Consider the following 72,089-nt stretch of genomic DNA (forward strand, 5'->3'; position numbering starts at 1 on the left):
AAATTCACCAAATCAATATCGTAACCCAACTAAGTTATTTTTACCTCTCGATCACCGTTTTACCCTCCCGAGCTCCAATTGAATTTTTTCGGGCTCCGATTGACTTTTGTAGACACCCTATTCTGGACTGTCCAGATTAGTTTACTTACGGTCTTTGATTCCTCGATGATGAGTAAGATCAAGAACACTCCGAGAATGTTAGTGTGTTCGAGCTTTGAGCGTTCCGGAACTCTTTCAAAACCCTTCAAGCCAGAACCAAAAAGCCTCAACAAAACACTACTTGCATATGCTGGTACCAAACTGGCATGCGCTGGTCCTCTGCCACGTGTCAGTCATCGGTCAACTTTGACCATTGACCAGGCTATGACTAGTGCACGCAGGTCCACTACTGGCGTACGGCGGTCAAACATAGTCCCATCACCTTTATTCAGCCACATTTACAAGACTTTTGTGCCACCCAGTACACTGTTTGATCGGCTGAGATGTGATCTCGGACAGGGGATGTTTCCTCTCTCTCATGCAAACTCCCCATCACCTTGTCTCATGCATTTAATGCATGGGAGACTTACACTCAAAGGCTAATCAGCCCATTTCAGCTGGTTACCTCCATCTCCCTCCTCTATAAATACCCCCCTTGCATTTATATTGTAAATGGACAAAAACGAATTGAACTTTGAACAGCACAAGAATGTAACGACTTCTCGTGAATCTTCACTGGAACCCTAATCCGTTGTCGAAACCCTAATCTGCAAAACAGACAAGGGATGAGCGCACCTTTGCCTCTCGTGGCAAAGGCCCTCCGATGTCTAAGTTAGTATCACGTACTAGCAGAAAACCCTAAATGTCAAAATGTAGTATATATGAATGCAACGTATTGCGTACCTTTTACCTCTAGGTTAACCTTGTTTATATAGGCATACGTATGCTTGTTGCCCAAGCATCCCTGTTGCCTTAGGTTTCCTACCTCGTACCGGAAACACATGATATCTTGGATTCTCGTTCCCTTATCAACTCATTAAAGAGTCATTTTCTATAGCTGGCCGAACATCCTATTCTCGTTGGGTATCTTCCCTAGATCCTATATTCTCGAGATCTTATTCCTTTACGGAATCTCGCTGTTCTGGAACTCTTCAGAATGTTCCTTGCATATGAGGCTGCTTTCCCTAGACTTCGCCTCCTATTCGGCCCTCTCATTGCCGAACAGACTACTTGAACCAGTGACTTCACATGTCACTGGTTCTTCATCAATCTCACGGGCCAATAACTTCTCATGTTCGCTATTCCATGACCCCGTACAAACTTTCTGGACCAATGACTTCTCATGTTACTAGTCCATATAGCCGACCACCATCTTGCACGGCGACTTATCATATAGTACTCACACCATGGTCCCACGTACCACGTGTTCGGGCCCTATTTGAACCTATTCGGGAATACCTTCCTACAATTGCTCCCCAACTTTACTCGTTATTTTTACTCAAATAACGAGCAAAGCTCCCGAGTATCGAGCAAATTCACTCTGCTCCTACACTTTGTTTTCACAAAAATTGGTTCAACTTCCATCATTAGTCCCCGCAAAACGTCTTATCGTTTGGGCTGGACAGGCTTTTCCTGCCCTTACCTTTACACGTGGCATACTTCGTATCGCTCACATTAAATGCGAACAGACGCCTTTGGGGAACGGAACGCCCCAACAGCGTCTGGGATGACGTTTCACATACTCCACCCCACTCATTAGGGTATATTTGGGTTTTCGTCCCATTTTTAAACCACATTCTCTAGCTATGCTCCCACTGCAGAAGAAAGATTTGAGCATACCTGCCATCGGAACACTGCTCACCATCTCATGGTTCTCTCTTACTGCGTCTAGAAACTCCAATCGTCACACCGTAAGTCATAGTTCTTTTACTCCTTCCCCCCCCCCCCCCCCCCACCCAATTATCTTCGATTTGGGGTTTTTCTGTTGTTTAGGGTTTGCTCAACACCCTTTCATTTACATCTATAATTTCACTATTCACAAATGTGGAGGTTTAGGCGTTATTACAACACCCCTCAGGCCATGGCTACTTTCAGATCTCGTTATGAGATACCTGACAACGTAGCCACTGCACTGGCCCCTGAGGACGTTATTCGCCAGAGTCCTGATAATGACACCCTCCGTATCCCTGTTGTCGCCGTTGTAGAAGGTGGGATCAGGTTCCCCTTGGCTCCATTGCTCCATCAGGTTTTAGCCCACTATATAGGCTTTCCCCTATGCAAGTCTCTACCAATTTTTTTAGGGTTGTCATGGGTGTGAACGCCATGAACCAAATGCTAGGTACCTCTTTAGGGCTACACGACATCCACCACCTATACAGCATTTCCAGAACCAAAGATGCCCTAACCTACTACCTGAAGAGTAGGGATTCTAGGAAAAAACTCGTCCTTGAACTTTCCGATTCTGCTCGGGGGGGATGATGATGACTTCCTTGTCATTACGGGGAACTTCGAGCCCAAAGACGAGGATGGCAGGGTGATAGGCTTTCAGGCGCCTCATAGATTTGGCACCCCACGTTAGTTCTTTTCTCCTCATAGAACCATTCTACCAAGCAATTTTTTCGTATTGCATCTCTAATTAATTGTTAACTTCGTGTTTTGCAGCCACAAATGTCAATCAAGGGTATGACATTATTACTCCGCAAGTCCACGTAGCGGATATCAACCGAGCGTTGGCCTTTAATGAGCAAGGTACACATCTTGCTGGCCGAGCAAGAGCGACCCAAGTGCTTCTCAGCTACAGGGCATCATACGGAGGTTTTATTGATCGGTGAACCCGTGCAGTTGATAACCCAGCACTCCTCGATCCTTCCTCTTCAAACCCGGAACGAAAGAAGTTCTTAGACTCCTCCTCCTCCAGACGAACCAATCACTTTGGCTGAAGAAGCTTACACCTCATCTTCCAGAGGTTATTCCCCTTCTCCTCATCCACTAACTCCCCAAGAGATGAACCAGCCGATCAACCTCGGCAATTTACTCACCATTCTCGGCGTTGGTCGGGCCGTGGTGTTGCTCAAAACCACAGCAGTTCTCAGGGGCACGGTCGTCGGGCCCACACTCAAACTGATGCACCACTAGGGTTTTCACCCAGCGAGGTGGCCGAGGCTCATCGTGACAAGCTTCAACACTTCGACTCATCCTCAACTGGTACTGCTTTGCCCGATGGTACCCTCATTACATGAAGATCCGCTGTCTCCACTCCAACTTGGACTCCTCCATTGGCACATGGAAATCGTCTTGTAAGCGTGCGAGACAGTGCAGAATTAGAAGAGACCGCTCTGGCCCTCTTTTAAGCTATTTTACTTCCTGGTGACATGCAGAAGGAATTAGGGAATACACTTGTCAAGCTCCTCGGTTCCTTTATGGTCAACAGCGTTAAGGTTTGGTTCCCTTATTTTGCCTTCCATTGTCCATAGAACCTGTTATCTGTCATTAACTTTTGCACACTTTGTCCAGGCTGTTCAAAAAATGGTGGCCATGGCTCAAAAGTTGGGCCAGTCTGAGCCTCAGCGTGCCAAGCTAGTTAACGAGAACACCCAATTGCAACACACAATTATCAGGCTCGAAAGAGAAAGAGACCAAGCTCATGGGGTGGTGGACGAACTGAAGAGCAAGCTTGACGAAGCAGAAGATAGTCTGAACCAAACTCTCATGGAGCTAGAAACAAGCAAGAATGAAGCCAAGGCTGCATACCAGTTGGGGGACAATGAAGGAATCAACGTAGCTATTAAGAGCTACAAGACCCAGATGCCCGCTATCCAGGATGAGATATGGGCTGTTGCATGGGCAGCATGCCATAGGAAGTCAGGTACAGCTAAATCATCCCCATTATGGATGGAGAACGACCTCCAGAGCACCATGGCAGCGCTGAATGAGGAAGAAGTTGTGGAGGAGGAGGATAGCCTGGATAAAGAGTTGAACGTCCATGTCTCTGAGCAACATAGTGCTGGTGCTGATCAAACCGAAGAGGTGACCAACCTTGTCCAAAAGGAAGCCAGTGGTGGTCCTACTAAAGATAGCACGGTTGTGGAAGACACACCTGTTCAGGCTTCTCCTCCTGCTATTCAAGATTTAACTGTCGAAGAGTAAGGTTGGTTCCAACATCCATGAACAATTTTGATATCTCAAAATAGTTTAGTGGCCCTGCGTGGCTGTAAATCTTGCCCTGTGTGGCATAAGTACATTTTAAAACATTTAACACAGGAATTTGGCCTTTTGAGGCATAACTCTGGTGTTGCATGCTTGGTTCTGCCAGGCTTGGATGTAGTTGGTTTGGCTCTTCGTGGCCAGACTTTCATGTTTGACTGCTAAGTTTTTCATACTTAGGTGATTCTGCAAGTTCTCATATGCGTTTAAGTATTTCTTACTTAGCCCGGTGCCCAAATGTATTCATATTGGGCAAAGATTTATGCACGTTCTCGTATGCATTCCAAATGCTCCGTACTTGGACAAACTCCTAAGTGTATTCATACTTAGATAAATTTGCATACTCTCGTATGCTCCTCAAGTTTGCACATGCTTGGGAAAATTTATAAGTTTATTCGTACTTAGAAAATGTTGCTTGTCCATGTGTACCCAATTGTTTCGTACTCGGCTGATATGTGCATATTCTCGTATGCAACCTAAGTGTTCGTGTACTAGAAAAAGTTTTCGTAACTCGTAAATTCGTATGGACCCACTCACCCACTCTCTGCTCCCTAATATGAAGGGAGGGCAAACAATTAGTGCCTTTCTTCGTATTTAATTTAAGCACCCAAAAAGAAGTAGAATGTCAAATTGCCAAAACAAAACGTTTCTCAAAAATAGAATTTTATTCATCATTCAAAAACTCAAAAGGGCGTTACGCGAACCCCTTGCAACTAACAAAAATAAAGAACAATGGAATTTTATTCATAACTCCCATACAATCTCGATGTGCATCCTAAATAGAATGAAAATAAAATGAAGTTTTTCAAATAAAGAACTTCCTCAAATTACGGATATTCCAAGGCCTTGGCATCGGGTTCCCGTCCAAGTCAGCCAATTGATAAGCCCCTATGCCCACAATTTCAGTTACTCGATATGGACCTTCCCAATTGGCCCCTAGCTTGCCCTCATTGGCCACCTTGGTATTCCCGGGCACCTTTCGAAACATAAGGTCTCCAATACCAAATTCTTGAGGGTGGACATTCTTGTTGTAGCTTTTCATCAGCTGCTCCTAATATAAGGCCAAATGCACCAGAGCCCTCTCTCTCCGTTCCTCGGCAAGATCCAACTCGATCTCCAGGGCTCTGTCATTGCCTCCGCTTTCAACCAAAATAGGCCTGTTGGTCGGCAAACCCACCTCTAATGGAATACAGCCTCTGTTCCATATGCTAATAAATAGGGGGTCTCTCCCGTAGAGCGCCTCGGAGTTGTTCGGTGTGCCCACAAGACTAGTGGCAATTCGTCGGGCCACTTCCCTTTTGCTTTATCCAACCTATTCTTGATCCCGTCAAGGATGGTTTTGTTGGACGCCTCTACCTGCCCATTACTTTAAGGGTAGGCTGAGGTTGAGTAATAATTCCTTATCCCATATTGGGCATAGAAAGCCTTGAACTTCTTCTGAAATTGGGATCCATTATCCGTAATCAGTGAATAAGGGACTCCAAACCGAGTGATTATACTTTTCCAAATGAACCTTTCTATCATAGGTTCAGTGATCTTGGCCAACAGCTCTGCCTCAATCCATTTAGTGAAACAATCTGTTACTACCAACAGAAATTTCCTGTTCCCAGTTGCCTTGTGGAGTGGACCCACGATATTCATCCCCCACTGTGCAAACGACCAAGGACTTGTCAACGGCACTAGATCTTCAGCTGGTGTTTGGATCATTGGTTAGAATTTCTGACACTTATCGCAAATTTTCACATATACCTTTGCATCTTCTTGCATGTGCGGCCACCAATAACTTTGGGTGATTGCTCGGTGGGCAATGGACCTGCCCTCGGCATGGCTTCCACATGTTCCCAGTGACAAATTTTTTGTACAACTTTCCTTCATGTGACAGCCATAATCGTGTAGATTTCGTCTTTATCTTATGGGCCTCCTTCTTATCAGTGGGGAGTGTCCCATCTCGTAAGAACTCCACTATTGGATCCATCCAACTTGGTCCATGGTTCACATCCAAGACCAATTCCACGCTCTTTCCAATGCTAGGCTCAATAAGATAATCTACTATCACTCTTCTCTTGAACTCAGTTGGCATAGCTACGACTAGGGGTGGGCACGGGTCGGACAGGTCGGGTTCGGGTTCGGCCCCGAACCCGACCAGTCGGGTGTCACTTTTTTGGAACCTGAACCCGAACCGAAGGAGGGGGGATACCCGTCCGCGTAACCGATTTTTTTGGTCGGGTCGGGTCCGACCAAAACCGAAGTAAACTATATGAATTCCTTTGCTTTTTGGTCAGGTTGGTGGGGTCGGGTAAGAAAAAACAGCCCCCCGAGCCTCGAACCGAAAACTGATTTTTTTGGAAAATGGTACCCGTACCCGACCGAACCACATGTTCGGCCCCGCCCGAAACCCTTCGGGTCGGGTCGGGTCGGGTTCGTCGGGTCTCAGTTTTTTTGCACACCCCTAGCTACGACCAACCAAACCAGTGAGTCTGCATGGGTGTTCTGCCCAGAACTTATCTGCTCAATGTACACCTTCTCAAAAGTATCGAGCAAATCCTTGGCGGCCTCCACGTAGGTTGCCATCTTTTCATTCCAGGCTTCATATTCCCCGGACAACTGGTTCACCACGAGTTGTGAGTCACAGTGTACTCGTATCCTTTTTACTTTTAGGGTCTTTGCACATCTTAATCCTGCTAAGAGTGGAATGTGTTGGACGTGTCTTGCCACCTCTCAGCCAGAGCAGTCAGCACGTGATCGTTCTTTACCGGTGACAGCGTGAGGATGAATGGACCAAACCCCGTAGCATCTACTAACTGCCGGACCCGCTCGGGCAACCCCCGATATAGCTCCAGTGAGCTCGCTGCACCTCCGTGTCCCCGCGAGTTAGCCACTCTCCTTTGTTCAAAACAACATCAAACAAAGGAAATGCGTCAGTGCATATGCAGTTCAAATTCAATAAGCAATAGGGCATTCTACAATCAAAACAATCATTGCAAGGGCATTCTACAATCGATCAACTGTCAATGGCATACTATCAGTCGATCTCAATTATCAAGGCATCCTACTGTCAAATCAAGTTCTCAAGTCATTGTCGAGGCATTTTAATTCGATTCGAGGCATATCATGCAAAAGTTCAATATATTAAGTCGAATACAGTGTCTCAGGTGTCATGCAATATCGAATACAAGTCCATGCAGATGTAATAAGTCAAAAGGAAGCTGAAGCAAGTTTTAAAATGATCACCTACTCCCAAGACCGTGCTAGGTGCTCTGCAGGGTCCCTCAGAATAAGCTCGGAGTCATAGTGCTCCTGTTGGGGCACGTAGTTGTCAACCCTTGATGGGACAAAGATGTGCGGTTCCGGCGGTGTGTATGTCTCTGCAACAAACTTAGCTCGGGGCTCCTTCGCCCTAGACTCAGCCAACGCCACCGCGGACTCCTGCGCCCACGCCGCCTTCTTTTGGGCCTGCTCGGTCGTCTCGGTCCCTTGCACCAACTCCACGACCTCCAATCTTAGCCTCTCCTCCTCCTTAGCTAAAGCAATCTGGTTCAACCTCTCCTCGCAGACTACCAAAACCGCCGCGACCACTATCGGGTTCTCCTCCAATAGCCGGGCAAGAACGTCTTCGCTCACAAACTCTGCAAAGTCACTTTTTGAAATGGGGCCGTGCCTTGAGGTCCCCACGGGCGGTACAAATTCAGCCGACTCCTCCGGCACCTCTCTCGGAGTCTCGTCAACAGCAATAGGGTCTTTACCCTTTGCCGGATTCCTCGGCGGCAACCCCGATTGAGCATCACCGCTACCACCACCACTGCCAGCCTTAACCAAACCCTCTGCAGTGACTACGAAAGCTTCTACTTCATCCCTCGACTTCAAACGACGGACCCATGGGTCCCCTGTCTCAACGCCCATCAGCGTACGCCCCACCTCTACCGGTGTACGCCGACCGCCGTCACTACCAACCCCCGTTGCATGGCCTCCATTGCCGTCGTCGCCAGTCGAAACCCCTGCACCAGTGATCGCCGAGGCCCTATCTCCCGTTTGATCATCAATCCGAGGCCCCGAAGCCTCAACCTCGGTCCTCGGCCAACCCTCGCCACCACCACCTCCATTGCCACCATTACCTTCCTGGGTATCTTTGTGTTGGTTTGAAACCACCGTATGGCGGTTCCAAACGTCTCAGAAGTTTATAAGACGAAGAAAGAAGATGGGCTGGATCTGGACCCATATGTGCTACCAGTACCCGCGTAAGCCCGTTTTGTACCCGCGTACGCCAATTGTTTTTGGGCTTGCGGTCCAATCGCTTCTCTACATCAAAATTGGTCCAAAAATTGTTGCCCATGTGACACCAATTCATCTTTTCATCCAAGGATAATCATACCCTGGGCCAACGACGTCCAATTTCAAATCAACGACGATTCATTCGTCCAATTTCAAATCAGTGACGATCCATCCGTCCGATTTCAAAAAACAACGATCCATCCGTCCAATTTCAAATCAGCAATGATCTATCCGTCCAATTTCAAATCAGCGACGATCCATCCGTCCAATTTCAAATCAGCAACGATCCCTCCATCCCTCAAATCAATTTCAAGTCAACAACGATTAGCCATATCGTCCAATTCAAATCAGCGATGATCCATCCGTCCAATTTTAAATCAATGACATCACTCATATCGTCCAATTCAAATCATCGACGATCAGCCATATCGTCGAGTTCAAATCAAGGACAGTCCCCCCGTCCCTCAAATCAATTCAAATCAACGACGATCAGCCATATCGTCCAGTTCAAATCAACGATGGTCCACCCGTCCCTCAAATCAATTAAATCAACGACGGTTCACCCATCCCTCAAATCCGTTCAAATCAGCGACAGCCTATCCCGTCCAATTTCAAATCAACGACGATCCATCCGTCCAATTTCAAATCAGCGACGATCCATCCGTTAGATTTCAAATCAACGACGATCTGTCATATTGTCCAGTTCAAATCAACGACGGTCCCCCGTCCCTCAAATCAATTCAAATCAATGACGATCAGCCATATCGTTCAATTCAAATCAATGACGATCCATCCATCCAGTTCAAATCAACGATGGTTCCCCCATCCCTCAAATCAACGACGATCAGCCATATCGTCCAATTCAAATCAACGACGATTGGCCATATCATCCAATTCAAATCAACGACGGTCCCCCCGTCCCGCAAATCAATTCAAATCAACGACGATCAGCCATATCGTCCAATTCAAATCAACGACGATCAGCCATATCGTCCAGTTCAAATCAACAACAGTCCCCTTGTCCCTCAAATCAATTCAAATCAACGATGATCAGCCATATCGTCAAATTCAAATCAACGATGATCAGCCATATCATCCAGTTCAAATCAATGATGGTCCACCCGTCCTTCAAATCAATTCAATCAATGACGGTCCACCTGTCCTTCAAATCAATTCAATCAATAACGGTCCACTCGTCCCTCAAATTCATTCAAATCAACGACAGTCTATCCCGTCCAATTTTAAATCAAGCGGCGAGCTATCCGTCTATTCAAGTTCAAATCAATAGGCACCAGTCTTCCTGTCTACCAATTATATCCCCAGTAGCAACGATTCATCCGCAACTAATTATTCCCCCAGGAGAGTGCACATCCACGACGGCCTATCCCGTCCATTCAAATCAGTGACGGCCTGTCCCTTCCAATCCGCCAATTAGGTTCCTTAAGTATTCGTGTCTACTTTGATAGCATGTTATGTTCTAGATAGCCTCGAATGGGTGTCTAGAAACCTTTGACATTACTTATACCAAGTTAATAGTGCTCCAAGTGTTGTCAAATGGGGACTACTGTAGACACCCTATTCTAGACTGTCTAGATTAGTTTACTTACAGTCTTTGATTCCCCGACGATGAGTAAGTTCAAGAACACCCCAAGAATGTTAGTATGTTTGAGCTTTGAGCATTCCGAAACTCTTTCAAAACCATTCAAGCCAGAACCAAAAAGCCTTAATAAAACCCTATTTGAAAACGATGGTACCAAACTAGTGTGCAATGGTCCTTTGCCTCGTGCCAGTCATTGGTTAGCTTTGACCATTAATCAGGCTGTGACTAGCGCACGCAGGCCCACTACTGGCGTACGCCGGTCAAAGGTAGTCCCATCATCTTTATTTAGCCACGTTTATAAGACTTTTATGCCACCCAGTACACTGTTTGATTGGCTGAGATGTGATCTTGGATAGGGGATGTTCCCTCTTTCTCATGCAAACTCCCCATCACCTTGTCCCATGCATTTAATGCATGGGAGACTTACACTTCAAGGCTAACCAGCCTATTTCAGCTGGTTACCTCCTTCTCCCTCCTCTATAAATACCCATCTTGCGTTTATATGCAAAGGGGTTACAAACTTCAAGAGCCCTAGTTACTAGTTCAATCCTCTAACCTTTTGTTCATTACTTTCCTTGCCAAGGAAAGTTATAAACAAGTTTCATACATACCTCCACTGGTATACATTCTTCATTCATCCATCAAAACCACAAGTTTAAAGCTCAATCACTCCAACAAGCTCAAAACCAAAGGTATACCACCTTTGACAGTACTCTATTTTGATCCCTGATGGGGGGCTGACAGGGTCAAGGTTGGTAATCAATACCAGTCCTGGCCCTAATGCTAGCAAGGTTTCAAAACCGTGCATGGTTAGAACTGGCGCACGCTAGTTCCAAGTACGTGTACGCCAGTCATGGCTATACATGCAGTACTAGCGTGGGGATCAGTGTCTAAATGTTTTCTATCATCCTTTTCATTTTTATCACCTTTGAGCATGTTAAAACCGGTTTACTGCTTTCCATAGTTAAGTTTGCTAGTCTTACTTTCTCAAATATTCATATCTACTGCTTTGGAATGCCTCTGGGGTCTTTCTGAACATGTCTCAGAACCCAAAAAGTGCAAAGCCAAGCACTGGACAAGAGATTACAACTGGCGTACAATAGTCTACTACCCGCGTGCGCTAGTTAATCTCAGTCCAGTGGTTGGCCATTGCATGGTAACTAGGCATTGGCATCTGTTTTATCCTCACACTGTTTATGGGGTGCTCTATTCTTTTCTTGGCCTTTGAGCCTATTCAAACTGTTTATTACTGTATATATTTATATATAGAACTGCTTGGTTTGTCCTGGGTGTGCACTGGTCATTTTCAGAGCCCAGGGGGTTGAAAATAAGAACTGTAGGATTAGGCTTACTGGCGCACGCTGGACCAGTAGTAGCGTGCGCAGGTGGGATCAACATGCAGTGACTTGATCAGTGCATGTTGGTTTCTACCTGCTCACGTCACTCCAGAATAGTGTATTCTAGTCTATTTAAAGCTTTCACATGAGTCTATTTTCAATCTATATTAATTGTTTCAATAAGCAAGCATGTCATTTTATTACTTCCTGCCAACATGTTACAGTTTTAATCCCTTTTAACTATTCTCCCGCCCTAATTGGCTAAAAATAATTAATGAGAGAAAAGCGCGAATGTTTTACAAATGCCTGAGTAGATACCGATCTCTGGATTATGCGAGAGGGGTGTCTTAAAACCCTTCCCCTTTCGTAACCTGGCTCTGAACCTCAGATATCGAAGGTAATGTCGGACTAGTCCACGCCTTTTCAATATTAAAACGTAGCAAGCGTTTCAAGTTCGGTTCTTTGGGTGATTTACCGCAAAAACCCGAGTGGTGACTCTGAATCGAAGCGTTTCGCCGCGCTTTTCCAAAAAAGGGCGCACCCGATTTCATATAGAATTTTAGGGGCGTGTGCCCACAACTTTATTCAAAATTTCACCCAAATAATGTTTCAATCCAGTAAAGCTATTTTCGTCATCAAATTACTTTTTTACCTCTCTGAGCCCTGGTCAACTTTTTTCGAGTTTCGGTTGACATTTTCTCAAATCTCTACCAAACAAATGTTTTAATCTCATAGAGTCATTTTTATCGCCAAATTACCTTTTCACCCCTTCCAGCCTCAATTAACTTTTTTCGGGCTCAGGTTGACTTTTTCAACTTTTCATCAAAGACTCATTCTTGATTGAATAAGTTTTTCCTAAGCTTGTGGTAAGTCCTTTTAATCCCAGCGGTCTGCCGAGCACCGTCCCCTTGTAAATTCAGACCCCAAACTACACGGACCTAATTTCTCCTACTCTGGAGATACGTAGGCAGCCTTTTGACTAGGTGTGGTCCACCTTTCTGTTTTGAAAAAGGTCATTCTCCAACAAGCATGAGCATGAATAAAACTCGAAAAATTACATAATGACCTTCTATTTCATCTTCGTTTGAAAACAACTCATTTCTACTACATGATTAAAGATAACGAGTACCGCAAGGGCGGGGTAGGGTGTTCCGGCTTTCCTACACCTAATAATGAATTACCGAACCCTTTTTTTTTTGACCTCGCAGACTTAAAGCCTTTTCCTAAAGCAAAACAGAGTCATTTTTTTCTAAAATCGGGCTCTTGAGCTCGCGGAATTCTTTTCAAAATATTTGAACTATTCTTTCGGATATTCAAGAGGTGACCTGGCACACCTAAACTCTAAGCCCGATGCGACTCTGAGTTATTTTCCAAACCCCTTTGTGCTCTGAACTATGGCCGGACTTGATTCTCCTTTCTCCGGAGATACGTAGACAGATTCCTAAAAGCTCAGTTCATTTCTTTTCTGAAACCCCCTCATTGTCTAAAATTCAAACATTTTTTTAAATTATTCGAACCTCTTTTATAGTACACAAAGCTCTTCCTTAAAACTATGTCGCATCTATAGGAACCAGATCACTTTCCTTCCAACCTCGCATCGGCCCCTAAAAAAGGGGCGGGGGGGCTAAACGTAGATGGTAGAATCCCGGGCGCGACACCTGATCCTGTCCTTAAACTTATCCATACCTTGACAATCTGTATGAGTGGTGCTAGTACCACACCCATTTTCACACCCAAACACACACCCACCACTCACATGAGTGGTGGGTCCCACACATACTACATACTCTAATATGTGTATGGGGCCAACCACTCATGTGAGTGTGGGTGTGTGTTTGGGTGTGAAAATGAGTGTGACACTAGAATTATTGTTATTCTAAACTAACTCTGTCAAGACACATGTACTACACAGCCAATTTACAATAACAATTTTCTAGAGAAAAAAAGTCCCCAAAACACTTTTAGCGTACACAGAACGTTGAGTGAGCGCGTTCGTACTCCGTTGCCGCTATGTTTATCCGTTGCCTAGTCATCGCCTCTGCTCTTGCTTCTCTCCATCATCCTACTACTCCGGTGTCACGGAGCCCCATTACCAGCCACGCGCTTCTTTCTCACTAACCCAGCTGTTCGGTCCCCCTTTTCTCGATCGCCCCTTCCCCAATTCGTTCGGCTAGAGTTTTTCACAAATCCGGTTGGCCCCCTTTTCGATTTTCCTTTCCCGTCCGATCGGTCTTCTCCTCTCTTTCTCTTCCAAGTACCCACTCATCTTCCTCTTCCTTGTCGGTTCTGTTCGGGCCTAGCAAGTGCATGGCTGAATACTTGATTTGGGGGGTTTTTAGGTTTTTTATTGCAGGTTTGTTGGGAACTCCATGAAGAACAGGGTTTTTGCGGTGATTTGATTGGTTTTAATGGCTAACCGATCTGGGTCAACTGTAGTTTTCAATGGGCACAATCCGGCTAGCAGCTTGGTTGCCTTCGGTTGCGGGGTTGTGGGCTGGTCTAGCTTGATTTGCTCATTTTTGGTGGCTCCAACTAACACCAGTTGGCGGATCAAAAAAAAAAAAAAACTAACATCAGTTGGGGTTCTTTTGGGATGCATTAGTTTAGGTTTTGTTAGAAGTTTTCAGCTGTAGTGCAAGATTTGTGGTGCTGGGTTTAGATTTCCCTTGTACTTGTTTTTGTTAGGCTCTTGTTTTTGGCCACATGCACATAACACGCACTTTCTACACTATATTTTGTCCATCAGGCCCTCATTGGCCTTCGATTGTCACCGGCGTCCCTAGGCCTCTTGTTGACCTTTATTTTCTTGTGATATCATAGTAGTTGTGTATTTTGTGTCTTGCGGATCAGTACGTTGTATTCTATTCCTTATGCCCTAGTTTAGTTTTTGCTCGACACTGACGTGTCTTCCATTATTGTAATAGCAACAGCACAATTGTACTTTTCTTATTTTTATTAATACATTTCTTTCTCTTCGACTATAAAAAAAACTTTGACAAATAAAATAACCATACAACATCCAAAAAGAACACGCTTATATTCGTTTCGCTAATTGGATCAGATTTTGTTCGGATCTGTTCAAAAGTGAAAACACTACGTCCACCAACAGTGGAGTCCACTGTCGGTGGCCAGCCACCGACCAGCGTGTGGGGTCCACTCCGGGCTCCGCACAGATGATCTGAGCCGTTTAAAAAAATTTTAAAAAAAATTCTGAGTGGACCTGTGCGAGGATTGGCTCAATCCAATATGTGTAGATGCTGAATCCAAGCTTTCCATTCTTGAAAAATCTGGACAAAAAGGAAAGATTAGATTTTTCCAATTTTCAAGATTGGGAAACTTGGATCGATCATCTATACATATTGAATTGACCCGATGCCCACTCAAAACTTTTTTAAAACATTTTTGAACGGCTCGAATTATCCGTGCGAAATTCGAAGTGGGCCCCACACGCCAGTTGGTGGCCGGCCAGCAACTCCCCCCGTTGGTGGACGTGGCCCGTTCCACTTTCTTTCTAAACCTTCTTTTTCAAAAAGAAGGTAATTTCAAGCTTAAATATAATGAAAATGAGAAATAATTTTAAAATTTTTTTATACCATTTAAAAGATTTACACCATTTAAAAGATCTCAATGAGATCTATTAAATAAGATCCATATTGGTAAGAAAATTATTTACATAAACACTTAATTTTTAAGTTTGAAATTACCTTCCTTTTTAAATTTTTTTTTTTTGAGAAAATGGAACACCCCCTGTAGTGTTACTCGTTCAAAAGTGTTTGAGGCAGTCAAAGATGTTATTCACCTCATACATTGTGTTTCCTGTGAATTTTATTTTGCTTACTTACATTGTGTTCCTTACGAGTTTTTCTTTCTTTTTTTTTTTGCTTATTTATATATTTTGTTTACACCAAAAATGACCAGCCAGTAGATTGCCATCACATCGCATAAGAAATCACGCAATGATAAATTATTTTGCCGAGATGTTGGGATTTACTAGTGCACTAGTTGTTTAATCATTGATTGATTGGCACGACAATCAAATGATGGCACCTGGCATTTATGTTATATTATTTTGTTAAAGGTCAACGGTTAAGAGTCAAGGGTTGTATGGAAGTAATGGGTATTTGACCACGCCGAATCACTTCTCTTCCTCTCTTTTCAACCGAATCCCTCAAAGTACGGATAAACCAGATGGAAAAAAAAAAAAAAATGCTACACGCAACCGTTGGGTGTTAGGCAACAAATTCTGGCCTTCCAAATATGTTTAAACGGTCTAGATTTTAAATAAATTATTTGCATGAATAGTTTCTTTATTCTCTGAGTGAATTTGAGCCATCCATTGTAACAATAGAAGGATAACAATCAATTGTGCAAAGAGTTTCACACACTCGTTATGTGTTTAGCAATTTTGTAAAAAAAAAACGGGGTGGATATGGGACACTTGGAGGTTTTGCTCTTGAAGTACATAAAATAGAAAAAGAAAGAAGCGCCCCTGGATGATACGGACAGGTCTTAAATCATCACAAAGTTTTAACCGCACGCGTGTTGGATCCACTTCAAGTTTTTAAAATAATAATTTATGGGAGCCTTATAAAAAATCAGCTCCAACGAATATCGGAAAGTATTTTTTTCTGAATTTGTAAGGTGAAACTGCATAATTGCTCAATTTCGCTTCTAAAAATCTAGAAAAAAATACTTCTAATATCTGTTGTGGCTGATTTTTTTTAAATTTCACAAAAAATTATTTTAAAATTTATGAATATTTTTTGATATTTTTATGGAACTTGGGCCCTACACAAATGCAGTAGAAACGTGCAGTACGCCAACTTTTTGTTAAATCATATGGGCTACGCAGTTTAGCCCTGAATTATAGAGGTTGTTCAGTCAGGCCCTAATTATAACACGAGGGAATATTCCTCAGAATACGGAAGTGGTTTTCATTAATTAGTACTCCCTCTGTCCGAATTTATTTGTTATTTTTGGGAGTTCGTATTACTTTTCAATTAATTATATCTTGTAATTTATAATATTTTATGTGATTTCAAAAATATTGAATTATAGAATAAATCGAAATCTATCAAACAAGATCCATATTGGATATAAAATTTATTAACACTTTAAAAATATAACTAATTTTTTAATCCATGTAAAATAGAACTGAGACAAGTAAATTGGGACGGAGGGAGTACTGTAATCATGGGCATCGATAATCCTTTTGTTTGAGGAATGCTACATACACTACACACTTTCACTACACCATCCACTACATTCTTTATGGGACTCATTTCGGATCCAACAAAAAATACAGAAAAATATCAATAAATTTTAAAATAATATTTTAGGGGGCTCTGCAAAAAATCAGCTTTAACCGGTATCGGTAAGTAGTATTTCTAAATTTATAGGAGTGAAAATGCTCAACTGCGCAGTTTCGAACATACGAACCCAGAAATAATATTTATCGATACCCGTTAGAGCTGATTTTTTTCGGGGCCCCCTAAAATATTATTTTAAAATTTATGGATATTTTTTTGTATTTTTTGTTGGACCCAAAATGAGTCCTATAAAAAATGTAGTGGATGATGTAATGAAAGTGTGTAGTGTATGTAACATTCCTGCTTTTGTTAAGGCCACGACAACTTATATGTTTTTAACAAATGTAGCCCTGTTAGTCAAATCAGTCAATTCATGCTCCTCTCTCTCTCTCTCTCTCTCTCTCTCTCTCTCTGTTTACAGAGTAACTACGCTACATCTTCCTTCGGCTTCACCAAACATCACTATCACAGCGCAATGCAAACTACTTCGACTAGGCGACTACAAATTAGCTACTGCCGCCCCAATTTTTTCCGACACCATGAAACCCACTTCTCACCAATTTGGGGTCCTTATTACTCTTCCAACCACAAAAAAGCCACCGCTCCCGATCGATTGCATCCCTCCAACGTAACCCATCTAGATAATCACTTAGAAATTGAAACTATTTATACATTCAGACAATAGAAAACTGGAACACTAATTATTTGTTTTTATAGAGAAATAAATTTCTTCAGCCCACAAGACGAATAAGATGAAGAGGCCGATAGAAAAGATGCGATATTTTTTTTTTCCTCTACCCACACTTCGTTGATGCTGAAGTTTCTTTCATGTGGTAAGAACACCTTAGATAGCAGATGAAAATTGAGTGAATGGTACTCAGGTATTGCTCGATTTGAAGAAACACTATCGTCATGGGTGAAAGAAGCCAGTTTCCAACAATCTCGTCGCTTTTGCGCAGACAGAAGAGATTGGATCGGGATCATATGAGGGTTGCAAAATCATATTTAACTTGGTGACCCCTAAGATATTTTGACCCCCAATTGGTTTTCTCCTGCATCCGATCCCTCAAAATAAATAGATCTGGAATGAAAGATGCCCAAAATAAGATGAGATGAAAGGGGTAGTTGAGCAAGGAGAGAGAGAGAGAGGTGGCCAGAACTGTTAAAACAAAGATCTGATTCAAAGATTGATGAAGAAGGGCATAATAGTCACTCGACCAGAATTGTCGTGGCATTAACAAAAAGAACCACTTAGCAAGCCCTGATACAATACGGCTGCACATTTTCTAAGATTTAAATTCCTTGGGGTAAATACAAGAATCCATCCAAGACTTAAAAGGGATTCCAACACCACAAGTCCAGCACTTCCTCCTATCAATTTATTTCCACTACTTTTTCTATCTCCAATTCATGTTTCACTCAACCCATTGAGCTTATTTCCATTTCGTTTAGCCTAGTTTATTTCCACCTTTCTTTCCTTGTATACCATTCAACCTTATTAATCCAATTTAATGGATTTGATCTGGTTTTGGTTTGCTGTTCTTCCACACGGAAAATGTTTTGGTTCTCTTCATTGAGGCAAAGCAAGGATCTCATTGTGGCACTACCCTTGGTTCACTCGCAATCATTCTATTAAAAGTAGATTAAGGTGCTCACGCCTATTTAAATATTACAAGTGTGCTCACACCTTCACCGCGAAGAGGAGATAAAGATTACTTATGTCGTAGATGAAGATTCTAGACGATCTATACAAAATAGTTGGACGCCACATAATTCAATTTTTTTTTCCAGTAAATGACCAATAAAATTTGTTTTAGATAATGTAAGTCCATGAGATTTCCAAATATTACATCACCGGCTCAACGGCCCAGATTAACATAAGTATCAAGTGTCACGAGAGTTTAGAGTCACAAATATTCCGTAGTCAAAAGGATTATAACTTAAATTACAATTACATCTTTCAAAAGAAATTTACAAAAATGAATGAGTAACTTCTTTGGTTAGCTTTTAAAAAGATATGTCCACACTTCAAGCATTCCAGTCATGCAAGTTATCGTTCCGAATTGGTACATGAAAATAATACAAGGCTTAAGCTACATTAGCTCAGTAGAAAAGTTTACGCAAACTCTATATGCAAATGAGCAACATAGAAGAACAAACAATATAAACCCAATGACAACAGAGATGAGCATATTATCACGATCAAGTATCCAACTATCGTCAATCCAATTTCACATGCGAAACCACATTCTTTCTCATTTCCCTTTCGTTCATCGTCGAACCCTTTATCATTAAGCCTTTTCCTTTTGATATCACACAGTTTAGAGAAAACTCAAAACTATTGTAGGCCGAGCTCTGTTGATTTGGGCTGAATACCAGAGTCCGTTGATTTGTGCCCAAATACGGGAAACCGTTGATTCGCTCAAGAATACCGGATGATTTCCATCAAAATCCTTTAACCAAAACCAAAATCCTTTCATTAACTTCATAAACCAATTACGTAGCTTTAAGAGTCTAAGCATGCTCCTGCCAGGCATTTACTCGATACGAGCCCTAAAGACAAATGATTTGAGCATTCAGCTCCTGCCAGACATTTACTCATTTAAAAGCCCTGAAAGTATATGATATGAGCATTTAGCTCCTGCTAGGCATTTACTCATTTAAGAGCCCTGAAAGCAAAAGATGAGAGTGTTTAGCTCCTGCCAGGCCTTCACTCATTCAAGAGTCCTGAAAATTCTCCTTGCGTCCATTTGTTATCCATTTTCATTCCACGTTCCCATTTCACAAACATTGAATCATTCAATCGAGTCCAAAGCCATTTATTTAATCACATGATATTACGAAACCAACCATCTACTACAACACATATAAGCAGATACACACATCCTCACCGTACCTCTAAATACACCCTTGTACCTTCACATATCACATATCAACCCACGACTAGACTCTGCGAAGCTCGGTCTTCTAGTTTCTCTACTAGGAGTTCGTAAATCGTACGCTAAAGGAATCAAAAAGATTTTACAAATCGAGAGAAAATGAATTGCAATTCTACCCATTGGATCACTAGGCATGCTCATGTGCATCGTTCGTGTTTCAACGTGCAATGACTTACATTTCACATTTCTTAACTCAACGAGCCCATACAAATCCGCCGGATATCATCCTAAGTATGAAACAAGCAATATTCTCTAAACACTTGAAAGGATGCATAAACAAACCCACTAGAGTCGATGAGAAACTCCAAAAAGATGATTTAGAAGACTTAGGAAAAAGTAGCTCATAGACACTGTGCCTACTGGTAGGTGCATGAGTCCTACCGGTAGAATAGAAGAGTTTGGCACTTTACCTACCGGTAGGTTAACAAGTCCTACCGATAGAAACTAGAAACAAAATGGCCAATATTTTGTAGGGAACAATTTCGCACTTGGCCTACCGGCAGAAGAAAAATTACTACCGGTAGGAAATGAGTAACTTTGAGTTGCTGCAATACGTTTGAGCTGGTTATGAAAACTTGTCCTACCGCTAGGTGAATAGTTCCTGCCGGTAGGGAGAGTACCTTTTAGGCAATTTTTGATAGGAATTTTATATTTCAATCCAATCTCAATAACAACCCAAACATGCTCGAGGAAGGTATAGAAACACCCAAATAACATATAAAGAGAGGTAGAATTCTTTATCTCAAGTCGGAAGGCGAAATCCAAGCGATTTGAACGAACCCTAGCTTTTGGAACCTCAAAATCAATTGAATACTCCTCTTCGAGCTTGACCCATGAAATTAAGGCTCAATAATGTATATAGGAGGTAAAATGAAGATGTGTTTGTGTAGAGCTCACATGATTTTGATGAGTTCTTGAGTGAGAGTGGAGGAGAGCCGAGAGAGAGATATGTGAGAGTTAGAGAGAGAGCCGGGAGATAGAAATGAGAAAGAGGAAAGCATTCCTCTGGAAATTTATTGGAAGACCAAGGAAAAATTATCCTCTACTTTTTATACCACATACTCGCACGTGCACCTCTCTCACATTTACCATTATATCCTTTCACGAACACGCCATACCATAAATCCACACCGTCTATCTCGACAAGTCGTACGTTTACAAGAGAAAAATACGGCCTAAAAAATACAGGTCTCTACAGATGTCAACCAAGAAAACATTCATTGGAAGTTTGGAACAAACCTACACCTAAAGGGCAATATGCTTTCTTATCTCTTGCTTTTCCTTTGAAACTCGAAGGACTCAACTACTCTTTCTTTACAAGACTCTTTTGAAGAAGAAGATTAAGATGGAGAAGGATGACTCTCACTTGTTCTCTCTCTAACTTATCTCTTTGGTGAGATGTCCATGTGACTTTAAGCTCTAGAGAAATTCCACTAGCGCTTTCTTAAGAATCCTCTCTGAAAACATGGGCAAGGCCCTCATTTTATAGGCAAACGGGGTCTGTCACTGTAGCTCAAAAAGTCACGTGCACTACTCCATAGTGGCGCGCATCAATTATCCAAAACATCGTCAGTCTGACGCGCGCGACTGGCCATGACAAGACAGAGGTTGTCAATTTGTCACCCACTTTACCCAAAAAGGTAGTAATAAACTACATGTGTTTAAAGGGTTCACTCTACCTTTCCCTAGTCAGCAATTGCATAGATGAATTGATAGGTAAAGTTACCATTTTGCCCTCCTTCAAAAAACTACACGCGTCTCCTACAATGGTTTAACTTTATTTAATTTGTATGTGTTATATGTCTTTTTATCAATTGTATTAGATGCACATGATTGATTGTAATACTTTATATTAATGAATTGGGAGACTTAGCCAAAAATTCTTCATGTTTATATTTTTTTAGCTCAAGGACAAACACTTTTTGCAATCAAATATAATTATAAATGTGCCTAAAATCTTATGGTACCTTATAAAAGTGCCTAAAACCCTAGGATATTCTATGAAAGTGCCCTAGGATATCCTATGAAAGTGCCTAAAACCCTAGGGTACCCTATAAAAGTGTCTAAACTACTAAAATCCTATAATAGAAAAGTGTACTCTAAAATCAAAGTGCCTAACCCATATTTTGGCCTTACGGCTAAAAAACTCAAAAAGTTGAAGGACCTACACTGAAAACTATTTTGCTGACGTCCTTCCATTAAATGAAAACTATTTTACCATTCTTAGAGCATCCACGGTGGAATAACTAAAACCATGCTTTGTTTGGTTGACATTTTAGTTTAGTTTAGTTTTGGTTGTGAGTAAAGAGATAAATAAGGTAATGATTGAAGATAAGGGTAATGATTGGAGAGAGATAGAGAGAGATGAGAAAGTAATAATTAGAGAAATATGGTAATGATTGGAGAAAAAAATAGAATAATGATTGAAAAACTAAACTAAAACTAAATTAAAATGGTAACCAAATACAACCAAGATTGCTAAAATTAGCAATATTTTCTCAAAAAAGTGCTTATAGGGGCATAACCAAACTTAACAACCACTTAGCAACTCATCAAATTTGATTTTTGGATAATCAAAACTAGCAATTTTTTGCCAATAACCAAAACCTTCTCTCTCAACAATGTTTCTAAGAAAAACATTTTAAAAGAAGTTTTTTTTGCAAAAACAGTTAAACTGTTTTTCAAAAAATAGTTTTTTTTTTAAAACTGTTTTTTTTTTCAAAAACTATTTTTTAAATCATTTTCAGAAAAGTGTTTTTATCAAAATAAAAGTTTTCAAAAAATTATTTTCTATTTCTAATAACCTATTTTTGTTGGTTTGAAAACTATATAAAAAAATTTGTTTTATATAGTAACAATTTTTAGACTTTTATAGGTTGAAAATGTGATGTGGTAAGTTTTGATTATTCAATGTTGATTATGCCACTGTGGACATCTACATTGCTGATCTTAACAACCCTTTAAATGGATAATCAAAAAGTGATGTGACAATTTTTGATTATCCAATTTCGATTAGTCCACAGTGGATAATCAAATTTTTTTTACCTAATTTAATTATCATTATACTTTAATGATTACTCTTTAATTATCATTATACTAAAAATTTAACATTTTTACCATAATATTATTATCATTCTACTAAAAAACCTTATTCTTAACTTTATATTTTCACCATTATACTAAGCTATCCATAACTATTTTCTTTTATTTTACTTTTAGATTACCAATTTTTTTTAATTTCTTACGGTGCGGGACAGAGTGGGTAAACCCGTTCCCCTAGTCAGAGTGGAAACGAGAACACTCAAAAAATACCCGGTCGGATCAGGTTTGAGACCATGTAATAATATTCGAATCAGGGCCGGGTACGAACCCGCCCCGTCCATTGCCATTCCTAGCTGCAACCCGGGAAATCCTCTTTTACACGATAGAGAGAGAGAGAGAGAGAGAGAGAGAGAGAGAGAGAGATGAGGGGAATCGGAGGGCCGTTGCTGTGTATAGGTGATCTGCTCAGTGATGTCGGAGAATGCGATGGTGGGGACCACTACCATCACCTCAAGGTCGACTCCCCCCCGCCTTCACCCGCTCCCTCACCATCAACAGCCTCGTCCTCCTCACTTCCCAACCTGAATCTCAATCTCCAACCCTCTGATCTCACTAAACTATTCCAGGTAACCTCTCTCCCCCACCTTCTCTCTCTCTCTCTCTCTCTCTCTCGATATAGTTGTATCTATACTGCACATATGCCTGTTTGTTGTGTATATCCCTGTAACTTTTGTATTTTTGTCTTCTGTAACTTTGAGGGTTTAAAAGACGCAGTTTGTGCTTCCGTTGTTGATTTGTTACAGAGAGAGAGAGAGAGAGAGAGAGAGAGAGAGAGAGAGAGAGAGAGAGAGTTTTCATTGATCTTTCCAAAGTTGATTACCTAATGGATAAGTCCTTCTAACTGATTCTCACAGATATCTGTGATGAACCCTAGGATAGAATACAATGGTGGAGAAACTGAGTGCTCTTATGGTGAACCTGTAGCTATCTCCCTTGATTATCTTTCATGCCCCTCATCCTTAGACCGAACCATTAGCTTGTCCTTAAGAGAATGAAATCAGGCAATTGACTATGGTTCGGTAAAGAAGTCAGCTAGTTGATCAACTGTGGAGACATGTTGAACTGACCAATACTAGTAATCACAAATCACCATGAATTGAGTCCCCAACTAATGAATTGCATGGTGAATAGTAGGAATTGTGTAAATCGAATCCAAAATCATGCTGATTCTTATGAATTGCAGAAAATAGATAGTGGGGCAAGTTTCACAGACCCTATAGCTAGAAAGGTGAATTTTTTCTTATTTTCCCCCATTTTCTGAGGGCATATTTTCATGTATGGATATGTAAGAGCCTGTGGGGTTGTTATTTGCATTACTCTATGATCTTTCATCGGTGTTCGTTGTTCATGAAGAAAAACCCTTAGGTGTCAGCAGGTTTGAAGCAGCATAATCAATGGATCCTAAAGGCCTCGACCCTTCCTTTGTTCTTCAAGACTACCCTTTCTTTCTTCTCAAGGCTGTCGACTACATGGGCATTGGGTTTTGATAGAACTATTTCTAAGGGATTCCCTCGGCCTGCCCAAGTTGCGTAGGGGCAACTGATAAACTACCGCTTCAAACTATGCAAGAGCCGCTGAATGCTCAATGTTAATGTCATGTTTGATCTAATTGTGCTGCTTGATGCACAAGGTACCAACTTTGTCCTCAAAACCCCTATAAGGGTTTTCGTGATCCATGCCATGAAAGTGGGGCAGCAAATTGGAAATGTGTGTTGCGTAGGTTTTAGCGTTAGGACCGCCAACCTTTGGGTTTGATTTGAGGGTGGAATTCTCTCTTTCTACCTCGTAAATTTGGCTAGAAAATGAAGTTTGAACTCTAAATTAAATGGCAGCAGGTCTAGTGTTTAACCAACATCCAAGACCTAGGTTAGTTTACTCTCCTCATCTATAACTCGGTTGAGAGACACCGCCAGGGTTCTCAGCCGGAGGATTTAACAATAAAACCATTTTACTTCTAAAGATGTGTTTAACAACGGGAAGAAGTTCTTTGAGACATTTTGGCAAACACTTAGAGTGACATAGCTTCAAACATTATATGTGACAAGATATCGAGTCATTACCTACACATAATCAAAGAGGTTAACAATCCTAGGTTTTGTTACATAAAAATGAACTCTACCACATCCTAAAACAAACATTGATCATTCCATGAGAGAAGAACAAAACCCACCTAAATCATTGGATGTTAATCATCCCATGACCAAGGTCGAGCCTTTATGCCTACTAACTCATGCTGAGTGTAAACAACAAGCAAAACATAGAGAGAGATTAACAAGGACGAAAATGTAAAAAAGAAGAAGCTAGATTTATATAAAGAACAAGAGTACTTACAGCATTAATGAAGAAAATCTACACAAAACCCTAGCAATCAAGCTCCTTCGAAGAGAGATTGAGAGCTAGGGAGAGGAGGAAGGTAGAGAGAGAAAGGGAAAATGGAAGATAACCTAGGAAAATGGGTTAGAAACTATTCATACCCCTTAAAAACGTGTTACAAAAGATCCTAAATACCCCTAAGTTAAAACGCAACTGGGTACAAAAATTGCAGATTTTTCCAGGTTGGTACCGGTACCGAGTTTTGAGTGGGTACCGGTAGCTGCTTAAAACATTTCACCACTGGACAAAAGGTCCTGTACTGAGTTTTGGGTGGTACCAGTAGGGAAAACCTGCCACCTTGTTGTGGCGTGTGGCAGTGAAATGTTCTGCATGCTGCATCAGCCAAACATCAGATCATGTTTACTTTTTGCAAAGTGACGCACGGTGAAGCAAAGTGGCATGGTGAAGCAAAATGGCGCAAGGTGACTTCCGCCTTATTCACACGATTTAGCTGAAACTAAAAAGACACTTTACGTGCAATATCATTCAAATCAAACCATTTGTGCGCATGTGTGACAAAAATGAGAGAGATAAGAACGGGATCCTCTCTGTGGAGTAGGTGTGTTATTGCCAAACCACATAAATCTTGTGTTTCTCCCTATTTTATTTCTCATCGTTTTTCCATTGGTTGTGATTGTGGTTGTGTTTGTGTTTGAATCTTGGTGCTTGGCCGTGTTTAATCCCAACAACAACTTGTAAACAGTTCACTTGTGAATGACAGTTTGGTGCATATTGGTTCCTATGGCACTGCTGACATTGCTACTTCTTTCATAAAAAAAGAGTTCCTAAACATTGTGGTTTTCTTTTAATTCTAGTTTCGGGTAGTATGTGTTCTTCTTCTTTTGTTTAATACACTTTTGGTTACTATGTTTGTTATTCTTTTGTATATGACAGGTTCTAACTCCTTGAACTTTGCATTAGGAAAAGTATGACCATCTCAACGAGGCACTTGCTGGTACAGACCACTCATGGACAACTTTAACACTTGAGGTGATGATGACCTGTTTTGAATATTATTAATCAGCTATATGGGATTCTTGGGCTTTTCTATGTACCATATACTATGGTACAGATCACAATTCAGCTCTAGATCTTTGTATGAGCTGATTAATTAGTTTCTTTGGTGTTTCTTGTTATCTGAAACTACTTCCTGGAATGAGCAAGATGGTATGCCCAGTTAGTGCCCATCAATAGGTGTCTGGGAGGGTAAATTGGGCACATATCTAACCTCTGGCTTTAGATGCTCGAAATGGCTCTGTCCAGACTCAAACCCCCAACCTAGAGGTTAGTAGATTGAGTTTTCCACCACTGGTCATTGTGGTCACCCATGTGATGAATGTGGATGATTATTCTTTTGGTATGATTTTGGAGAAACACTTAAACGGGTAAATTGGGCACATATCTAACCTCTGGCTTTAGGTGCTCAAAATGGCTCTGTCCAGACTCGAACCCACAACCTAGAGGTTATTAGATTGAGTTTTCCACCACTAGTCATTGTGGTCACCCATGTGATGAATGTGGATGATTATTCTTTTGGTATGATTTTGGAGAAACACTTAAACGGCTTTTTATTTCTTAGAAATTCCCAATTATTGGTGTCCGATGATGTCGAGATATTTTTTTCTTCTTGAGGAAAGGTTCTATTACTTTGACTGGATTGTTGACCCTCTTCCTTTTGTGTCCCAGCTTTGCACTGCTCTGGAAACTGCAAGCAAGTTAGTCCATTCAACTAACTCTCTTGTCAGATTGCTGTTAGAGAAGGTTGAGGAGCTTGAGGGAGTTGTTAAGAGAGGAGACTCTGCCATAGCAGCAGCGAAAGCAATTCACAACTCTCTAAACCAAGGGGTAGGATCGGTTAGCAGTCGGAACATTGAACAACCACGGTTGTGATCACTGTCAAGGTCAGATATGTTAAATCAATTTTCTATCTTTCAACCTCATTTCGTAGGAACTTGTGAGACGATCGCAAGCCCCCCTGAATATTGCAATTGTCCCATAAGCATAAACTTCACATTTATTACGTGTATGGAAAAGATAACTACCATGATCAGTACAAAGAAATAGGGCAGAAAAATCAAAACGAAGATAAGGTCATAAGCAGAAATTTTATTAACGATGAATAGAAGCAGAACGACATCATGGTAAAATGAGCACAAACAATATATAAGTCATTGTGCACTTACATTTTACAACATGTTGTTATCATGACTCAGCCATTAACAATACCTTGAGCTCCTTGATCATGTTCACGTATCAACCCCCATTTGAAGCCCATCAGAAACATGAAGTTTCTCGGACGTGTTTCTCATAAAGCTAGACGGTCTGAATTTTGTCTAATTCTGATTTGGCGTATTCTTGCGCTATTTTTTGGCGTTGGAAATTCATTTTAGTAAGAGAAGCAACATTGGTGAGATGGTTGTAGCATCCCTTCTCTTTAAACAACTGATCCAAGTGAGGCTTGTATGTAATGGAGGAGCCCATAAAGAACAATGTAGCATGAGGTTGTCAGTTTGCAGCCTCCATTGGCGCACCTTCTCTTTAAGCAACTGATTCAAGTGAGGCTTGTATGTAGTGGATGATGGTTGTAGCATCCCTTCTCTTTAAACAACTGATCCAAGTGAGGCTTGTATGTAATGGAGGAGCCCATAAAGAACAATGTAGCATGAGGTTGTCAGTTTGCAGCCTCCATTGGCGCACCTTCTCTTTAAGCAACTGATTCAAGTGAGGCTTGTATGTAGTGGATGAGCCCATAAAGAACAATGTAGGATGAGGTTGTCAGTTTGCAGCCTTCATTGGCGCACCTTAAACTTAACTGGCAGTAAAATTTGCCCTTCACATTTACGGGTTTCAAATATCACGTGCAAAGATTGATTACATTTAGTTATTAAAAGGGGGAAAAGGAGGATTACCAAATAGCTAAAAACTATATGTATCCAACTTAGTCTTAAGATCTTGAGCCCAAGTCTAGGAGGATTGATGACCAGTGGATTCCTGTTATCAAAATACCCTCAACGGTATGGTAAATTTTCGAGCAAGTATTATGACCAACAATAATCCTCCAAAGCCTAGTTGGCATGGTTGCAAAAGTTTGCTCTTCAAGCCCTCTGCATACTGCTAGCAAGATTCTTACATCTCTGTAGCTAATATCCTTTAATCAACAAACTTATTTGGCCTTTCACCAAAGATAGGAACTACCCCCTTAAGTCAAGAATTCAAGATATAATGTTATTCATGTTTACCTAATCTGCCCACTTAACTTTTATGCCTCATTGAGGTAAAGATATTAATTTAAAATTTGAGCTCTCATGTTGGGGCTCAAGTGTCCTGGTGAAATTTAAGTGCCTTTAGAACTGCATCAGTGTATATTTACCCACCCGTTCTTCATTTTCTGGTCGTCTGATTTTTGTTTGTGTTCCATTTGTCTATTAGAATATGAGACTATGGATTATCTACATTCTATCGTCACCTTCTGCACCTGGTGTGGGTCAAATTATTTTCATTTCGCTTTCATCAAGGGACACAAATTATTGTAAGAGATTGGCTCTTGGACTTGTTAGATATCTGTAAGTGACGTCAACATTCTCGGTGAGTTACACCAGGTGCAGAAGGTGACGATTTCTGCTACCCTAATTCAATGATTTGTTGAGAGTGTCCTTTTCTAGAATCTCTGAGAAAAAAATATTGAGCTGCCCACAATCTAGTGAGATAAAAATATGACAACTGAAAGATGTTTGAGGCTTCTAAATGGCCTTTGCAATCACTTTTGGAGGATATTGACAAGAAAAAAAAAAAAAATCACCTTTGGTGGATATTATTTTCATTTGTAGGAATATGTGTGAGGGTAATATTTGTAATGTTAATTGTGAACTGATGCCTGTACTCTTGCCATAGGAGCTAGAGGCAACTCCGGCTAATATGTTTTAATCTTTGTTATCTTCGATTCTACATATATTTTGCATCTGCTATTTCTCCAAAAAGAGAGAAGAAAGAAAGAAAGAGATGTTTTGAGGACACGAAATAAACTTCAAAATATTTGTTCTTGCGTAATAAATTGGGTTCTAAATGAAACAATTTCCCTTTACTGAACAATGTTTCTATGCCTTTGTTGTTTCCCTTTTCTTACAGTTATATTCTACAGTATGGATGTGCCCTGAGGATGAGAGAGAGATCGTGAGATCTTCCATTTTGATGACCTGAACTAACAACATCGAGGAGTTACAAAGGGCTGCGTTGGCTCTTTAAATAAAGTTGAGTTGAAACTTGCATGAAATATAACTTATATACGAAATGCAGGCATAATATACGTTAACAAGTTGCGACCTGGCGCAATCTATATTTTAGCATGGTTTTGGGTCACGATAATCAATTCCAACACATAACAGTGAAAGCGGATCATGCCTTTTGTTTATTTTTGTTCCTCAGTGGTTTCCCGAAACCACAATGTCCCATGTGTTTGGACTGAATTGCAAATTGGACGACCTACGCCATACCAAAATTAACAAAAGCAACCGAGGCCCTCTTGCCTTTGATTCATATGAAATGGAAAATTATCTTCCTATTCCTAAGCTCCATTTCAATGACTAGTGTCCGTAGTCCGTATAGCATTTCAGTTCAAACCTCACGGGTTGGGTGTTCACTTTAAATTGTCTTCCTAAGCTCCATTTCACTTAATTTGAGTGCAATTTCGTTAAAATGAAAATTTAGTTCGAACAGCCTATTCAGGGTGTGTTTCGGATGCGCAGTAAAAAAAACTTTTAGAAAAAGAAGGTTTTTCAAGTTCAAATATAATGAAAATAAAAAATAATTTTTAAATTTTTTTTACACCATTTAAAAGATCTTGATGAGATTTATCAAACAAGATCTATATTGGTAAAAAAATTATGAGGGCTGCTTTCCTCCCCCCCCCCCCCCCCTACACCCCACCCTCCGGCCCCACACCCCATTTCCCATATTACCCCCACCCCTCCCCTCCGTTCTCCTGCTGCTCCTCCTTCTTCCCATTTACTTTTTTTTTTCCTCCCTTCTTCTCCTGCTTCCCCCCTCCGCTCATTTACTTTTCTTTTCTTTTTCTTTTTCCCTCTTTATTTTCTTTTTGTTTCTTTTCGGCTGGATTTTTTTTTTCGTTTTTTTTCTCTTTATTTCCTTTTATTTCCTTCCACTTTGAATCTTTTTTTTTTATTTTTCAATTATTTTCTTTATTTGTTTCTTTTCCCATTTACCTCCCTTCTTATTTTTTTTTGGTTAACTCAAATTCTATTTTCAATTAAGATTACAATTAGTGTTCGGGAACTAATTACGAAATGTATTTTGTAAACGACATACTAATCCAAAATACAAATGTTATGTTTAGGATTACTTTTTTTAACTATAGTACAATTTAATAAATTTGTTAACCATTATTTAGCATAAATCCTCTTAACTGATTCAATAGTATGTTGCTTCAAATCACGTCTCTACTCCATATGATTGTAAATAGCTAGTTTCTATTTTTTTTATAACTAAAACGGAAGCGTTTTAGAGGCTTCGCAGGGACTACTGTGCTAATGAGGGCAGTTGAGCCCCCGGGTCCTCCTACTTTTTAATTTATTTTTTTATTTAATTACTTATATCTTATTTATTTAATTTCTATTAATACACCATTTGTATATTTAAAAATATAATTCAAGAATTAAGTGCTTTAATTTTCAATTCAGTTAAATCAGAGCAAATATCGTTTTTTTTATTATTTTATTTTAAATGGTCATAATAAATTTTTTGGTTTAAGGCCTTTCAACAAATACCCTAAGACTGATTATTTAGTTTCAAAACTCTCTTAGGGTGTCCATTGAAAGGCCTTGGAGCCAAAAATTTATTAGGACCATTTAGGATGAAATGATCAGAAAAATAACAACTTTGCACCTGTTCAAACGGATTGAAAATTGAAACACTTATTTTAGTAATTATATTTTTTAATCTATAAAGGACAAAAAAATAAAAATAAAACAGTCGGATAAACATGATCAATTGAAACACTTTTTTTTTCTCTCAATTACTTTACAAAGCCTAGAATTAGACTTGAACCTAATATTAAAGAGAAAAAAAATTCAAACTGGAAAGAAAGAAAAGGAAATAAAATGAAAAAAAAAAAACGAAACTGAAAATAAAATGAAAAAAAAAAAACGAAACTGAAACTGAAAAGAAAAGGAAAAAAAAGAAAAAGAACCAAACGGTAAAAAAAGAAAGAAAGAAAAGGGAGAGAGAGAGAGAGAGAGAGAGAGGGGGGCGGGGTAGAATGAGAAAAGGGAGGTGGGGCCGGGGGTGGAGATTAGCAATTTACTGGCAATATTTGGAAACGCAGGAGAGAGAGAGAGAGAGAGAGAGAGAGAGAGAAAATTGTACTAAAGTGAGTAGATTACTCGATCAGAAATGCTACACACACATACAATCTGTGCACAGATTGTGCACAGATTTTGTTGTGGGGCCCACCACGGGTCCCACACAAATCATCCGAGCCGTTCATTAAATGTAAAATATTTTTTCAAGGGTTCCCGTAAAAAATAATCTCAATCCGATACCTATAGATGCTCGATCCAATCGTATAACTTTTCATTATCCGAAAATCTGAATGAAAAGTTAGATGGTTGGATGAAGCACCTATAGGTATTGGATTGAGCTTATTTTTTACGGGGACCATTGAAAAAATGTTTTACATTTAATGAACGGCTTGGATGATTTGTATGGGACCCGTGGTGGGCCCCACAACGAAATCTGTGCACAATCTGTGCACAAAAATCTGTACGGGTAGCAGGACTCTATTTAAAATCTCATTGGTATGCTGTCAACTATTGGAACCCCAGGTGGTTGAGATGAACCCTTTGTAGTGCCGTCTAGGAATGTTCAGGAAAATCGTTCAAACCGTAAAATCGGTCTGATCCGAACTGAACCGTTCTATTTGGTCCGGTTCTGCGGTTTTACAGTTAGGTTATGGTTTCAAAAAAATAAGAATCGTTAATTTTGGTTCGGTTATTGGTTCTCAATTAATGAACCGTGATTAGAACCGAACCGGACCGTTTAAAACTAAAATAAATATAGAAAGATATGTGTGTAATTAAATATGTATTTGAATTTGGTAGGTTAATCTTTTACTTGCTAAACTTAATTTATTTAGAAATGAAATCTCATTTGTTAAGAAAGCTTTTATTTTCTTTCTTCTTTTCCTATTCCAACAAATTATCTTCATATTTCTTTAATTTTATGAGTTCGTATTTTGTGAATAAGTGTTTGGATGCTTATTGGATAAAACCGGAACCGAACCAAAATCATACCGGTTTTACGGTTTGGTTTTGGTTAGGTTCCATACATATATTGGTTAGGTTTTAGTTTCCAATTTTCTAAAACCGTTTGAAATGTTCTGATTACTGATTTTCTAGAGAACCAGACCAATTCGAACAGTATATACCCCTCGCACTGCCGCCCCAGGCTAGCTAGCTAGAAAATTGGAGGTTGTGGTAGGTTAAGCTGGAACAGTAGTCTATTCAAAAAAAAAAAAAAGAAGCTGGAAAAGTAGTTGAGTATAGACAGCTACTTCTTCCGTCCACATTTTTTGTCCCTCATTTTATTTTAATAGGATAAAAAATTCTTTATATTCTTCAATTGCAAATATGTTTATGCAATATCGATTCTGTTTGATAGATCTCAATTAATTTTGTTAAACAAAGTTTTTCAGACTATTATATATAGTTGGAAACCCTAAAGGGAAGAGATCTTTTGTCTCTTTTCTGTCATGGGTTTCTTGTTTTCTCCGTGGAAGGCTAAAAACCAGCGATGGCTAGCGGTGAAACCACAACAATACTATGGTTTTTGGTAAATTATTGTTCATGGTTTTAATGTGAGATTTATATTTTTTTGGTTTGATTCAAGTTTTTTTTGGTAAATTATTCTTCATGGTTTTAATGTGAGATTTATATATTTTTGATTTGATTCAAATTTTTTTTGGTAAATTATTCTTCATGGTTTTAATGTGAGATTTATATATTTTTGGTTTGATTCAAGTTTTTAGTAAAGTTATTGTTTTGTATAATTTATTGATTTCTCGTTAACTCCGGGTACGAGTAATGCTTTGAATTCCCTGCGAACAAATAACTAGTATTGTTATGTTTTCAATCAACTGACTCTTATGAATCTATATTTTTCGTGTTTGTTATTATGAGAATAACTGTTTCTATCTTCCGATTAAACTCATCTTTTGTATGAATCTTGATTGAGTTAAAAGAATCGTTAGCAAATATCGTAGGATTGTTGTGTGTGAATCCTCGAAGCCATAGTGTTTTCCAAATATTGTTTTCACAAATCAACTCTAAGCTTTCAAACGAACAACTTCCAACACTCTCTAAATCAGTTGTGTAATTTCACTTTAATATACTCCTTGCGCTCTAATCATTCCTTTTCCTTGTGGATCAACCTCAGACTTTCTGAGTTTATTACTTCGTGATATCCTGCACTTGGGATTGCATTATAAATGTTGCAGCAGAAATCAACATCTTCCTTCGAGACAAACTCGTTCTCCAAGTAATCTAGAGCATGGATCATTTCCTTTAATTAATTCTTCCTCTTGCATTTCAACAAATTTCTTTATAATAAAGTTTCTCCCTCTTCTAACTTCAATCCCGAACATGGGACCTCTATCCAACATCTTGCGAGCTTCCTTAAAGAGAATGGAGCTTCTATTCCGGATGTCATCGGAAGATAAGGAAAAAGATGGGACCTTCATGTTTCTATGGTTCAATTTGTATGTCTTAACCCCAAGCTCCATATGAAGTTTCTTCTTTTTAATCTTCCTCTTTGACCGTCTCAATCTCCTTTCCATTTTATGGATAGCAACAATGGATGATCGATCTCCAGAAAAGCTACTCCCTTCTCTTCTGCTTACCAACCACATGAGCAAGAGGATTAGTGAAACTCCCGTCTGGGGTGCTTTCATGAGATCCACTATGCTCCTTCTTCTCCAAAGACAAAGGTAAAGCTGTTGGAAATTTACGGAATTTCGGGTGAATGAAACCGGGATTTTGGAGGGTCTTTCGAGGCAACCGGTCCCGGGTTCGTTGTATCTGGACGCACCACCACAATCAATAGACGTATTGATGTGTGTGGCCGTAACTCCCGTAACCCCTCAACCTTGATGGCAGCATTACTCCTCCCTCTTGATGGCAGAAATCAATACTGAATTCAATGGGCAGAATTCATTGCAGGAGTTATTCAGCCCTCCTCCACTCTATAAATTGAAGCATCTCGGTTTGGAGGAGCACAGGGCAACTCCACAATCCTCTTGCATATTCTGAAATTCGTTTTTTGAGAGAGAAAGGCAGACGGTAGTCAGTTCGCCAAGGCAGTCGACGGCGGTGTTCCGACGGCTTGCGGTTTAGCCGAGCCAATCCTGGGAGGAAGACCCCGAACACGAACCTACAACACCGACGGTAGGCGGCGAATCTTTCTTAAGGAGACTGTGGTATCACACAGAACTCGGTTTGTTTTCTTGGAAAAATCGTTTCGTATCTCGACTGTTCCATTCTGTTTTGTTATTGCATTATGCTTCGATTATGTAATTGTTAAAGTATCAATGAAATTGTTCTCTGGAGTTTTCTGTTATTGCTGAAATTTCCCCAACAAAAGCAAGCTCCTTAAGCCCATCAAAACTATCCATCATACACCTATTCTTATCATTGCCCTCACTTAAAGGGTTTGAATCCTCTACAACCTAGACTATAGCAATAGGATCTCCCAAATGGCTCATGGGATCCGTGGCCATAGCGTCTTGGGCTCAATTGGTTCCGCTCCATGATTTTCTTCTTTCTCAAGAATCTTATCTTCACCATAATCAAAATTGTCATCACCTGCAGAATCAACTGAGCTAAATGAAGTTTCCATGAGATTTGATCCCTCGATTGATAATACCAAAAAATTTGGTAAAAATCTGCACCCTACCCGAAGAGAATGATAAACCTTTAGATGTTGCTTCATCAAGAGTAATCGATTCTACCCAAAACCTTCTGATGCTGAAAAAGGGTATCAGAATTCCAAGTGCAACAACACACCATAATAATTAATCCAAACCACCGTGCGAGAAGCTTCAATAACAACATCAAGACTCCATTATCTAACCTCCTCAAATAAAATTCCCCAACCGGTTGTCGTCAGGACCCTCAACCAAAGATTTTATGTCCTCTACTGTGGAAAAGGTAAGCACTGCAAAGTTACCTCCCAAAGATCTTATATGTATGTCAAAGAGACCCTCACTTAGACTTGGGTACCAGGTCGTGTCGGGTCGTATTCATGTCGGGTCAGTCGGGTTCGTTTCACAAACCACCCGACCCGACCTCGACCCATTTAGAATTCGTGTTCTCCAATCGTGTCATTTTCGTGTTTCGTGTCAGAAATGGTCAACCCTAACTCGCTAACTTCGTGTTCAGTTCGTGTCGTGTTATCGTGTTTCGTGTCCGTTGCCCATGTCAATTTGTGGAATAATGGTTTGTTTGTGTAGGAATACTAGAAAAAAGGAGCCAAGGACCTGGGTTCAATTCCTGGCCCAGCGTAGCCCCATTTTTTATTTTTTTTTCCTTATTTCTATCTATATATATATATAAAATAATAATCTATTATATATATGTTCGTGTTCGGGTCGTGTCGTGTTAATGGGTGACACGGATAAGTAATCTTGTTGGTCGTGTCAGTTTCGTGTCTCCCATGTTCAACCCGACCCCGACCCATTTAGAATTCGTGTTCTCGAGTCGTGTCATTTTCGTGTTTCGTGTTAGAAATAGTCAACCATAACTCGTTAACTTCGTGTCCGATTCATGTCGTGTTTCGTGTCCGTTGTCCAGCTCTACCCTCACTAATGAAAGTTTCCTAGATAGACTCAATAGATCTGAGAGAAGGTAACTTTGCAATAAGGCTTCTCGAGAGCCAATCGTTCCAATCCTTGGGATTCAACCTTAGCTTTGATAGTGATCTTCTTGGCAGATGTAACATGTCCATCTAGCTGTTACCTTTGGAGACTTCTTCCCTTGATCTTTAAAGGCAGCAAATTTCACATATAGCCTGCTATCTTCAATCCAAAAACCATTGGATTTGGATATTGGCACCTCCGCCGAGGTAGCACAGTTAAAACGAACAAAACCAAATTAATTTTTCACTTTGCTGTGCTTAACAGGAATAAAGGTATACTTAACAACCCTTGATTGATTGAAAAACTTCCTAAACCAGAGAAGGCCTACATCCTCAGGTAAATTGTCCACGAATAGAGTGAATAATTCGGAACTAACATGAGCTATTGCCGCAAAAGACCGAAGAAATTCAACAAAAAGAAACCATACAGAGTTTCATAGGAGAAGGAAACAATTCGATTCTAGTAACTCTGAAAGAAGAGAGAGAACCAACCCCACGTCCATGAAGTCTTGTGTTCTCAATTTAATTTTTAGGTTAGCTAATTTAGGAACCTGGATATAAAACGAAAGGTCCTTGCATTCAACACAAAATCTTTAATTTAATTACATTCAACACAAAAATCACCCAAAAAACAGAGATCATATCCTTGCCTTTTGGGATTAATTTGATTACATTCCTCAAAGCTCTTGGACTTGTGTTGTACTCACAGATCTTCTTATCATATTTTATCAAAGTTTTACTCATTGTTCCTCTTTGGGTAATGTTGCTGCTCATGTACTTCTTGGAGGCTAGATAACAAAAATGTACTTGTTGGAGTTGAAGGCTCAGATGGAAGAAGAAAAGTTGAAGAAAACAAGGAAAAGGACAAAGGGGTCATAGAGAGAGAGAAGGGGGAAATTGAGTATACAATTATTATTTTAACTAGGTACACTTTACACACATACTCACATTTTTTGATGGGGTCCACAGAAGTGTATGTGAGCCCTAATATAAATGTGAGTGAATTTTTGTAAATATTTGTGCAAGTATGTGTGGTTGTAGAATAATTGTTGAGTATAATATCGTTTCCAAATTTCCCCAAAACAAAGCAATTGAAGTCCTCGCTACGAGGACCAGCCTCTGGTCTGTGGCGAGTCTATCGAGAGATTTTGAACTCGCTTTAGTTGTTAAATTATTAACTTCCCTCTAACCCAAAAAAAAAAATGAAGGCAAATTTTTTTCATTAATCTTTGAATTTGTTACAAAGACCAATAGGACAAGAATAACGACATCATATTTTTAACAAAGCTAAGAATAATCTTTTGCCCAATCCAAGACCAGTCCTGGATTGAAAAAAAAAGAAAGACCTGCTGATGATGCAAGGAGACAGAGACATAGCCCTTACGAAGGCTTTGGGATATTTAAAAAAAGGAGAAGAGCCTGATACGACTTCGACCAATATTAGCATAATTTAATAAAAATTAAGGGCAAAAGCTAAAATCAGCCTATAGGCTGATTATAAAGGGTCCATGGTGGGTTTCACTCTCTTTACAGGGAAGTGGCAACAATCTGTTACTGCCAATCTTTCTGCAACTGGCAGCCTTTCTCTAGCCTCTCTCTCCCCCCGCTAAAGTGATGGATGCTATAAAGGGAATTGACAAAATTGACCCTACCACTATTTTCCCCATCTAAAGTGGGTCTTCATGCCTTCACTCCAAAGAATTATTAGTCCTCATTTTTTTGGGAACAAATTAGTGCTCATTAAAAAAAACTAAAAAATAATTTATGTGTATTTTTCTGATGTCTTTTGGTTCCCCCAACTTCCTCACCAAATTCGCCACATTTGTTTTTCTGATGGGTTCTCTTATTGTGTTTTCTTAAATATTTATCAAATTCATGTCAATTTAATTTTTAAAATTAACTAATCATTTAAAAAATAAAATAGAAAATTATTCATTTAAGAGATGGATTTTCAATAGTTTTAATGTTTTTAGCATTGTTTTATATGATATTCCTGAACCTTAATCCATATTTTTATACTTAAATATTTTTTCATTGAGACATCAAGCCAAACAATTAATCCTATCCAGTTTAACAATTGAAATAAAAATCGATGAACCCAATTATACCCACCGTCTTCAATAACTATTAATTTGATCCAAGAAAGGAATAGAAAAAACTCAGGGCTTGTTCGGTTGGATTTTGAGGGAGGTTTTTGGAGTAATGAGTGGAGAAAGATAAAAAAAAAATTATTAGAGACTCTGTGCGCCCGACTATACTGCAAAAAATTGAATATTTGAGTTTTTCTTAGATGTTTTCAAAAAATCTTGAGTAAAATTCATACTTTTTTATTCTTTCGATTTGTCTCATCAAGATAAATCAATAAAACACAAAAGTTTGATGCAAAACTAACAAACACAAAAAAAAAAAAATTTGAATAAGGACATCAAAAAAGCACAAAAAGCTAAGGAGTACAACACCCAACTATTGAAAAATTGGATCAAGTACTTTCAATTATCCAAATGTAACAGATTTTTTACAAAGCCACTCATAAAATAATTTGAAATTTATGAACTACTCGAATTATTATTATATATGTACATAATCTGGCCTAATTTCCTTTAAAAAAAAGAAAAAGAAAAAGAAGAAGAAGCCAACTTGCCTTCTTGTTTTGTCCTTATCCAATTCTTTCCTGTATTTGTTAGTTTAAGTTAAGCTTTTTCTTTTTTAGATAATTGATTCGTCTCGATGAAAGAAATCGATCGAAAAGGTAAAAAAAAAAATTACGACTTTTACTAAATTTAGATCCAAAAGCCCATCTTTTGGACTAAATCTTGAATATTTCTAAAACTTTTGGACTAAATCTTGGATATTTCTAAAAAAAAAAGAAGAAGGATAGAAGTCATTTTTATTTTTCAATTTTTCTCGTCAAGACAAATCAAATTCACAAAGGTTTGATGTGAAACTGAAAAAAATGAATAACGGGGCCGTTTCCACTAATTAATAAGTTTTGAGAAAAAAAATTGTAGTAATCAAATTGTTAGATGTTTCTGGCAGTGAATAACTTGTAAATGAGTTTGAGTAAAGTTATTATAGCAAAAAAAAAAAAATTGTTGACAGCATTTTGTTAGTGTGGATGAGATGGTAAAATGTTGAAACTTGTTTAGTGTGAATGTAACGCCCTGCTATTTTCTAAAAATAAACTTCAAAATACATTGTATTTCAAACACTTCTAGGCCCCTATTTTCTCCATAAATAAATTACATCACCAAAATAAACTTAAGCCGCCTTCTAAATAATCTTCTAGATACTCCAAAATTATCAACTCTTCCAAGACCTCTCCGAAATTAATCCTTATATGCTCCGATTCAATTTCCACTAATCCGGCTCCACACCTGAAAAAGAAATTATTCGGGAAGTATACGATACAACAGAATAACAAAGCTCATAAGTGGAATCAATAAACGATAATCGACCATCAAGTCGAAGCAACAATCACAAGGGACCTCATACCATGTCCTCAGTACATGATCAGTGACACTCCCCCAATACTGTAATACCCGTCCCGAATATTAGAGTATTTAATTCATCTTTTAATTGAATTATATGTTTTTAGGGTTGATTTGTTTATGACGGAAGTTCGAGGGGCTTGTATGTGATTCATGGATGGAGCATAAGTAAGTTCATGTTTCAATTGCATACAATAATTTTCCCATAGCCTTTATCAAATATCCTGGGGATATTTTGGGGGATATTTCTTCCCCTATTTTCTTCTTGTTCCTAACGTAGAGAGAGAGAGAGAGAGAGAGAGAGAGAGAGAGAAGAAGAAGAAGAAGAAGAAGAAGAAGGAAAAGAAGAGAGGAGAGCTTGGAGGTTCTTGGTTGTTTAGGTTGTTAATCATCTAGGTAATTTCATATTTTAATTGTTGGATTTCATGTTTGGGTAAGTCTAATTTCATGCTTAAATAGTTGGGTTCATGCCTTAATTAGATGATGCAAGTTAACTTGGGTATGAGAAGAATACCTCTTGAATCTCTTGTGTTTTTTTATGTTTTAAGCGTTTTTGATTCATGGGGTTTGAGTTTCTTAAGTAGCTCTTTGATATACATGAGTTAAAGCATGATTTGGTGTGGTTTGAGGAGTTTTAGATGTGGTTTGAGTAGAGGAAAAGGTTAGAAATCGGAAGGAAATCATGCTGAGTTTTCGCTGAAAAACCCAGTTGGTACCTGTACCACTTTTTGGTGGTACCTGTACCGACGGATTAGAGCTGAAACATTTGGGTCGATTTTGGATGGGTACCTGTACTGAGTTTTGTAGTACCTGTACCTCTCGGGTAACTTTTCAGCAATTGTTGTGGAACTTCGGACGATCATATCTTTTTCATCCGAACTCCGTTTTGGGCAAATTATATATCAAAATTTGTGTACCAAAAGTGTACTTTCCATTGGTGGTGGTCTCAAGAGCTAGCTCTAGGCTAATAAGAAGTTATGGCCAAGATAAGACAAGTTGATCATAAGTTTTCAAACCGATTTCAAGAGTTATTTTATATTTGAACTTTATGCATGTTTTAGGACACTTCTAGGTGTTGACATGGACATATTTGTATTTGATAGTCATCGTTTAGCTTCTTGTTAGCTTTGTAACTTTGTGCCGAGTATTCGTGAAATTCGTAACTAATATGAGTTAACTTGTGGCTAGGTAAAGAGCCGGTTTTTCGGGAAGTGCCGAAATCTTAGTTTGGCATAATTTGGTCGATACGAAGGTGAATGTGTTTGATATGATAAGGTTCAATGAGATGTTACATGGTGGTAGTTGTATATCATGCTAATTAGGATTTAGCTAATGATATATGTTTATTGGGTGTTGATTGTAACCACTAAAGGATTGTGGAGTGAGTCACACCATATCGTGGGCCATGCTGTCTAATTAACGGTGAATGGGAATGTGGTGTGCGGGACACAATGCCTTGGTTACGTGGGAATGTGGCAGACGTGCCATTGCGTGTGTGATGTTTATACATGTGGGTATATAATTGAATACTTGTGTCGAGTTTATGTGAATTACATTCTAGTGGGATATTCTTTCGGGTTGTGTGGTATTTTATTGAACGTATTCTATATTTCACATACTCTGGTTTTCCTTTTTGGATTGCCAGGTCACAGGTGGCCATAAAGTTGGTCCACTACCGGTCAACGTTTTGGGGACACTTGGATTAGTATCGAGTGTTGGTATTTTTGGTCGAATTTGGTTGTAATGGGTTAAACTCGTACATTTGCTAAACTCATTTTTGTGACTAATGTTGTCAAGTACTTTTTGACTTCAAGTTTCTAAATATCTTAGATACCTTGTTTTTATTATGTTAAGTCTTCCGCTGGGGTTTTACTCTATTCCTTTATTGGTTGTCGTTTAGTGTTAGTCTTTTGTGTGGATTGCCACGTGGCTGTGTCGGTTCGGGCCCATTCCGGGTGTCGTTCCGGGACTGGGCGTGACAAATACCTTCCTCACCGAGTCATCCTCGATCCATTCTGGCTATTGAATAGGCTATTGGTGCATGAGTTCACTCGATCCCTGTAATTCTATAGTACTCAGCCAACAACATTATATTCGATACCAATTATTCCACTTTCCAATGATATCCACAAGATTGAACAAATATCACGAGATAATCAAAAGGAGTACAAAAGTGAGAGTGAAGAAAGGATTCCGGAAGTGGGAAGCATATCGTATACTCCCCAGATTACCTCAAAATATGTTGTGAACCATATGCATAACCGAGTACCACTACTCCACGCCAATTGAATTTGGTCTATCGTAAAACACCTCGGCTCCTCCCCTATTTTCTCTTCTTTCTCTTTTGCCGACTACTCTTTTTCACTTTTTTTTTTCTCTCTATAAAAACTCAATCAAAGAAACAAGAAGTGAGGAAGTGAAGTGAGGTGTGGTGTTGTAGGTGGAGGAAAGGAGGCTTGCCTATTTATACTAATAACAAGAAGAATCTAGATCACATCTAGAGATCAAATCAAATCTAATAAAATCTAAAGCAAATCTTATTGAATCTAAGAAAATCCAACTATATCTAATAATATCTAATCAAATCTTATAAAATCTTATAATATCCAATAAAATCTATATAATATCTAACAAAATCTTTATAATATCTAATAAAATTCAATCAAATCTTAATATATCTAAGTATATCTTAGGATATCCAATCATATCTTATCATAATCATATCATATCTAATAAAATCCAATGAAATCTTATCCTAGCTTTTTAGGATCACGGACCGAAGGCTAGGGTTTTATAATAGTTGGGTACAAGGATATCAAGGTTCAAGATATGAAAAAAAATCCTATAATATCAAAGGATTTTTAATGGCTAGCTCGTAAGGTTAAATAATAATAATACAATCACTTTAATAAATAATAAAATGATTTTTAGTTAAAGAATTATAATAAAATGTTTTAAAAAAAATTGACGTGAAAATTCGGGTCATCACAGTGAATGACATGAAAAAAAATCCAAATGTTTTCCCTTTTTGCTGGTGGAAACATGGCCGGTACAAAATAGGGGTAGAAGTATAGATAACATGATTTGCAACATTTCTTTGCTTACCTTACGCTGCTACGCATCCATTCGTAATTGACCAGAATAATAGATAACAATTATCCTAAAAAAATGCATGTTACGAGAATCATAAAATTGTACACAAACTTTGTATCGAATCATCAATATGGATAACTATTTTTTTTATCGGATAACTATTTTTTTATGATACACATTTATGCGTAACTACACCAAAAAAGTACAATAGAATATACTGTATATGAAAATTAAAAAGCACACACTCGTCCGTCACTACACCATACATCATAACGTTTATACGCTGAATATACCAAGTCGACCTCTTTTTTTTTATTTTTTATCGGCCATTCCTCATGAGAGGGTTGCCGCACAGCTGCTAGTCGCCTCGTCACAATGTATCTTTACTCAGAAGAATATAAAAATATCGGGGCAGTTCAAAGGACACCTTAAAAAAACCTAAAAAAAATCTCAAATCTCAATCTCATAGTTCCCAATCAAAATTTTATGATCCAAACCGTTCAATATGTGCATAATGTGATTTTAAGGGTGCCCGCGACAAATTAACAAAAAATATGACCAAGAAGTGCTTGTTTTGTATAGTTTTTAATTGAACCGTTCATCAAATCTGAGCTAAAAACTGCTCAGATCAAATCCTTTCCAGTCTTTTTTTTTTTTTTGCTGATTTCTAACAGATACTCTTAAAATCACGTTCTGATCACATTGAGCGGCTCAAATCATCAAAATTTAATCGGAAACTATGAGGTATTTTTTTAAGTGTCTAATGAGTTGTTCCCGGAACTGCCCCGTATAAACATATACCATGGGCTACCAATATGCTTCGGGAGTCATGAAGACAGATACGTTCGTTTGACACCTAATTAACATATACTTACAATGGTGTTTTAAATAAAGAGTTAAAAGGAGGGTGAGATAGGGCTTTCATGCTGCATCACAAAGAATCTCTGCCCTAAATTAAATTGTACGTCACTGTTTGATATTGTAACTTTGTTTAGATTAAAAAAAAGAAGAGCAAAATGATTGTTTATTGAAAAACTCGATATTCCTGGATTCATCGTGTGTTTTGCTGATACTAATTACCTAAATCAAATTATCTAAAAATAATTGGTATATGGTAACCTACATACGGCCAACAAGGCACAGAGATGTCTGAGGATTCGAGTGATTGTTAGGACGGTACCAATTTTCATATCACTTGTAATTTGATGCATAACACGTGTTTTAATGCACCAAACCATGGAAACATAACAAGCTAGTTCTTGCATCTCAAAAAAGAAAAAACAAGCTAGTTCTTAAAATGCTTTCTCCGTCCACGTACTGACTTGGGGTTGTTTGATAATCCAAATTTAGCATTTAATACTGAATGAATTAAGTAATAAGTGATTAAGTAGATTTGATAACTGCATTTAACATTACTTAAAAGATTAAGTGCCTCCTAAAAAATAAAACTAATTTGCTGAATTCATGAAAACTTACATCCAACCATCAACCTCTGCCCTCCACACCACCGCCACTATTATTGTGGTCACCATCACCACCACCGCAATCTCCACCACTATACCACCATCTCCGCCACTCCACTGCCACGACCACCACTCTACCCCACCGCCGCCACAACCACTTTACCACCGCCACCACCACAACAATCATGACCACCACTCCACCACCACTACCACAACAGTCACCACCACCACACCACCACTACCACTATCACTCCACCACCACCCTACCACCACGACTACCATCGTCACTTCACCACCACTCCACTACCACTCCACCACCGCCCCCACAATCACAACCACGCCGCCATCTCCACCGCCACCGCCACCACAATCACCATGCCACCACCACAATCACCACTCCACCACCACTACCACCATCACTCTAACACAAACCTGCCACCATTCCGCCGCCATTCCTGTAACGCCCCGAATTTTGGGTACGTTAAATAAGTAATTTTATTGAAAAAGAAACTGAGTCGGGCTCTTTATTACAACAAAACTTAAAAGAAGTACTTTTATTACAAACGGAAGGGGACTAAGGTTCCTAACTACTGCTCCGCTTGTTCTTCCATCCGGGCTAGCTCTTCGGCTCCTAAGGCCTCCAAGGTGTAAAGTTCACCCTACTCATCTATGAAGTCTGACATATTATACCGGTGTCGCCACCAATATAATAGGCCAGGGTCACCAAAAAGGCAACACCGTGAGCTTAAACGCTCAATAGAATAATCCAAACCCTCTAACCCTTAACTTACAACAATACAACACATAGTCAAAGTATTCCTCATAGCATACTTATCTAGCCAATTTAACTAACAACAATACATTCGTATGCGATAAACAATCAACGTTGGTGTCCAAGATTTGTGAGTTTCTCCTACGTGACTCCTCGTAGACCGTGTCAACATTTTCCACATTTCACAAACATATCACTTTTTCAAAAACTCGTTTTTAACATACCTAACCTCGGTTCCGTCGTTCCGGTCTCCCGTGTATCCTCACAATGGTTCCGCCGTCCCGGGCTCCCATTGGCACACATTGCATTGGCTCCGTAACGCGGATAACCAAGCACACACCCAACCTCGGTTCCGCCGTTCCGGACTCCCGAGTATCCTCACAATGGTTCCGCCGTCCCGGTCTCCCATTGGCACACAAAACACACACTACACAATGGGCTACAACGTCCTGCCACATTGCGGTTTCCAAAACATTTCACACTTTTCAAAACACGCCTTCTCATAAACCACACCCTAGGTGTCATGTTTCTACTTTCTCGATTTCCGTGTCTCGTTTCTCATGCATAGACTCCGCGGTGGGACTTTTCACATACGATATCATTCATTGTAATATTTAATCTAACAAGATCATCCATTTATAACTACTTGACATGCTTGAATCACTTAATAACGAACATCATGCATTTCATACATTTCCAACATAAGATAACATTATCTACTTTAGAAGAAATGATTAAAGTTACTTCCTAATGAACTTATATTTGGGTTCAAGACTATATTTGGGAAAGTTGGTAAGGATAACTACTTGGGATGAAAGATAAGGAGTTCCTACCTTGCTTCTTGGCGGTAGTAGTCGGCTATGAAGATTTGGTCGTCGGTTTTGGAATTTGGCGGCGTAACGGCGTCGGTTTGCTTCGAAAGGAAAAGAGTTGTACTTTCTTTTCCTAGAAACAACTTACTAACTTTAACTAAGCTACTTTAAGGATCTAGAAATGGTTTTGAAAGTGGTTTTGTGGTTTTGTTCAAGAACACTCAAGAACATAAGAAAACAAGAACTTTGGAAGCAAGAACACTTAGAATTTCTAGAAAGAAGGAAGAGCAATGGTTGGAGGTGTGAGTTCAAGGCTTGGAGTGAGCTTCTATTTATAGGCAAAGGCTTCCCTCTCTCTCTCTCTCTTTCTCCTTCACCTTTCTTTCACATGTCAAGGTTGATTGAAAGGTTGGAGGCTAATTGGTAGGCTTGCATGGCTAATCTTAGTACCTTGGATGGGATTTTTGGAAGATATGTTGGAAAGGAGGAGACATTGGTACAAGATTCTTGGTTAAACAATTGAAAGTGGTACAAAGGAGGACAATGGTAGTAGATATGGAAGATATTCATCTTCCAAGTTTGAAAAGATGAAGAATATCAAGGTACAAGTCCCATCCTTCTTCTTCTTCCTTCTTCCTTCCCTCTCTCTCTCTCCCTCTCCCTCTTTCTCTCTCTCAGCCTCTCTCCTCTCTCTCTCTCTCACGGCTCTCTCTCTCCTCTCTCCTCTCTCTCATGTACTAGCTATATATATATATATATATATATATATATATATATGTACTATAATGTAAGAATACAAATAAATATAGGTACTTTGGTACAAAAGGTCAAATTAGTCTTTAAGGGTCAAGATTCACCCATTTAAACAATTAAAAGGTACTAGTACTTTAGTTAATATAATAATGTACTTTTGTACTTCCGGGAATCTTAACAAAATATTAGTTTAATGGGTCAAGTACTTAGTTGGAAGATAGACCTATTACCCAATGGATAATAAATCCCCTAACGGTTATTAACCAAGGAATAATAAGGTACGAGTACTTTAAATAATAAATTAAGTCTTAAAAAGACTACATGTCCTTTGTAATATACACATGTCTATATATATACATGTACTTAACCAAATATAATAAAGGGTAGGCTATTGTCCAATGGGTAAAGATTACCCTAACGGTTATCGTCCAATGGACCATAGCTACTAGGGTACTTTTATTAGTAAAATAATCGAAAAGTACTTTTAAAGTAATTATAAAAGTTTATTTTTAAAAGATCATAGTACTTTGTTCAAATCTTTCAAAAATCCTTTTATTATAAAGAATTGGGTTTCTATTATCCAATGGATAATAGTTTCCTTAACATTTATCGTCCAAAGGATAAAGAATAAAATCAAAACAATAAAGAAAATAAATAAACAATTTCTAGACTAGGGTTTGAAAAGGTTCAAGATGGGCAAAACGGTCCATCTATGGTTAGGGAAAAGTAACTAGGTGACTTTCTAGTTTGATTTCTCCAACAAGCCGGTTAGAAGCTAACTAGGCTTGCTAAGTAGGGCTTAAAAGTCAAGAAACAATCCTTTAGGGCTAAAGTGTAATTATGATCAACTACCGGAAAAATAAAAGAAAATCAAAGCAATCAAGCAATTTAAATAATAACTTGAATAATAAATAACTTTTTATTTATTAAAATTCAGAGTTATTACAATTCCACCACCATCGCCCCACAATTACCACGCCACCACCACTCTACCACCGCCGCCACAATCACCACTCCACCACCACTGCCACACCACCACCACCATCATTCTAACACAAACCCGCCACTAATCGAGGTAAAGCGGAAATGAAGTCAATAATCACGTACCTTTCTCATTAAGTTTTATCTTATATTTATAGACTAAGTGTGACTTGTTCCCCAAGTACCTTTATTCGTTTGGAAACCCTACCTCGTTACGAATCATACTCTATATATATGGAATTCGTTCTGTATGGTAACTCAATCCTTACCCATTATGGCAGAATATATGTTCCCTTAATTCACGGGATATCATCCACTCCCATCACGCAAGGAGCACCTATATGTGTTCCGATTGGTCACATTACCCTATCCGGGCTTACACATGCACCCTCTCGTGGTGCCGTCGTGCTGCCACATGTCTTACTTCTACATATCTTCCCATGATGCCCCCGACCTGCCACATGTCTCGTACATGGTCGGGCTCATACCCTACGGTATACCTTCACGTGGTGCTAAAGTTCAAGCACGTGTGCCGCACGTGCTCGGTATGATTTTCATTGCCAGGGGAAAACCCCACTGCACCCCGGAGTCAAAATCCCTGGCTGCAGTCTCAATCACTTCTCACACTTTTACGGGTTATAGTAACAAACAAAGTGGTAAATGACCTGACAAAAGTTCTCAAGAGATCAGATGAAAGTTGCTGGAAGAGCCATACAACAACTTCAAAATCCATCCAACCAAAAAATTGAAAAAAAAAAAAAGCAACTCCAAAATCCATGCAACTTATGAACAAAGGCAAACACCGCAAAAGAACAATTTTTTTTGTTTGGTTGGACGGTGAGGTTGTTTGAGTCAACTTATACACATTGCAATTCATAATGTCTTTTCCAGTCCAAATAAAGGCAAAACCATCTACGTTGGGATAAGGGAATTAAAATAAAAATACTTTCTTGCGACCCGACCCTATCTTAGAGCCTTGCTCAATTTTGTGAAGAGCAAACCCAAAAAAAACCAACCGAACTAAGCCTTAAGGCTAAACGCGAAACACTTGTACACCGACTCTTCCACCTTAATTCACCTTGAAGAAGTCGTTCTTGGGCTACAAAATTGGTCTGTGTAGGATCCTGCCGCCAAATAAAAAGGGGAAGAAAAAAAAAGTGACTATTTTACAAATCAGAATCTGAGTTGGTCCAAATCGAAGCCGAAAGAAGGCGCCTGGACTTCCACCCTAAAACGAGCCTGTTGTTACCTAATTCCTCCACCCTATATCCATCATTGAATAGCCCCAACAACAACTTTGCTTGACAATGATTGGCGAAGCTCACGCTAAGTGGCCGGAACCCCTCCATAGCCAACCACTCCCCCCATGAGCAGCTCTCCTCCTCCCCATGCGAACGATATAGGCCAGCTAATGACCCCGATATTCGTTGGCTCAAGAACACCCGCTCCACCAACGCCCGAGCCCGGCCCTGCATCGAGAATCCGGTCTCGAGCGAGTCGTAGAGTGCCGAATAATGATGCAACAAGTCCATAAACCGGTTCACAAAACCGCGGTCGCCTGTGGGTCCCACCTCCTCCTCCACCAGGGTCACTAGTCTCGGGTTCAAGACCTTGGCTCCGTTTAAAAAGGAAGTGACCGATTCGGGCGCCCGGTGATTGAAGTGGGGCAGGTGTAACATGCAATTGAACAACAAAGCCTCCCCTCTAACCAACTTCAAAGCCGACGGCCGAAACGCTTCGTGCTCCAGGTCCAACCGACATTGATGGAAAGAGAACGGTTGACCGATGGACGCGGCAAACGCAGTCAGGCGACGACCGGTCTCCTGGACGGTCCCGATGGATGATTGGCGGCCGCTCCCGCCGCCTCTCGTCACGGCCGTGATCCTGAGGTGTGGGGCCGGTGGGCCATCCTTCCTTGACACCAAAGCTTGCATCAGTGAAGCCCACTGGATCCCTTCCATGATATCATAGTCAACTATGTGAACCCTCCTGTCGTGGGCGACAGCTTCTAAAATCGCTTGATTGGCCGTGAAGTGTCCGAACTTGATATATGGCGACATGTCCTGTAACAGCTGAAACGCTGCGACCGCATCCGTCGGATGGTAATCATCAGTACTGCTTGTTAACATGTGCTTACTGTGCACCCCACCGGCGGAGCCTTCTAGCGATCCTAGCAAGGCCTCGGCAAAACGCGCCGCGAGCCGCTCCATGTTTGAGCCGTTGGATGGGGACACCAACTCCTTGAGCCGAACCAATATCACCCGGGCCAGATCACGGCTCTTGTTGACCCCGGTCAGGGCCTCGGCGGCAGCCATCAAGAGGTGGACTGACCTCAGCCCTTTCGAATCATCGCCGCCGCTCGTCTCCGCCTCCTCGACTACTGTGTAGGCGTTGATTGCGGCAGCTTCGTGGTGGTGGTCGTGATGGAGCACTGCGACGTTGTCGTCCATCATGGATTTGACGAGGTCGTGGAAGTCATCATGGCTGCCGGAAATCGCGTCCCAGTCCACCATGGGGGACCAATCGTTCCAGTTGCAGCCGTGTTCGTCATCTATCGTTGTGGTGGTGGTAGTGGTGGTGCTATAGCCGGATAATTCAAGTTCGGCGACGGTTTGATCCACCACCATGGCCATAGCTAAGTCTAAACAGTCTCAGTAATATGGAGCTTAATTGGGGTTTTCAGAGAGAGAGAGAGAGAGAGAGAGAGAGGAGTGTGCTTTATTTTATGTTTTTTAAGGTGGGGAGTGATTAAGGAACTTCACCTAATTAAGCAGATTATGGACTAAGATGGCGTGCTCATACCTAAGCTTGTGGCTCTGATTTATACACAATGTTGGGTCGTAATCAGTAAGTAGAATCCAATAATGTCTCTTATTTTAAGGACAAATTCGAAAATATCCCAAAAGAGACGAGAAAGAAAGAAAGATATATAGAAAAGATACTGTGGACCATTGATAATACAAAGAAACCCAAAGTTAGCATTGGCTGGAAAGACAACATCATGGCAAAAAAATTCATGTAAGAAAAGGGGTATATAATCATGCGTGGTCAAGGTATCAAGAATAAGCTAGGAAATTAAACTCACAAGGTAGAAATTTCTTTACCAATGTCATGGAATCCAAGTTTTGACTAGATAATTTTACCATGGCCTCCACATAAATCCTACGCGCACGCTCTCTCTCTTTCTCTCACTTCTTTTTTTTTAACCTGACTGCATAATCCAAACCTCGGGGGAGACTGGCACAGCAACTCACCGCCATGGCCCCCAACTTAGATCATGGTTTGTCTCCAGAGAGAATCGAACCCTGCTATGTTGCAAGCGCAGGTTCGCTCTTACTATATTGACAACCCATGGGTGGGTCTCTCTCTCTCACTATTTTTTACATTTTGCATATTTTAAGTGTTTAATTATGAGTTTTCTTACTTGATTATGTTTTCTTTTTATTTGTACGTTGTAATATTAGTGGTGGCAATCCCAATCCATATTTTTAACCCTCTCAAACTCACCCACTTATAATCCAACCGAACCCGCCTATATTGTATCATTGGTTGATATGGATTCAACTCAACCCATATTTACATGAATTTAGATGGGTTAAAAGTAGGTTTAATATGGGCTGAAATTAAAAAACCCAAACTTGAGTTTGATAATTAATTTCCCGAAACTATTGTCTACCGTAGCTGATAGCTGATTGCTAGCTCTCCAGTCCACTGGACTCTATTCTTCGTCTTCTTTTGGGAAATCACTATATTTCCGGAATTTTTGAAATTAAAGCTAGTATAAATACTGGAGATAAAATTGGAAAAATTATTCATTGTCCAATAATATCGTAGTTGTTAAAAAATATATACGAGTGTATATATGTTGAATTTGGAATTTTTGCGGTGTTATATGGGGGTATTATTCCTTGGTCATTGAACAAGTGTTGACCGAGCGGGAAGAAAGAAAATAAAAAAATTATAAACTTATATATCATAAACATTTTTTAAGTGTTACCTATCGGAATCATTTAATAATTGGACATATACTTTCTCTTTAAGAGAGAAAATAAGCCTTCTCTTAAATCATGATTTAAATACTAGCTAGAAAGTTTCGAATCATTCAAAATATTTTTGAATTAAAGATGTACTTATTTTTTAAATTAAAGATGATGAATTGAGAGAGAATGACATGTCTCATAAAATGAGAAATAAATGCTTAAAAAATAAGAAACTTAGCGGAACGGAGCCTTATTCCACAAGATTGTTCAACTTTCCCAAATTTTATGAAGAATAGAACTCATTAACTAAATGTAATACATAATAGTGGCACGGATGCAACTAATATTAGAAAGGATGTATTATTGCCCCCCCCCCCCCCCCCCCACAAAAAAAAAAAAAAATGATAAAACCATTGTTAATTTGGTGGTTGTTTACATAACTAGATTTCCCCATTTTATTTATAAAACTTCTATGTTTAATTTTTCATTAAAATCTATATTATAAAACATAAAGGTTTTTCACCAAAATGTCTATGTATAGAAACATAGATGCATCTACAACCGTTCGATCATACTTAGTAATGAGATTATAGCCGTTGGATTAAATGAATGAAGTTTCCTAATCTATTAACCACAAATAAAGCTTACTACTGTAATGCCACATTTTCCGTTGAGATTGGTTCCCTGCAATTTTAATGTTACCACATTTACCATTTTGATTACCATTGATTACCACGACTGAGATTACATTTTCGGAACTAAAGGAAACCTACCATTTTGATTTAAACTTCTATTGGCATTTTACAGGAGGATTGAGTTTACTGGTATATTTGGAAATATACTCGAAATCAGCTACCCCAAATCGCAGGAGGATTGAAATGGTAAATGTGGAAAGTATGTTGACATTTACAATTAGTACAATCAGCCAGCCGAAATTAAAGGAAATAAGATTAATCTTTGCTACTTCAAAGATTTAAATTTTGATTATACCTTCTATTTAGAAGGTCCATGTTGTTAATTTACGGTTTATTTGTCACAGGCATACATTTTCCAACTTCTGAACGACCATTATCGATAGTGAGGTAAGTTTGATTTCTTGAACGATTTTTTTCAGTTCTCATGCAAGGGATTCAAACATCAAAGGATTTTTTTTCAGTTTTCATGCAAGTTCAATTTTCTTCTTGAACGATTTTTACTCATATTGGGTTTCTTTTGCCAAAAATTGGGAGTTTCTTGAACGATTTTTTTTCAGTTCTCATACAAGGGATTCAAATATCTAAGGATTTTTTTTTCCTGTTCTCATGCAAGTTCAATTTTCTTCTTAAACGATTTTTACTCATATTTCTTCTTACTTTCTACTAAAATTTTACTACAGGAATTGAAAGCAAAAATATATTTAGAGAAATTCTATGTCAAGCTTAAATTCGAGGTACTGTAGGGAGGTATTTCCGAACAGGCCCAAGGAGGGCCCGAACACGTTGTAGGGGGGAGTCATCGTGTTATACAGTGTTCGGCAATATGGACCAGTGACATGAGAAGTCACTAGCCCAAGTAGCTTGTTCGGCAATGAGAAGGCCGAACAGAAGGAGAGCTCCTAAAAAGGCAATGGTCCAAATAATTGATAAAGGACCAGTTACATGTGAAGTGACTGGTCCAGGCAGTCTGTTCGGCGATGAGACAGCCGAACAAGGAAAGAAATCCAATCAGATGTTGGAGTAAAGGGAACACTCTGGAAAGGTCTAGAGACAATGGTATTCCGTTAAGGAATGAGATCCCGAGAATGTAGGATCTGGAAAAGATACCCAACGAGAGTGGGATGTTCGGCCAGTTATGGAAAAGAGTCCTAAATGAACTACAGTAATGAACTGATAGAGAAACGAGAGTCCAAGATATTCCGGTTTCCTATACGAGGTAGGAAACCTAGAACAACATGGATGCTTGGGCAACAAGCATCCAAAAATCTATAAATATGAGGTAAACCTAGAAGTAAGAGGTACGCAATACGTGGCATTCATATTATTTTCCTACTGATAATTAGGATTCGATTACTAGTACGTGATACTAACTTAGGCATCGGAGGGCCTTTGCCACGAGAGGCAAAGGTGCGCTCACCTCTTGTCTGTTTTGCAGATGAGAGTTCAGGCAATGAATTACTAGGGTTCCGGTGAAGAGACACGAGTAGCCGTTGCAATCTGGTGCTACTCGAAACACCCATTGTTTTCATCCCCCTACAGGTACTACTAATGTTTTTTCTTTTTTGGATTGGAGGGTTTTCTTTTTAATCTTTGTTTTGGTATGTTGGTTTTCTTTGCAATCATGGCGCAATATATATCAAATTTCTTCACAATCGTTCTGATTTTCTTTTTTGAGGGTTCTTTTTTTAATCTTTGTTTTGGTATACCGTTCTTTTTTCTCCCTTTCAATTCATTTCTTTTAATGTGAATTGATTACATTCATTTTATGCTTGGAAACTTTATGGCTTTCTTGATGATCAAAAGAAAATTAATTAGAAGACTATAATTGAATACAAATTAAAAGACAGTATGCTACCCATGTCAGTCAATAACATTTTTCAAAGTCAGAAACTTCTTAGCCGTAGGGTACCTGGATGGTTGGAACATTTAATAAAACACTTGGGATGCTTACCCTATCTATGTCTATATAATATGGAAGAGCTGTTTTTGAATACCTATATTTTGGAACAATTACCCTGATCAAGGAATGGATGGTGATTTAGGCAAATCGTTCAAGGAAGGTCTAGGTCACCGATTTTGCTGAAATAGAAAGGTATTTTCTATTGATTTTAGAAATACTATAATAGTTCCGTGCCACCCGATATGGAGATCTAGGCCAATCATAATTGAAGTTGAAATATGCATGCATATATCCATGATTTATGGAGAGAATCATTTCGAAAAGGAAAAAAAGTTTCAGTGGGTGATTTCCCAAACTAAGAAATGTATGTGAATTGTATACCATTGGCTTTCATTATCAAAAAGATTCTTTGAGAAATTTTTAAAGGATGCTCAGTTATCAAATTCTTCCCTTCGTGTTAGAATCTCTTCGACATTTTATTTTCCTTATTGGTGCATCAACATTGGTTTATTAGTTCACTCAATTGAATACCTATCACAACCCTCCTAATATCATTTGAATTTCAATCCTTTAATAGACTAGCAAATTTCATAACTTTAAGTTCCTAATTTTGTCCCTCTTTTTAGATAGACTAGCAAATTGCTCATGCATAAATGAACTCCTCACAATTTTGGCACTTACTCTTCATATGATTCAAGAACTACCCATGCCTACGGATATAAAGATTAACACGATTAAGATCTTAATTTAAAGCTATATATGTATGTTTGAAAATGTTTTACAATGATCAGTGTTTTAATATAAAAAAGGCTTCAGTTGGGCGTCGAGACAAATGAGAGCTTAGACTCTTGCACCATCTCTATGGTAAACAGTAAGGACACATTCAATGTTGAATTATGTGGGTGCTGTTTTATTTTTTTAAATTACCTGACTCTAACTTAATACATTTTCTCTCTTAATTTGATTATGATATAAACTGGTGCCCTGTCTTTCTTTCTTTTTTGGGTGCTTTATTTGGGTTTGTTTGGCCATTAATGAGACGAGAGCAAGTATTGGAGACAAATAAATCAAGGTGGAGAACATTGTGCTTTATATATACTGACCTCGGGAAGAGAGAACTTGGTTGGACACCTATGAATGTACACTTGAATAAGTTACTCTGAAGAAAGACTTCTACTCATTTTATTTCATATTTTGGAGGCATGTCCATTTCCTAGGTTTCGTATTTTTTTCTGAAATTTGAGGACCATTCATAAATTATACCATTTTGTACTCTACTTTCTTGCTACAGCATGGCAAGGAGAATCCAGATTCAAGTATCCCTTACGCACAGGTGTGTCTTTTGAATGTTAGAGTCATATCGTTGAAAGATAATTTGAAAGGCCTAAGCAACTTTGTGGCATGGAAGGATAAATAATTAGGCCACGAGGTTCTTTCAACAAAGTAAGACAATTGTCAATTACCTACATAAAGTAGGTTGTAGACTCTCCCTCGCATGACATGCGTCTTGACTCCTATTGTACTTATGTAAAGAGACAACCTACCATGATTGTTCTTTTAGGGAGCTTTTGCTAATGTAATGTATTTGATATATGAAATGCCTTAGTGGAATTAGACTATGTTGGTTTCATTTTCTGTATATTATCGTATTTTTCTTTAATTCGCTTGTTGGAATTTATTAGATGAACCTTGATGAATCAGTTTTGTCTTCCGCTCTGACCTGGTCCTGCAATACACAACAAGAACTTGAGTCACCGGTGTGGTGGCATGCCAACCACCCTCCGATGCCTAAGTCAGTAGGATACTTGCTATATGGTGAGAGAATTGAGATTCTCGATTAGGGGTTGCGTACCTTTTGTTTGAGTTCTACCGTTGTATTTATAGGTATTTTGATTGGAGGTTGAGTCCTTGTGGGACTGTATCTTGTAGATTCCAGATTACCTCTTTGAGGAATGTTGAGTCCTGCCTTAGCTAGGAATGAATGTGCGTCCTGCCTTAGCGGGGAATCTTTATCCATCTTTGATTATGCATATCATTAGAGCTTTATGCTTATCCAATCGACGTCTTTCCTTTATCCCTTAGGACTTAGGTTTTTATTGAGATATCTTTTAGTGAGATAAGTATATTCCATGAACATTACTCATCTCGTCTTAGCTTGGGACAAGAGCTGATCCTTAGACCTTGTGCCAGCTCCTTTTGAAGAGCGGAGCTGGCATACCCTGGGATTTTACTGGGAATACCTCCTAGGGCATGTATAGCCAAAGCTTACTTCTACTCCCCAGGTCCGTGTTTCTTGTAGTGCTGACCTACTTAGGTCTACCTCTCTGTCATCTTTGTCGCCCGAGTTAGTCAGTCAGCTCCTGGTCTGTCACCTCCACGTGCATCTGGGGTGCACGCGAGGGGGAGTGTTAGACTTGTCCCACATCACTCCTCTAAATCACCCAAGCTTGGTTAATACATTCTAGAGGCTACGCCACCTATTGCCAATTGGTTTTAGGTTGGAACCCTCCAAAAAATCTAATATGGTATCAGAGCAGGTTCCGAAACCCTGACCTGTTTTCCAATCAGTCTTCTATCCTTAGATCTCTCTCCCTCTGTCAGCTACTATCATTCCCTCTCTCTCTGTTTTTCAGCAACCCAAATCACAAGAAATACCCACAGCAGTCGACACCCATCCCTCTCCAACCGCCGGTGACCTACCTAGACTCTGACAACCTCCAACAGCACTTGTCGGCACTGTAGTAGCTTTGGCGACCTCTGTTATAGCTCCGATGAACCAGTCTAAGGCAGATTGGTACTCTGATTTCGTGAGGAGCTACGACTTGTTCAGTTTCTCATGGCCCTTCAGACTCAGTTTGAGCCTCTTTGTGGGGCTATCTTGCATCGGTCTCCATTGCCCTCAGTAGATGGTGCTGTTCATGAGCTTATTACTGAGGAAACGCGGTTCAAAGTGGCTAATCTTGCACCTCCCTCACAGTCTGTCTTTGTTGCTCCATTTGCTCCATCTGGCTAATATCCGGCACATCACTCGCCCACTCCAGCATCTCATCCTGTCCAATTTGCGGCCAAGCCAAGGCCTCAAATTCCTGAAGATGAGTGTAACTATTGCCATCATAAAGGTCATTGGAAGCATCAATGCCCTAACCGTCCCAAGCCAAAGGGACAAAATGTTACTCAGTTGACTGGTTCTCACGCCCCTCATCAGTCTTGGGCACCACAACAGTATTCTCGCCGTCCTGCAGCCTTGGCAGCACCGGCCTCCAGTAGTGCACCTCCAGAGTTTGATTATGAGCAATTTCAGCAGTTTCCCGCTTACATGGAAGCCATTTAAGGGGGTTCCCCCCGAGCTTCTGTCATGACTACCACTCACTCAGGTTTTGCGTGGTTCTCCCACCTCAGGTATCCAACCCACCACTTGGATCTTTGATTCTGGCTCTTCTCATCATATGACTCCTGATATATCTCTTCTTAGTAATTGTGTGCCACATGCTTTTCCTATTAGTATTGCCACAGCCAATGGTTCTCCCACGCATATTGCTTCTATTGGTTCCATTCTATCTTCTACTGCACCTTCACTGTCTATTCCTAATGTCTTTTATGTTCCTCAGTTGTTTTTAATTCTACTTTCAATCAGCCAATTATCCGACTCTAGTTTTGATATTGTTTTCTCTTTCTCTGGTTATGTTGTGCAGGATCAGGATTCCAAGAAGCAGATTGGGGCAGGCCGTAGAGTTGGCGATTTCTATCTTTTGGAGCACTTGCATCTCCCAATAAAACCTTCTTCCACTGCTGCGTCATCTTTTTGTTTAGATCATAAGTCATCTCCGTTTTATCTTTGGCATTCTAGATTAGGACATCTGTCTAGTGAACGTCTAAAACTTTTAGTTAAGCCAGGTCATTTGGGTCATATTTCAGTCAGTAATATTTCAGAATGCAGTGGTTGTAAGTTTGCAAAAATGTCAGCTTTACCTTTTAATAAAAGTACCTCTGTTTCTACTTCTCCTTTTCAGCTTGTTCACACTGATTTATGGGGCTCTTCTCCGGTTGCTACTAAAGGTAGTTTTGTGTATTATGTCTCTTTTGTGGATGATTTTAGTCGGTATACTTGAGTTTACTTAATGACACACAAATCTGAGTTCTTTACGATTTATAAGAATTTCCATGCCATGATTCAAAATCAGTTTTTTACATCGGTTAAAATTCTTCGGTCTGACTTGGGTGGGGAATATACACTCTCAGAGTTTCATAAATTCCTAGATTCGCTTGGGACTATCCACCAATCGTCTTGCACTGACACTCTTGCCCAAAATGGTAGAGCTGAAAGAAAACATCATCACCTTCTTAATACTGCTCGGTCTCTACTCCTGTCTTCCTCCGTCCCGTCCTATTACTGGGGAGAAGCTGTTTTCACTGCAGCCTATCTCCTGAATCGGATGCCCACCCCTCTTCTCTCTGGTAGCTCTCCTTATGAGCGGCTTTATGGTCAGGTTCCTAATTACTCTTTTCTTCGAGTGTTTGGTTCTACCTGTTTTGTTCTCCTCCCCAAGAAAGACCGCACTAAGCTCAGCACCCGCTGTGTCTTAGGTGTTTTTTTAGGGTATGGAATTAATCAAAAAGGGTATCAGTGTTATGATCCTGTGACCAAAAAGCTTAATGTTTCAAGGCACGTTGTCTTCTTAAAGCGTCTTCCCTATTTTACTTTTCCACCTCGCACTGCTCCTGTAGCCAAAGAAGACTTGATCCATATTGACCCATTTCCTACGGATATGGATGTGCCTCCCGAAGAGTACACCTCCACTCTTCAGGTATCTGATATTTCTACAGCCCCCTCAGCATCACCTCGTCCTGCTTCGATCACCCAAGTCTACACCCGTCGTCCAACTTCTACAGCTGCTCCCCAATCTGCCTCTACGGATCCTGATCCGCCTGCTCACCGGTATCCCGTCCGCGACAATCGGCAACCACCAGTAAAATATGGCTTTACTAATACTTGTTTCTCATCCTCTTATCAATCATTCCTTTCCCGCATTCATACTTATTTTGAGCGTAGGTCCTATAAAGAAGCTTGCAGTGATCCCAATTGGGTGGATGACATGCAAGCTGAACTTACTGCTCTTGCTCACAATCAAACTTGGGAGTTGGTTTCACTTCCGGATGGTAAGAATCTAATCGGTTGCAAATGGGTCTACAAGGTGAAGACTCATTTTGATGGTTCTTTAGAACGGTATAAAGCCCGCTTAGTTGCTAAAGGGTTTTCTCAAGAGTATGAGATTGATTATGAGGAAACTTTTGCCCCTGTTGCCAAAATGACCACTATTCACACCTTGATCTCAGTGGCCGCAGTGCACTAGTGGCCTCTTTCTCAGTTGGATGTAAATAATGCTTTTCTCAATGGCAATCTCTCTGAAGAGGTTTATATGCGGCCTCCTCCTGGCTTCTCTCATCCTTCTAGTATGGTTTGTCACTTGTGTCGTACTCTCTATGGCTTAAAACAGTCCCATCGCGCTTGGTATTCACGCTTCCAGGATGTTGTTCTTTAGATTGGCTTCACGCCTAGCATGCATGACTCTGCTCTATTTCTCCATCGCACTTTTCATGGCTTGGTACTTCTCTTACTTTATGTTGATGACATGATCATCACTGGTTCTGATTCTACTGCTATTGCTGAAGTAAAAAGTCATCTCTTTCGTGAGTTCGAAATGAAAGACTTGGGCCCGCTACGTTATTTCCTTGGTATTGAAGTTGCTTCCTCTCCTCAGGGGTATCTTTTGGGACAGTCCAAGTATGTTATTGATATTCTTCACCGTGCTCGTCTCATGGATACGAACACTGTTAATACTCCCCTTGAACTTCATGCCAAGTTCTTTGCCTCTGATGGTGTTCCCCTTGAGGATCCAACGTAATATCGCGAATTGGTGGGCTGCTTGGTTTATCTTACTGTTACTCGGCCAGATATTTCTTATGCAGTTCACATTGTTAGTCAGTTTGTCTCTGCTCCTCGAACTACGCATTGGGCTACCCTCTTACGTATTCTCCGTTATCTTTGTGGTACCCTTCATCAGTGCCTTCTGATTTCTTCTACATCAAGCTTAACCCTCCATGCTTATACTGATGCTGACTGGGCAGGTGATGTCAATGACCGCAAATCTACCTCTGGCCTCTGTGTTTTTCTAGGCAATTCTCTTATTTTCTGGAAAAGCAAAAAGTAATCTGTTGTTGCTTGCTCCACCGCGGAAGCTGAATATCGTGCCATGGCCCATGCTACCTCTGAAATCGTCTAGATTCGCTGGCTTATTTCCGATATGGGGGTCTCTGTTACTACTCCTATGCCTCTTTACTGCGACAATAAGAGTGCTATTCAGCTTGCCCACAACTCGATCTTCCATGAGCGCACGAAGCACATTAAGATTGATTGTCATTTCATATGTCAGCATTTTCAGTCTGGCACTATTGCTTTACCCTTCGTCTCCTCCACATTGCAGCTGGCTGATTTCTTCACTTAGACTCATACCACTGCTCATTTCCGTTTTCTCCTTGACAAACTCTCGATGCTCTCTGCCCTCGCAACTTGAGTTTGAGGGGGATGGGGGGTTTTGTGAATATATATTCTGTATCTTGAATATATATTCTGTATCTTCTTGTAATACTAGCGAATGCCCGTGCCTGAAGGCACGGCGCAACACATTTTGAAAACAACTAAAACTACGGGTCGAGCAATGAGCAAAGGGATGATGACATGTTGAAAAAAATGGGTAGGAACAAAGTAAAATACGGTATATTTTTGTTGTTGCAAAACTTTAATATGCTAATTACCTATGCCTACAGCACTCCGCAACAAAAAGTTTTATTTGTTAAGCCTCTACCCGTGTGTACATCACTACCAATGATAATCCTAATCACATATACCGAGTTAATTGCATTGATAGGATACACACTGAACTATATTAATCCAAACCACAAAACTCAAAACCAATACCATGTTGCATTCATAGAATCCAATTTTAACATGCATAAAAAATCTAAAAATTTATATAGAGTCAAATCTGATACACTACGTAGGGGAAAAAAAAGGTGTTTAACATAGATCTTATTGTCTTGAAATTTGTCTCTCCATCTGCCTCCCAAGAGTTTTTGTACCAACGCATATCTGCTTCATCCAAAAAGCACAATTAGGAACATGAAAAATAGCCTAAAAAAATAATTAATGAGCACGAATTTCTTCTTGTAAAAGTAAAATGATGACTAATAATAGTTACCTTAATTCTATATCTTGTTTATTCGTCTCTCAACACCATCATGGTACGATCATGACCTTTGTAGATGTACTTGTGAATATACTCAACAGATTTTATTCCAGGACAAACTTCCACATTGATATGAGAATTATATTTTCTCGAAAGGTATGTATTGTCTGACACCACATCCTTTTTATCAATTCGTTGACCCCTTACAGTATAAAGGGAGTAAAGTAATAATGGCATTGGTAGGCATACCCCATGCATAAAAATACGATTAACTTCTTGCTCATCATGAATCACCACAATTACATTTTTTTCTCGAAGACACGTAACCTTTGTACTAAAAAAATAAAACAAAACAAATATGAATCAAATATATAAAATCAGATTAAGCAATGCAATTGAGTAAATAGTTCTTACATTTTCTGCAAGTTACCATCGAGCTGCATAAGAAATTGAAGAATTCACTAAATGCATAGGAAACAATTAATTTGATTATTACGACCAAGGTATAAAATGAAACGGTTCAACTCACATGGCCATAGACGCTTAGATTGTCCATGATTAGTTAAGTCCCAAGAAGTTATCTGAAATTTGAAAGAGAGTAATAGTCAAAAGTTATCATGGGAATAACAACGGAAAGCATTTTAAAGATATATATAGACTCCCATAATATTAAATGAGTGATAAAAAAAAAAAAAGGAACACAAAACTCCAGTTTGCGATGTGTTTGGTTAACATCATAATATTTTCATCGATGCATATATGGTAATGTTTAAAAGAGTGTAAATAACAACACATGTTCTAATGAAACGAAGTTTAAAAAAAATGAGAAAAAAGGTTTACAATTACTCCATTTGTTAATCTTGCAAAAAAATGTTGTTTTGACAACTATCAAGGGAAAAAAGAATAGGGTGTTGCTGTTAAAAAAAAAGAATAGGGCGTTAATTAGTTTTGCACTCTTTCTTTTCCTATGTCAAAAAGAAAAAGAAAAAATGAAAGGTTTGAAGTAGCAAACGTTTGATCTTACTGTTAAAAAAAAACGTTTGAAAACCACCCTAATTTTCGGCATTAATTCCCTGAATCACAGGGATCCATTCTTACCCAGAAATGTGGCTGTAAACATTATTTTCCAATTTATGTGATAATCAATAGAAGTTTAAATGTCAATATTTGGTAAATATGGTAAAAAATTAAATCCCTGAATCACAGGGAATCAATCTCATGCATCCTTTTTTTTTTTTTTGATTAGCCGGTTACCAAAATGTGATGATGATAGCCCTTGAACAACCAACAGTCTAGATTTATAGAGGGGACATTCTGGTCCGTTGGTTGTCTTTTGGATTCAAACCCAGTCCTCCCTTATCGATTTTGTAAAGAATGATGAAGGAGTCAGCATGCATGTTCCAAACAACAAATAAAATTGGCCATGAACCTAATTAAAACGTTTATAAGTTTAACAACAAAATCATTGTGAGTGCTCTACATGAAAAAGGATAGCAATCCAAAAAAAAATTGCAATACCTCGAATTTAAGCTCAACGCAAGAATTCTCTAAATATATTTCTCGTGAACTTTCCTATAGTAAAATAATAGAAAGTAAGAAGATGGTAGAATAAACAACAAAAGAAAGTAAGAAGATGGTAGATGGTAGAATAAACAACAAAAGAAAGTAAGAAGATGGTAGAATAAACAACTAAGTTAGGATTAAGGCAAAAGACCCATGCAAGGTTGTCAAAAAAAAAAAATTCTCGCACACTCATATTTTTCCTTCCAATTTTTGGCAGAAGAAACCCAATATGAAAATTGAACTTGCATGAGAAATGAAAAAAATCCTTTGATGTTTGAATCCCTTGCAATAAAACTAAAAAAAATTAGTCAAGGAACTCCTAATTTACAACAAAAGAAACCCAATATGAGTAAAACTCGTCTATGAAAAAAATCAAACTTGCATGAGAACTGAAAAAATCAAACTTATATCACTATCGGTAATGGTCGTTCAGGAAGTTGTTTTTGGCAAAAGAAACCCAATATGATTAAAAATCGTTCAAGAAAGAAATCGAACTTTAGTGAGTACTAAAAAAAATCGAACTTACCTCACTATAGGTAATGGTCGTTCAGAAGTTGGAGGACATGGAAAATCTATGCATGTGACAAACAAATCCAAAAAATGTGGACTTCTAAATAGAAGGTATCAATTGCACACAGTAGGTTGGTCTTCTAAGAACCGGGGACTTCTAAAACGTAGTGATAAGTTTAAATCTTCTAAAATTTAAATCTTATGTGATAAGGAAATCACAGGGAACCAATCACTCACACATTCCTAAATAGAAGGTATATTCCTTTTAGGTTGTGGACTTCTTATATATTTTACCTAATGCCTAAATAGGAGGCGGAAATGACTCGTTATATACAGTTTTGTCTATATCCCAAGTGATATGTACGTAATTCTCCTTTTAAAAAGGCTAAATCAATTACCTATGGATTCCTTTTCAATTATCGATCTATGGATTTAAAATAGACTAAATCAATTCCATATATGTACGTATTCTCCTTTTCAGTTTATAATCGATCCCATAAATCATGGGATTTCAAATGTTTGGAGATACATACAAATTGAATTTTAATTAGAAGGGCCAAATGTTTTCTTTTTAATCGGAAGGAGTATTTTAGGTTTCATTTCATTAATTCTTTTCAAATATGTCGCTGGCTATACTACCCGTATATACGAATTCAAAAACTAATTCCGTTTAAAAAATATGTACCAATCTAATGGTCCAAAATATACGGATTCAAGGGATGAAATATTTACCCACCAAATCAAAGATTTAATAACTCAAAGAATTCGCTGAAAGATTTAACAAAAATCTACTGTAATTAAGCAATTGTCTTGGCCAATTAGCTTTTGCCACTAATTAAGCAATTACGGTGGTGTTCCAACTAAACAAAAGGAAGGTTTTAGAAAAAGGAAGATAATTTCAAGCCCAAAAATTATCTGTATACGCAAATAATTTTTCTACCAATATGGATCTTGTTTGATAGATTTCATTGAGATCTTTTATACGGTGCAAGAAAAATCAAAAAAATATTTACGGAACACCCCCTACGTTTACTCCCCAATTCTCTTCCAAAATAGAAAATAGAAGGGGAATGTGTGATTAGAAAATGGTCAAAAAAAGTTATCAATTTACGGACATGCCATTTGTAGAATGGAGGGTAGAGATTTATGCATGAGGAAGAGATAAATCTGGAGCGTTGGTTATCTTTTGGATTCAAACACAGCTCTGTTTTATCATATAGATGCTATTTTAGGACATTATCGTAATCAAATCATAGCATAATCATAGGATAATCATATCATAATCAAATCTTGTAATCTTCATTTCTTAGGCATAGCTTTACTCTATTTAAAGGTGTACTCACCTCATTGTAATTCATTCAGAAATAACATTAGTATTTTTCGTCTCTGTTTCTCTGTTTCCTATCATGGTATCAGAGCTAGGTCTTGGGTGGCCTCACCTCGCGTGGGAAAGTCTTTGTCATCTCTGTCGCTCGAGTTAGTCAGTCAGCTCCTAGTCTGTCACCTCCACGTGTATCCGGTCTGCACGTGGGGGGGAATGTTAGGCTTGTCCCACATCGCTCCTCTTTTGAAATGACTGGATGAGAAGAGGCCTTCAAAATATTTTTGCAGACTAATGTTCGTAAATTAATAAATTATTTTCTTCCAAATCCATATTACGTGTCAATCACGATACAAGTATTCTACCTCTGCTCTAAATTAAACACAAGAATGCAGTGATAATACACAAAGCAAAAAAGGAGAGAACTTGAATGAAGAAGCCTTCATTGTTTGCATTTCAAAATGGTGAAGTGCATGGCCTATTTACAAGCTTAGTAACGATTACAGACTATGCAAAAAATTAATTAATGATAATTCGTATCCGAACATATTCAAAAATTTCAGTCTAGTAGTCAGAATGGTTCAAGGGATCCACAAAAAGTCTACATAGAGATCTAGACCTAGGAAAACAGAGAGCTCTGCCTTTGGCCTCCAGCAGTCAAAGATTGGAGTGAAAACGATCAGAAAAATCTTCTCTCTCAAGATTACACTATTTACTAACCAATGAAATTGTCCAAGTATGAGAACCCCAAAAATTTCTATTTGCAAGCACCATTGGTGACAGAAATAAGCAGAGGCAATTCATCTTGTACCAAACAGGTAAAGCTTGGAGTACAGGGTTTACGAAATAGTATGTATCATGCTATGAATATCCAAACACTTTAAGAAAATTGTATAGCAAAATGGCAACTAAATTTTTTCAAAATAACCAAGGAAGAAACACACCGACTGATCGACTATAGCAACCAAATGATTATCCAGTGTCCAACAGCAGCTCAGCTAGCAACCTCCAATACAAACAGCATCAACCTTAGTAGCATATTCAAAATTTGGACAAAAAAAAGCACATAAAGCATAATTTGAACACCTAAATTTCAGCTTTCAAGTACAAATTTTTAGCATGCAAGAAACCAATATTTCAACTACTAAAACAGTGATTTCAGCTTGTAAAAGTCAACTACTAAACCAAAATTCCAACTTGTACAGTTGTACTATCAGTTTCCGCAATAAAACAGGGATTTCAGCACTCATAAGCACCATTTCCAGCACATAAGCACCATTTCCAGCACATAGAGGGAATCATAAAAAAGCCATGGATACAAAAATAAGTGAGAAAATCCACCTTCTACATTTTTCTGGCATGAATTTGCTTCAGCCTTCATGTGGTTTGGTCCTTGGCGTCTACAATGTCCTACAAAACAAGAACCAGCACCAGCAGCAGTAGAAAACATGTATATGAAAGCCAAATGAACAAGGAAAATGAATAAGAAAATTGAATTTTGCTCAAATATTAGTTCCTTTTATCATCATAGCAGAAAATTAAAATGGATGCAACGTTAAGTTGCCATTATGGCCTTCTTAAGTTGCAACACCACTTCATAGTTCATAACAATGCGACTACAGCTCAGACATTAGTGTTTTTTTTTTATCATCACAGCCGGAAACTGAAATGGATGCAGCAACGTTAAGTTGCCATTAAGGCCTTCATAAGTTGCAACACAATCACACTTCGCTTTGCCAAAAACTAAGGTTGTGTCTGTGGCTTATTCATTTCAGACTAAAAGGACACACCCCACACCACAACGCATGCAGGCAACATCCACTTCAGTTAAGTGAAGCTAAACAGACCACAAGGCATGTAGCAAAATTTAGGCTCAGATATTAGTTAAGAAAATACATCATAGCAAAAAACTGAAGTGGGGGCAACATCATGTTGCCATTTAAGGCCTTCATAAGTTGCCACAACATCCACTTCAGCCCACTTACTGAAATGAATAAGCCACAAACACAAATACACAATACTGAAATGAATAAGCCACAGACACAAACCCAGCAGAATAAATGAATAATAGATTCAAACCAAATGCCAGCAGGTCCTCCTAATCACTGTCTATATTAGAATCTGCAAAATAGCCTCTGAATTCATCTTTAGCTGAGCATTTTTGAATTCCAAGGTGTGCATCCTCCCAATCTTTCAAGCATATGAGACAATCCAAAATGTCTGGAGCTAGTCTGCTCCTCCTCTCATCCAACACTCTTTTACCTGCACTAAAAGCATATTCGGATGCCACTGTAGACACAAGAGGGGTTAGCAGATCACGTGCCATGATTGAAAGAATGAGATATTTATCTTCATTTTTTTCCACCAAGCTAAGACATCAAAATCACGCTTGTCATTCGCTTTAACAGATTCTAGGTCCAAATATTTTTCAAGCTCAATGCGTGAAGTTACAGTGCTACTTCCTATTCCTAAATTTGAACCAACGAAATCCCAAAATTCATCATGGGTACTTGAAGATGTTAAAGGAGCAGCAGTACAGGCAGAATTAGAATGAAACTTAGAGTCATATTTAACATACATGGTAGTCAATAAATCATTCACATTAGCAAAAGAAGGTAAAGTAGTAATCCTTAAATTCGTACCAATCTCTCTTAAGAGCAAGCTAACACCTTGTAACTTTATCCTAGGGTCCATTACTGCAGCTAACATAAATATTGGTGGCATTTCCTCATAATATTTTCTGAATTTTCCTTCCATATCTATACAAGCATGTGCAAAATTTGGATGTTTCCTATGTCTACAAAAATTGACACTGATATTGAAAAGATGATGAAGCACAATACAAGAAGTAGGATAACGAACACCTGAACAAGCTATGGTAGCAACATAAAACACTTTTAAAAATTTCATGAACTCAAAACCAATTTTCCAATCAGGTGGAGTTAAAGGAGTACCGCGACACGATCGATACCTCTGATTAATAAAAGCATGTGAGGGGATGAAAACAATTGACGCTTCGGATCAACTGGATTGCAACGGCTTATTCGTGCCTCTTCACCGGAACCCTAGCTCGACGTCTGAACCCTAATCTGCAAAATAGACAGGGGGTGAGTGCACCTTTGCCTCTCGTGGCAAAGGCCCTCCGATGCCTTTGTTAGTATCACGTACTAGAAAACTCAGCCCTAATTATCAGTAGGAAAGCAATAATAATGCAACGTATTGCGTACCTCTCACCTCTAGGTTTTCCTCATATTTATAGATTTATGGATGCTTGCTGTCCAAGCATCCTTATTGCCATAGGATTCCTAACTCGTATAGGAAACCCAGGATATCAAGGAGTCTCGTTTCCTTTATCAGTTTATGGAAAAGAGTCCTTTTAGGATTCTTTTCCTTTAAGAGCCGAACATCCCATACTCGTTGGGTATCTTTCTCAGATCCTATATTCTTGGGATCTTTATCCCTATATGAGACATGACTATTCTGGAATCTTCCAGAGTATTCTCTCTGCTCCTACTCTCGATTGGAGTTCCATCTTTGTTCGGCCGTCTCATAGCCGAACAGACGGCTTGGACCAGTTACCTCACATGTAACTGGTCCTTGAGCCCGTACAACCTTCCTGGACCATTGACTTCTCATGTCACTGGTCCATATTGCCGAACACTTGTTTAGCATGATGACTGTCCTGTCTATATTCAAACTATGGTCCCACGTACCATATATTCGGATATCGATTGCATTGCTTTCAACCCGTGATCACTCGTATCACGTGCTAGGTTCTTTACATCATCTGTTCGGCTGTATCATAACCGAACAGTCTATTTATAGCCATGACTTCTCATATCACTGGTCCATATCGCTGTTCACCGAACTGCTCGGCGATAAGTCCAGTCGTATTTACCACGTGTTCGCAAACATCATGTGTTTGGTAACTAAATGTATCTGCTCGGGAATACCTCCCTACAATTGCTCCCCAGCTTCATGTATTTACCACTGTTCGGGGGTAATATATGACGCTTAGAAACAGAATTCTATCTAGACCAAACTCTTTTGATCCCGTGCAGTCATAATTTCAATACTTCATTGATGCCTTTTGGCGCCTATGTCATTATACCATTTCGGGGTAAACGACTCCACGTGGCACGTTTTCGTATGCCTAGCATTAACTTCGAACTGACGTTCTATGAAACGGCGTCAGAACGGTTTCGGCTTTCCGTTACTTTTTCTTGTAACGGTGTGAGAGGAGACGTTTCGTCTCCGTCTCTCACCCTTAAACCCCTGAAAGGGCTCCGTCTGGTCTTTTACCCAGAACTCGAACTTTCAGTCTCTCTAAAAACCAGGCGAAAGCATCCCGCTATCTGCCATTGCCGCCATCTGCAAATTCGATTGCACTCCAAGAATTCATCACGGTATCGTTTGTAAGACTCTCGTTCCAACTCCATTTCTTCTGCTTAGGTTTTCATCTGAGATTTCATTCTCAGATTGTGGTCACTTCTAGGGTTTCAATCACGCCCATTCTTTCATTTACGTTTTCTTCGAGTATATCCATGGCGGATGAACGTGATACCCCTCCTAGACCCAGTAAGTTTAGGAAACTCTGTGAAACCCCAACTGCCATGGCAGCATTTAGGTCTGAGTATAATATCCCTGATAATGTGGGGCTCGAACTCGCCCCTTTAGGAGCAGATAGGGATGGTGGCTCCTGGGATAGAATGTGCATCCCTATCGTGGCCATCGTCGAAGGTGGGGTCCGATTTCCTCTTCACCCACTACTCCGTCAGATCCTAAACTGGTATTGACTCACCCCCAGGCAAGTATCAACAAATGTCTTTAGGCTGATAATGGGTGTAATAGCTTTGAATAGGATTCTAGGGACCCAGTTAGGAATTTGGGATATTCAGTGGTGGTACAGTATTGTACTAAACCCTGACTATAATACCTACTATTTCAAAGTTAGAAGGGCAGAAAAGCGCTTCGTGCTCAATTTGCCAGATTCTGCTCGTGACCACGAGATCGACTTCCTCTATGTGACTGGAGCATTCGAGCCCTTAGGGGAAGATGGCCAAGTGATAGGGCTCCATTGCCCCCACATATGGGGTTATCCACGTATGCTCTTGCTTTTTATCTTTTGCAATTTCTTCATTTACTGCTTTCTCGTAGCTTTCTTATGAACTAAATTTGGTTTTTCAATTTGAAACTTGCAGCTGAAAACGTTAACAAACGTCCTAGACGTGAGCCGAGCTACGTCCGAGCAGGGGACATTAACAGGATACTAAAATATACAGGAGAACCAGGTACCCGAACAGCTGGTCGGGGTCGAGACGCTGATATACTGCTGGGATACGAGCCTTCGTATAGAGGGGTCATTGATAGAAGACTCGCCCATCCCAGTACCAGTGCTGCATCCACCTCAACTGCTCCTCAAGAACGTATTTCAAGACTTCAAACTGGGGTTACTGTTGCTGGCCAACCTGGTGAAGTTCCCATTTCAGAAGGCGTGCCACTTCCTCGTTTGAGACTCAGAAGATCTACTCGTGGATCAGTCTCTAATCAACAACAACCCGAGCAGTTAATTGCAAATCGTGATACCAGCCAGTCTTCTTCTTCTGGTTATTCTCGATCCCCTTGTAACCCAGGTACAATGACCCGTCAACCTCTTAATCTGAGCTCTTTACTTACTGTGTCCGCACGAGGACGTGGTGCTACCAACAGGGTAGCATCAACTGGCGCCCCGCCCCCACAATCACGTCGCAACAGGGGGGATCAGCAAGATCGTCATCTTCTCCTCGGGGAGAGGAGGGTTCCATTGATGCTGCTAACGCACATCGGGACAAACGGCCTAGGTCTGATGACCCAGCTGGTTCTGTTCCACAGGCTGATACAGAAACCCATCTCCCCGTGTCACCAACTGCTCAAGTACTCCCCCAGACATGGACTCCTCTTTTTACTAGAGGAGACCGTCTTGTTCATGTTGGGGATAGTGCTAGTTCATCTGAGACTGCTCTAGCCTTGGCGCAAGGGTTAATGCTCCCTGTTGATTTGCAAAAGGAGTCCCTGTCGTCACCTGATCGGCTGGTGTCTACTGGGCTCGTTAATGGAATTAAGGTAATGTGACTCAACCTTTTCATATAAGTCTTTATGTATATTTCGTATACCATATATCATATATTGCTACACTTGTCACTTACCACTCGCTGTTTTTGCCAGTTCATTCAAAAAATGGTAACCATAGGGCAAAAGTACCAAGAAGCTGAGGCCGAACAAATCAGATTGCCGAATGACAACACTCGACTCCTTCGGACAGTTGCTCGTCTTGAAAGAGAAAGAGACAAATCCAAGGCGGATTTCAACCAAACCAAAGAAAAACTTGAAGTTGCCGAAGAGAGTCTCAACCAGGCTCTATCAGAGATCGACAATGCCAAGAAAGCTGCATATGAAGAAGGGTACCAGAAGGGTTTCGACACCACAACTGCTAACTATGTTGAACAGATTCCCTCTATCCAAGATCAGATTTGGATTGCTTGCTGGGAAACGTGTTTAACGAAAGTTGGCGTTGCTGAGGACTCTCCTCTCTGGATTGACAATGAACTACCGAGCAGCCGTGCTGCAGCTTCCCAAGAGCAAGAAGTTCCTCTGGAAGATGATGTTGAACAACAAATTGAAGATTTTACTGGAATAGAAGAAGATATTCCCTCTGGATCTCAGACTGTCCAGTCTCCTGTTCGAGATTCAAATCCTGAACCTATCAACTTGGAGGAGAATGTGACTGTAGGGGATGTCACGACTGAAGGACCTGTCAGGGCAAACTCAGATGTCCAAAACCTGGACTAAACCTTTGGTAAGTTTTTGAAAAAAGACTTTTTTGTTTTTAAAACAGTTTGAGCTGGTCCTGCGTGACCGTAGTTTTTAAACCCTGCGTGGTACCAGTACTTTCGTTTGGTAATGCTCTGGATAATACAGGTATTCGGCCCTTCGTGGCACTACTTTTATATTTTGCTCGGCTTCCATGTTTGATGCAGCTGTTCGTATGCAATTTTCAATCTAAGTATTTCGTACCGTTTATGTATCATTTGTTTGCATAAGTATTTCGTACTTTTAGCAAATCTTTCACGCCTGTTCTGAATTTTAAGTTTCACGTACTTAATGTTTGTTTAAGTTTCTCGTACTTACCAATAAACGTTTACAAGAGTCATGTACTTGCATTCGTTGAGTTTCACGTACTCACACCACAACTTCTAAGTATCACGTACTTAGAACTACTAGTGTATTGGATTCCTAAGTATCACGTACTTATAACACCATATAAGTATCTCGTACGTTGAACATCCATACAAGTATTTCGTACTTGTATTTGTTAAAAACACACAAGTATTTTCATACTTGCTATGTATTTTAAGAAAATACATACAAGTGTGTTCATACTTGCATTCAAATGTATACCCAGGTTTCGCATACTTGGGATTCTATACAAGTGTCTCGTACTTGT

At 39.5% G+C, this 72,089-nt stretch overlaps 2 protein-coding genes across 3 annotated transcripts; one reads left to right on the forward strand and one right to left on the reverse strand.

Moving 5' to 3' along the window:
- The first annotated feature begins 23,037 nt into the window (after nucleotides 1–23,037).
- On the forward strand, nucleotides 23,038–29,523 carry LOC131329891 (uncharacterized). Of its 2 annotated transcripts, XM_058363309.1 has the most exons (4): nucleotides 23,039–23,304; nucleotides 26,033–26,101; nucleotides 26,798–27,012; nucleotides 29,237–29,523. In XM_058363309.1, the coding sequence occupies exons 1-3, from the start codon at nucleotides 23,101–23,103 to the stop codon at nucleotides 26,999–27,001; spliced, it is 477 nt and encodes a 158-aa protein (XP_058219292.1). In that variant the 5' UTR covers nucleotides 23,039–23,100; the 3' UTR covers nucleotides 27,002–27,012; nucleotides 29,237–29,523. The 2 variants fall into 2 exon arrangements, with proteins under 2 accessions (XP_058219293.1, XP_058219292.1); XM_058363310.1 differs by lacking the exon at nucleotides 26,033–26,101 and having other exon boundaries at nucleotides 23,038–23,304.
- An 18,716-nt stretch (nucleotides 29,524–48,239) lies between these two features.
- Nucleotides 48,240–50,202, reverse strand: LOC131329396 (protein NODULATION SIGNALING PATHWAY 2). Its single transcript, XM_058362496.1, has one exon. The coding sequence runs from the start codon at nucleotides 50,024–50,026 to the stop codon at nucleotides 48,560–48,562; it is 1,467 nt and encodes a 488-aa protein (XP_058218479.1). The 5' UTR covers nucleotides 50,027–50,202; the 3' UTR covers nucleotides 48,240–48,559.
- Between the last annotated feature and the right edge of the window lie 21,887 nt (nucleotides 50,203–72,089).

The sequence above is a fragment of the Rhododendron vialii genome, chromosome 6a (genome assembly GCF_030253575.1).
Source record: "Rhododendron vialii isolate Sample 1 chromosome 6a, ASM3025357v1".
NCBI classification, from domain to species: domain Eukaryota; kingdom Viridiplantae; phylum Streptophyta; class Magnoliopsida; order Ericales; family Ericaceae; genus Rhododendron; species Rhododendron vialii.

Coding starts and splice junctions, on each gene's coding strand:
- LOC131329891 (XM_058363309.1), top strand. CDS start 23,101: ATGAGGGGAATCGGAGGGCCGTTGCTGTGTATAGGTGATCTGCTCAGT. Junction 23,305..26,032: donor ATCTCACTAAACTATTCCAG/GTAACCTCTCTC, acceptor ACTTTGCATTAG/GAAAAGTATGACCATCTCAA. Junction 26,102..26,797: donor GGACAACTTTAACACTTGAG/GTGATGATGACC, acceptor TTTGTGTCCCAG/CTTTGCACTGCTCTGGAAAC.
- LOC131329396 (XM_058362496.1), bottom strand. CDS start 50,026: ATGGCCATGGTGGTGGATCAAACCGTCGCCGAACTTGAATTATCCGGC.